General features: G+C 40.4%; 7 protein-coding genes and 9 non-coding genes across 20 annotated transcripts in view; 10 read left to right on the forward strand and 6 right to left on the reverse strand.

Moving 5' to 3' along the window:
- Nucleotides 1-5,331: 5,331 nt before the first annotated feature.
- On the reverse strand, nt 5,332-13,955 carry ABCI20 (non-intrinsic ABC protein 9). Of its 2 annotated transcripts, XM_087119648.1 has the most exons (8): nt 13,599-13,955; nt 13,376-13,509; nt 12,698-12,817; nt 11,177-11,272; nt 10,946-11,098; nt 10,402-10,479; nt 10,074-10,309; nt 5,332-5,464 (listed from the first exon to the last, which is right to left on the reverse strand). In XM_087119648.1, the coding sequence occupies exons 1-8, from the start codon at nt 13,768-13,770 to the stop codon at nt 5,461-5,463; spliced, it is 993 nt and encodes a 330-aa protein (XP_086975774.1). In that variant the 5' UTR covers nt 13,771-13,955; the 3' UTR covers nt 5,332-5,460. The 2 variants fall into 2 exon arrangements, with proteins under 2 accessions (XP_086975774.1, XP_023516750.2); XM_023660982.2 differs by lacking the exon at nt 5,332-5,464 and having other exon boundaries at nt 9,873-10,309; nt 13,599-13,954.
- Nucleotides 13,956-13,993: 38 nt separating this feature from the next.
- On the reverse strand, nt 13,994-14,067 carry TRNAI-AAU (transfer RNA isoleucine (anticodon AAU)). Its single transcript has one exon. It is a non-coding gene; the product is annotated as a tRNA-Ile (tRNA).
- Nucleotides 14,068-14,149: 82 nt separating this feature from the next.
- TRNAI-AAU (transfer RNA isoleucine (anticodon AAU)) lies at nt 14,150-14,223 on the reverse strand. The gene has a single exon. It is a non-coding gene; the product is annotated as a tRNA-Ile (tRNA).
- Nucleotides 14,224-15,556: 1,333 nt separating this feature from the next.
- On the reverse strand, nt 15,557-18,124 carry LOC111779732 (galactinol synthase 2). Its single transcript, XM_023659851.2, has 4 exons — nt 17,761-18,124; nt 16,433-16,753; nt 16,219-16,353; nt 15,557-15,975 (listed from the first exon to the last, which is right to left on the reverse strand). Exons 1-4 carry the CDS (start codon nt 18,058-18,060, stop codon nt 15,754-15,756), a joined length of 978 nt encoding a protein of 325 aa, XP_023515619.2. The 5' UTR covers nt 18,061-18,124; the 3' UTR covers nt 15,557-15,753.
- A 7,885-nt stretch (nt 18,125-26,009) lies between these two features.
- On the reverse strand, nt 26,010-33,353 carry CRB (chloroplast RNA binding protein). Its single transcript, XM_023659625.2, has 10 exons — nt 33,164-33,353; nt 31,596-31,730; nt 31,424-31,510; nt 29,719-29,809; nt 29,590-29,644; nt 28,013-28,073; nt 27,707-27,928; nt 26,584-26,700; nt 26,418-26,507; nt 26,010-26,333 (listed from the first exon to the last, which is right to left on the reverse strand). The coding sequence occupies exons 1-10, from the start codon at nt 33,275-33,277 to the stop codon at nt 26,154-26,156; spliced, it is 1,152 nt and encodes a 383-aa protein (XP_023515393.2). The 5' UTR covers nt 33,278-33,353; the 3' UTR covers nt 26,010-26,153.
- A 2,030-nt stretch (nt 33,354-35,383) lies between these two features.
- Nucleotides 35,384-40,200, forward strand: LOC111779782 (Golgi apparatus membrane protein-like protein ECHIDNA). Its single transcript, XM_023659920.2, has 6 exons — nt 35,384-35,554; nt 36,034-36,090; nt 36,184-36,387; nt 36,504-36,563; nt 37,441-37,567; nt 39,893-40,200. The coding sequence occupies exons 1-6, from the start codon at nt 35,540-35,542 to the stop codon at nt 39,976-39,978; spliced, it is 549 nt and encodes a 182-aa protein (XP_023515688.1). The 5' UTR covers nt 35,384-35,539; the 3' UTR covers nt 39,979-40,200.
- Nucleotides 40,201-40,932: 732 nt separating this feature from the next.
- Nucleotides 40,933-41,004, forward strand: TRNAC-GCA (transfer RNA cysteine (anticodon GCA)). Its single transcript has one exon. It is a non-coding gene; the product is annotated as a tRNA-Cys (tRNA).
- A 115-nt stretch (nt 41,005-41,119) lies between these two features.
- TRNAC-GCA (transfer RNA cysteine (anticodon GCA)) lies at nt 41,120-41,191 on the forward strand. Its single transcript has one exon. It is a non-coding gene; the product is annotated as a tRNA-Cys (tRNA).
- Nucleotides 41,192-41,306: 115 nt separating this feature from the next.
- Nucleotides 41,307-41,378, forward strand: TRNAC-GCA (transfer RNA cysteine (anticodon GCA)). The gene has a single exon. It is a non-coding gene; the product is annotated as a tRNA-Cys (tRNA).
- Nucleotides 41,379-41,639: 261 nt separating this feature from the next.
- On the forward strand, nt 41,640-41,711 carry TRNAC-GCA (transfer RNA cysteine (anticodon GCA)). Its single transcript has one exon. It is a non-coding gene; the product is annotated as a tRNA-Cys (tRNA).
- A 112-nt stretch (nt 41,712-41,823) lies between these two features.
- On the forward strand, nt 41,824-41,895 carry TRNAY-GUA (transfer RNA tyrosine (anticodon GUA)). The gene has a single exon. It is a non-coding gene; the product is annotated as a tRNA-Cys (tRNA).
- Nucleotides 41,896-42,007: 112 nt separating this feature from the next.
- On the forward strand, nt 42,008-42,079 carry TRNAC-GCA (transfer RNA cysteine (anticodon GCA)). Its single transcript has one exon. It is a non-coding gene; the product is annotated as a tRNA-Cys (tRNA).
- A 283-nt stretch (nt 42,080-42,362) lies between these two features.
- On the forward strand, nt 42,363-42,434 carry TRNAY-GUA (transfer RNA tyrosine (anticodon GUA)). Its single transcript has one exon. It is a non-coding gene; the product is annotated as a tRNA-Tyr (tRNA).
- Nucleotides 42,435-51,889: 9,455 nt separating this feature from the next.
- On the forward strand, nt 51,890-52,477 carry LOC147786752 (secreted RxLR effector protein 161-like). The gene has a single exon (XM_087119700.1). It carries the CDS (start codon nt 51,890-51,892, stop codon nt 52,475-52,477), a length of 588 nt encoding a protein of 195 aa, XP_086975826.1.
- Nucleotides 52,478-62,720: 10,243 nt separating this feature from the next.
- On the forward strand, nt 62,721-66,791 carry ZIP4 (Clathrin adaptor complexes medium subunit family protein). Of its 4 annotated transcripts, none has more exons than XM_023659922.2 (8): nt 62,721-62,887; nt 63,010-63,109; nt 63,317-63,421; nt 63,491-63,580; nt 63,693-63,940; nt 64,158-64,367; nt 64,471-64,678; nt 66,375-66,791. In XM_023659922.2, the coding sequence occupies exons 1-8, from the start codon at nt 62,853-62,855 to the stop codon at nt 66,618-66,620; spliced, it is 1,242 nt and encodes a 413-aa protein (XP_023515690.2). In that variant the 5' UTR covers nt 62,721-62,852; the 3' UTR covers nt 66,621-66,791. The 4 variants fall into 4 exon arrangements, with proteins under 4 accessions (XP_023515690.2, XP_023515689.2, XP_086975703.1 ...); XM_023659921.2 differs by having other exon boundaries at nt 62,722-62,887; nt 63,311-63,421; XM_087119577.1 differs by lacking the exon at nt 62,721-62,887 and having other exon boundaries at nt 63,010-63,095; nt 63,311-63,421.
- PPD1 (Photosystem II reaction center PsbP family protein) overlaps nt 66,651-68,887 on the reverse strand; it is a 2,820-nt gene continuing 583 nt past the window's right edge. The window contains exons 2-3 of the mRNA XM_023659923.2: nt 68,207-68,626; nt 66,651-66,993 (exon numbers count right to left, since the gene is read on the reverse strand). Of these exons, the coding sequence (XP_023515691.2) occupies nt 66,772-66,993; nt 68,207-68,626 (642 nt within the window). The 3' untranslated portion in view covers nt 66,651-66,771. The remainder of the gene's footprint in view (nt 66,994-68,206; nt 68,627-68,887) is intronic.

Below are 68,887 nucleotides of genomic sequence, written 5' to 3' on the forward strand. Positions count from 1 at the left end.
CTATCTAATCCAATATTTGTTGTAGTGTGTCTTAATATTCGTATTTGCCTCTCTAATTTGTCATTTTTTAATGAAAATGTTTATATTATTATCCTAACATATATGACACATTGTTAAGTGTCTTTTATGTCATATTTTTCTATTATCATTTCCTTACATAAACCCAATGTTGTCTATTAATTTTTTTCAAAGTTGGGAAAATTAAATAAATGGGATTCAACTCGATAATTGACACACCCTCTAATGATCACTATATACTAATTCAAAATAATTTTGTTGTTTTTCATATATATCGGATTGTGCAAACCTCCCTACGACATTGTGGTAGTATCTTCGAATATTGTTACAGTGGTACATCTTCAACAATTCAACGTCACGATTTTGACACAATCATGAAAAACCTTATTTACCTGACTTTGCAACTTCATTAGACTTTAGGCAAGGTTCTTCTTCACTAATTGGACATAACTTGTACAGGCTACATGAATGATTGAACAAAATTTAGTTTATGCATGTGTATATTTTCACTCGATAGCAACTCTAACGACTTGCCTCTACTTGAAGCAAAACCCTAAGGTTCGACCTTACTTTTACTCTAGGCCAAAATTCTTTGAATGCAATTTCGCATCTCATATAGTTGTTGTAATTACCAATCATGACCAAAATAAGTTAACAATTCTTGATATCATAATTTATATCGATAGCGTACATAGTTCACTTGTACTAATCATATGAAGCTTCAATAAAACCAAAGAAAAAGTACCCACACATTAATTTATTTCAATATTAAAATACAACCTTCCAATTTATGGGTATATGGACTTTTTACCTCACCACTTATAGCAAATATCATTATCATTTGTTTTATAGTTGAACATACAAACATCTTGCTCACTCACATACCACGAACAAAGAATATTATCGCAATTCTTTCTATCTCTCTTATCTATGTAGATATTGAAGTAATGAAACGAGCCAGGCCATTCGAATGAACAGTAAAACAATGTTGTGCCCCAAAAGTTTGGACGAAAACTAAAATCGTAGCTGATCCAAGGTGTCAGCTTGTGAACTCCCAAGTCATCATTGCTAGATTTGCAATGAACAATGAGCTCATTTTTTACCTTTAGAGCATTTGTTATCTTGACGATAATCTCTGGATTTTGGAAGAGTGATCCTTCCGTGACAAGGAATTGTTTAGCTAAGAATAATGAGATCAAGAGAGAGAGTGCAAGTTTTGAAAATAAACTCATTTTTGTTGAAATGAGAGAGAAAAAGAGATAGGGTTGAACATATTTGTCCTCCGCTTGTTTCACTTTTATACTTGCAAAATTAGTTTTCATGGTCAACCACACCCACAATCTAATGGATAAAAATATATTATTGTTAAATTTGGACCGAGTGACCACATATTACGAGCTTATCAATTATTATTAGTATTTTAGTTATTTTAAGAAAACAACTGGTTAGAGCAATCGTTAACCATTGGTCATTAACTGAATTTTAGAGTGTAATGGTATGGACCTTTAATACCATTAACCTTAAAGTTCAGAAGTGTAATGTTATGGACCTTTAACTTTAAAGTTGATGAACAAGGGTGACTCTGAATATTTTGTATTCTTGTCCTAAAGGAGGGCAATTATGGACCTCTTTAATAACACATTAATTTTTGATGGCCTAGTCAAATCGGACTTTTATTGGGTCATCGTATCTCATCACTCGGCTCCTCAATTCATATTTATCCGTTAGAGTTCTATACATGATTCTAAGATGAATTGATGAACTCTTTACTAGGCCCTATATTGTACATCTACGTATTATGAATATGTTAGGTCCGATAAAATTTTACTAGCCCCGATAAAAATTTTCATGATCCTAATATCTACATATTATGAATCCTGTTAGAGTTCTATACATGATCCTAATATCTTTACTAGCCCCGATAAATTTTTTCATGCAACACCAAACATAGTTTTTTGATTCATAATTATCATAAACAAAACCTGAAACCAAAGGACCTCTAAAATATTTAGATCATCTAAATAAGGTTCATCTGAGATAGTTCTTGTTAGATGATGGAAGTCCCACATCGGCTAATTTAGGGAATGATCATGGGTTTATAAGTGAGGAATACTAACTTCATTGGTACGAGGCCTTTTGGGAAAACCCAAAGCAAAGCCATGAGAGAGTTTATGCTCAAAGTGGACAATATCATACCATTGTAGAGAGTCGTGTTCGATATCAGAGTCATTAGGGAATTATTTTATAAGTTTCTGGCTACCTCATATGACTATGAATTAAAAGTAATGTCTTTTGGATTGGCTACACCCTACAACTTTGATACGCTTGATAGGCTTGATGAACAAAGCATTCAAAGATTTCCTTGACATGTTTGTAATAGTGTTCATCAATGACATATTAGTGTACTCAAATGACTCGCACCAGAGTCATCCCAGCCCAGACGACTCGGCCCCGTGCATTGCAGCAGCTCAACACACGCCTCGGTCCTAATCCAATAGGCAGCCTAGTGTCGACCCAATTCACCTGTAGCATGAGACCTAGGCCCAACAGTCGCGTCGGTGCCCCGAACCTACGCCTCGACCCGAGAGGGAACTACGACGTGACCCTCACCCTCTGCTAGCACATGTCACACCTGTAAGAAGACACTCCTTCGGCTACAGCGATTTAAATGGCTCAGCTCGGCTCTGCATCGGGATCTCGGCTTATCCAACTCGATAAAGGATAAAATCATCTTTTCTCACCATTCTAACCCCCCCCCCCTCCCCCCAATGCCAATTTTGACCCTAATTAAGATAATTAAGGCAAGTACGATTCTCTATTTCACAATTTCAAGTTGAATTTAATTTAGAATTGTGAAATACTAACGAAAGAAATGAGATCACGTAATAGAAAACAAACTCCAGCGACACTTGGAGCAGCTTTCAAGGAATGGTAGCTAACGTATTTAATTTAGGGAGGACGTCGGTTAAGGCCAACCAAGTAAGTGGCCTTACTATAAGATAGACTAGGCAATTGCTTGATGTATGACAACGCATGCCTAGTGGAACCGGCACGTGTCCTTTTGCCTTGTGATGTATGATGTCGCGTATGAGTTATATGATGATGTTTAATGATGCTTTATGATGATTATGACGTGTTACGATGGCATTATAAGATGACGATGATGATGATGATGATGCATGATATGATGACGTAGATAATGTTATTTCCTTAATATGACGTTATTTTCCATATTAAGTTGAGAAGCATGTTGTGAATGCCATAGGTATTATGACGATAATTATGCCTAGGACACAACCCTAGATGAAGATAACATGGGAAGTTAATGCACATATATTACTTATAGTAATACAAGGATGGAACTAGGGTTGTGTCTAAAAGATGTTTCAAAGACGAGAAACTATAGGGACCTCATGCATTTCTATATGTACATAAGCATCGGGATACTTCCCTTTTTATGATGATGACTACGGACGCATACACTAAGATGATGGTGGTGATCATGCCAAGCATGACACTCAGGAGTCTGCTGATCTCTGGACGTCACTACGGACAGCTAGCTCGACTATGATGGGTCCAGGGGGGTTACGAAGCACCTCGAGAGTCACGCCCGCACGTGTGGTTCATGTGGGGAAGTACTGCACATCCAATTTAGTCTGGACTCGAAGTCACCCCTAGCATGTTTTTATTTATAGGTCCCTAGAAAATTATTGCTTGTATTTGCATTTTTACGGCCCCTAGAAAATTATTGCTTGTATTTGCATTTTTACGGCCCCTATAGTGGGGTCACTTACTGAGTATTCTTTGAAATACTCACCTTGTGTGCTACATCCTTTATCAAGTAAAGGCAAGGCACCCATGTACTATTGTCGACGACATCGCAATTAGAGACCATGGCACGTGCATAGGCTAGTAGCATATTTAATTTCCTAGACATACATTAGAATAGGTTGTTATGCATTTAACGTTTTAAATTAATTTTAATTATTGTTTTTAATTTCATTCCTGAATTATGTTTTGAACACGTAAGATCATGATTGTGTTTTTAATGATAAAGTGTTTTTTTTAATGATTATATTTTAAAAGTTATATTCCACATATGAGCTTAGATTTAGATGATAGCGGGGACTTTAGGTAGCTAAAATTTAGGGTCGTTACCCAACCAGTTCAATTAATAAAACCGAATCCAATCATACAATTCAAACTAATCTCGAAAAAGATAATACTTGATTTAGCATTATAGTAAAATTCATTTAAGCTAATAATTATGATAATTATGACCGATAAATATATCATTGAATAAGTAATTATTATAAGAAATTTCATAAACAGTTTTACACGACAAAAGTAATTTACGTTTTGATGTTAATTCAATAAAAGAAAAATATATTAACTTTATTAAAATGATATCGAACAAAACACAGATATATCCGACTCAATATGATGCGAGTACTTTCTTATAACAAACTTTAAGAACGATTATATGTATAACCCTCGGGCTTAGCTATATTGTCAGGAGAACTTGCCTTTTGAGTGTCTTTCATTCCCTTATTTTGGGTGACGACTCCATTAGTACCTTTACGAGTTGGTTTGCAAACTTGAAATCTCGTGTTACAATTAGAACTAACATCGCCTATTGGATCACTATAATCAAGAAGTCTCGATGCATTTACAATCTCAATCATGTTAATGGCAACCAAAAGAATGCAAACACTAACGAGCATGCTTTTCTTTGAGATGACCATTATTGATAATACACTTACAAAAAGCTTAGGTATTGTGCACATTTATATTGAATTAACTCTTCCATATTTAGCGTTTTGTTCCAAATATGGTTTGCATTCACAACCGGATGAGAACTTTGTTTCCTTTTTTACGTATGGTTTGTGAATTCGATAAATATGGTTTGTTGTTATTTTGTATCGTTATTGTATATATTATATTATGTAAAGACCTGTCTTTTTATACCTAATCAACCGACCATTACTAAATAACAAAGAATAAGTAATGTTTTTGTTATGACCTAGTTTTTGACTTATCGAGCCTCTGATCGTGACTAAAAGATAAGACAAATGATAAATAAATGAAAGCATAAACACGATAAAATTTCACACGATTTAGAGTCATGAAACATTATACTTAAAAACCAAATTTCAAAATGAAAATAATACAAAATAAATTATATTTAATTTATTAATTTATTTTATAAACAGGAAACGAGAACGAGATACAAAATGAATACAAATAACAATACCCAAAATACAAACTAAACTGATGTCTTTGATTAACACCCCTGTGATAGTGCAGAGTGACACTAGAATGAAAAGACATGACAAGGGTTTGGCTTGTCATGGGCATGCGGCCATGGGCAACACACCCTGGACGAGCATGACCGTGACACAGAGCTCCCAAGCACTCCTTCACCTTTATTGGTACCTACGATCACCTGGAAAAAAAAAAAGGAAAAGGAACAAGTATAAAATCTTTCGTAAGAAATCTACTTGTAGGCTCTTATCGCGTCCTTATCCTAGTAGGTATCACGGGTTTGCTCTAAGCTCTAAGGAGTTCTGGTCTAACCTCTATTGCTATCTGAGCATTTAGGGAGACCTCAGAGTTTTTTTATGGTTCTCTAGCTGCCAACGGACCCACTTTAGGTTCACGGCAGTGGTTTACCCTTTTCTTGCATCACAAATTTATCAAGCGACAAGTCTCATCTCTGGGTAAATTACCTTTTTGTTCTTTGGCTTAGGGTAGCTTGTTTTGCTTACTCAATGAGAGACCAGTTTCCTAGATTGAGGAGCTACCTCATAAAGATTTTGTGTGACAGTACAGTGTGAGCTAATTATGAACATCATACATAGAAGGTTAGCTAGTCGTCCCTCCCACAAGACCATAAAATCATAGAAGTTTGGGGCAAGCGATTCTCCATAGGTTGGCCAGCTACTAGGTTAACCTACATGGTCCCACACCCCCTCTAAAAGACGAGTTTACAGCATAATGGCCTTGTTCAGGAGACCCCTAACAATTTTTATAAGGTTGGGGCACGCACTACCCTAATTTCAAAGTGGAAAAGGCAATAGAGATACTAATGACATCGTTCATACTTCTTATAGCCTAGTGAGCTACTTTGGTTGACCTTGAATGTCGTGGAGGTCTACTAAGTTCTTAGGGGCGTCTAGGCGATTTGATTTCAACTATTGTTTTCAAAACATTTAAGACTAACTCCTCGGCTAATCCATATTTTGAATGCACACAGGTCTGAACCTTAGATTGACATTTACAATCCTAGGGTGTTTGGTTTATTGGAAATGTACAAACTTGGTTGACTCGAGACCACCCTAGCTCATGTGCCCTAGTCTTAACTTGGTTCTCCTGTACCTGAGTTTATCCTATTGATCTACTAGATCATAGTATACATAATCGAAACATTTATGCAAGTTTAGTAGGGAGATATCTTATTAATAACCTAAAGCACCGTAACCATGAATTAAAACATCCATGCAAATAAAAAAATCTCAACGGCGAGATAACATTCATCCGTCTCTTGGAGTATAGACTACAATAACTCATCTCCTTTCTAACCCACCGAAAAGCATTTGAAACAGCATTTATCACAAATCTCATCATAAGGACTTTTTTGTAATTTCTTACCGTAGCTTACTCATCATACATGCAATGTGAGAATGTAATTTCTTACCGAAAATCTCATTCTAGGGGTATAACAATAATTTTCTATATCATACATACAATGCGAGAATGTTTGTTTAATCCACCCACCTGTGTCAAGGTTATCTATTTATAATTATACAAATTACAAGGAATTAGAAATAACAATAAATGGAAAGATACTTATAGTAACAACGTATATTTGTCTTATAATAAAATATCAAATATGATATATATGGTAAACTATAACTTAGTACTAAATATTCTTAACACCCCCTCCCCCCTACAAGCTGAGCGTCGGATTTGAACGAACGTGAAACTTGGATCTGAAAAATTCAAAGAGAGGTCGAGAAACACTTAGTTATCGAAAACTGCAGAGAGATCGTCGCTCAGCGGCGATGCTGCCTTGGCTTCGACGAAAATATGTCTAACCCATGAAAAGGGATCGTCGCTCAGCGACGATGCTGCCTTGACTCCAGTGAGAATATGTCTAACCCAAGAAGTAGAATGGAAAACCCGGAACAAGAGGCAAAGACAATGTTGAAGCCAGACGCCAAAGTGGGCGAAGGAGCCAATTTTGGCGAAAAGGATGGCGGCGACTTGGTTGGTGAATAAGCCAGTGCGGCGCCAAGATTCCAAGGGTAAATCTCTACAGAAGATCGATGGGCTTATCGAGATACCATATATTTCCGAAGAAAACGCTGATGAGGATCCTGAGATTATGGTTTCTGTGAAGAATGAAGGGTTGATTAAGAAGAAAATGAGAGAGGCTATGTTGGCTAAGGGGAAACCGATTATGTTAGAGAATGTGAGGTTGTGTACAAAGTATGGCAAAGGGTGATTTGGAGGTCAAAAAGGTGGAGCCGAAGAGTAATCAATCGGGTCTGCCTGGAGCAGCCATGGCAACTGCCCCTGCGGCGTCAGCAGTAGTGGTGAAAAAGAATAGTAGAGGATTCAAAAGCCGGGGTTGCTAAATCGAATGGGCTCTGATACCATGAGAATGTTTGCTTAATCCACCACACCTAAATGGTGTGAAGGTTATCTATTTATAATCAAACAAATTATAATGATATAGAAAGAGTAATAAATGGAAAGATATTTGCCTTATAATAAAATATCAAATACGATATATATGGTAAATTATAATTTAGTACTAAATATTCTTAACACAATGCATTCCTCATCCAAAATTGCCCTTTCTAGTCTAAACATATATTCTAACCACCTAAGGTAGAAAATGCTCGCATGCAAACAAGTAGCTCCGAGCGACCTGAAAATGCAAGATGAGATCTAAGCCGCCTAGAAACCCTAAGAACCTAATAAGTCTCCACGGTACCCGAGAAAAATTATGAGAACTTATGAGATTGCTAGCAACGTGAAGGGATCGATTTGATTAATCACTATTGTGTGTACAATGAAATCCACCTTCATTGTAGACGAGAGACAACATAAATAGTTAACTTGTAAAGTCAATACTGTGTGTGGACTAAACTCACTAAACCCATCGTAAGAAGGGACGAAGGACTACAAAAATAGATAATATAAACAATTACTACTGTGTGTAGAATGAAACTCACCTTAAGAGGGGACGAGGAACATGAACTATTGTGTAGAATATTTCCTCCACTTGAGAAAGATCGAAGGACTACATTAGTAGATAATACGAGGGATCAGGGAAATTCTTGTGCAAGACCTGAACTTTTTAGAGCTCAAAGAAAAGCTCGTGGTAACTTACTAGATTAAGGATGCAATGAGACGTTGTTTACTGAGTATTTTATATTCACTCCTTTCCCTTTTTTTAGGTGATAACAAATTACCGGTCAAAGTGGAAAAGTGTTTGGGAGATGTGTTGTCATAGAGAGGTGTCGACAACCGGCATCAGGTTAATCTGTTTCTTATGGGTTGTCATTCGTAACATTCAATTTATTCTCGAAAAAGAATTAAATGTTACCATTATCTCAATCATTCAAAGAACTAAATGTTACCATCCCTAGATCGAACTTATCTCCAAATTCATAGAACCATAACTTGCGCGCTAAATTAATTTTAGTTAAAATTTGCACTTCTTTAGTTAAACCGTCGCTTCAGCTATTTTAGTTATTTGATGTCAATGTAAAATCAGGTAATTCATATGCATTTTCTTTGGACTTTCCCTAACTACCATTTTCAAAACGTGTCACAAGAGGTTTTCACACCCTTATAAAGGGTGTTTTCATTCTCTTTCCTTTCACACGCTTGTAAAAGTGTTTCGTTCTCAAACCCTTAGAAATGGTGTTTCGTTCTCCTACTCGACCAATGTTGGATCTCACAATCCACCCCCCTTTTCACATGTTTCGTTCTCCTCCTCGACCAATGTTGGATCTCACAATCCACCCCCCAGAGCCCTATCACTCGTTCCTTTTTCCAATCGATGTTGGAACCCCACCAAATCCACCATCTTCGAGGCCTAATCTTTCCTTTCTCCCATCGATGTGGTACCCCACCAAATCCACTCCCCTTCAAGGCCCAATCCACCCCCTTCACCTTCAGCGCCCTGGCACTCGTTCCTCTCCAATCGATATGGGACCCACCAAATCCACCCCCCTCCGAGGCCCAACATCCTTACTGGCATACTGCCTCATGTCTATCCCCTTCGAGGAACAGCCTCCTTGCTGGTACATCACCCCAACGCTAGGAGATATGGTCCTTTTTGGGCTTTCCCTTTCGGGATTCCCCTCAAGGTTTTTAAAACGCGTTTGCTAGGGAGAAGTTTCCACACGGAGTTTCGTTATCCTCCCCAACCAACGTGGAATCTTCTCCTCCCCCCGCCAATGTGGAATCTCACCCTTAAAGGTCTAAAGTTCGCCAATGTGGAACCTCACATTCTTCCTTAAAGGTCGAAAGTTCGATTTTCAACCGGATTTGATCTCGATTTGATCTGTTAATTAAAATTTAAGAATCAATGTTGTTTTGACGAGGTGATGATTGACTAGTTCGTTTTACTTTCTTGTTCAAACTCGAATAATCCACTTTCGTACTTCAAAGCTTAAGAGGATGATTGAATCCCAAATAACACATCTAATACTAGGGGTGAACATTCAACCCGATAACCCGACAACCCGGACCAACCCAACCCAAACTTATCTCAACTCAAACCATACGGAAACCATAAAGAAGCATATGAAAAACAGTTCAGCACCCAAGAAGCATTTCAGAACAACAAATTTTCTTCATTTAATAGCAATTCAATAACACTGGATCTAACAATATCATGAATTAAAATAAAATAAGAGCACCCTATAAATACGTAAGCAAACTTAAATGCTTCCATGAATTTTGTTTCATGGCTGACTATTGTGATGATCTACTTCTTTTACTAAACATTGCAAAGAGTAAAGGAAGACTCTTACTGTCTGAGAACTCTGTTTGAGCTCAACAAGAAGTTCTCTTCTCCGGCTACGGTGGAGTGAAGCCGTCCTGCTGCCCAGCCGTTGTTTATGACTCGAACAGCGGCGCGGGCTGGATCCCCCATCACACGGCTTTCCTCTATTCTTTCTTCAAATTCAGGCAGACCACTTGCCTTTCTTTCCCTCCTCTTTTTCCTCTCCTCGTCTCGCTCCTTCCTTAGCCAACTCTCAACTGTTCTCTGAGAGTTCAAATAACGAAAAAAAAAAACATTTGAACTTTGTTCGGTCTTCGTTTCGACGGAAATAAGGATTCCATGTTGTAAAAACTTACCATAAGAGACAATTGGCTAATCTCCTTAATTTTATCCATTGGCATGGAGATCTGCAACTTCCCATGCGACACATAGACCTACCAAGCAAAACAGAGACTTAGAATGTAACCGCTCAAGCTCACCGCTAGCAGATATTGTTCTTTTTGAGCTTTTCCTTTCGAGCTTCCCCTCAAAGTTTTTAAAACGCTATCTACTAGGGAGAGGTTTCCACACCCTTATAAAGAATGTTTCGTTTTCCTCCCCAACCAATGTAAGGATCTCACAACCCACCCCCTTCAGGACCAGCATCCTTTGTGGCACACCGCCTCATGTCCACCCCCTTCGGGGCTCTCCTCACTGGCACATCGCCCGATATCTGGCTCTGATACCATTTGTAACAGCCCAAGCCCACCGTTAGCAGATATTGTCCTCTTTGGGCTTTCCCTTAAAGTTTTAAACACGTCTACTAGGGAGAAATTTCTACACCCTTACAAAGAATGCTTCGTTCTCATCCCAAGGATCTCACATAGAAAGAGACAAGACAAACAAAAGAATTGAGCGTACCATATGTGATGGCCAGTCTTCGAGACCATCAAATATATGTGTGGCGTAGATAATTGTAGCGCCACGCTCTTCACATTCCCTTCTCAAAAACTTCAAAAGGTTCGCCCTTGCCAGCACGTCAAGATCCACAGTTATCTCATCAAGAAGAAGAACCTAAGAGGAAAAGAGAACAATCAACTTCGTTTTCAAATATAAAAATATCAATATTTCACAAGAAAAAATGATAAATACCTTATATGCCTTCAGAAGACCCATGCATATTTGCACCCGTCTTCTCTGACCATCAGACACCTTGTGCATCGTCCATGATAAATCAATGTCTAATATCTAAAGTCCCAAAACAAGAAAAGGAGTTGTGAGCTGACAGACTGACATTGACATTATTTATGAGAACATTTTGTAATGGCCCAAGCCCATCAATAGCCGATATTGTCCTCTTTGTGTTTTCCCTTTCGGGCTTCCCCATTGGGATGTTACAAAGGGTATCAGAGCCAGACACCGGACAATGTGTCAACGAGAACGCTTAGCCCTGAACGGGGTGGATTGTGAGATCCCACATCAATTGGAGAGAGGAACGAAGGCCAGCAAGGACGCTTGGCCCTGAAGTAGGGTGAATTGTGAGATCCCACATCGATTGGAGAGAGAAACGAGGACCAACGAGGATGCTTGGCCCCGAAGAGGGTGGATTGTGAGATCCCACATCGATTGGAGAGGGGAACGAGTACCAACGAGGACGTTTGGCCCTGAAGGGGGGTGGATTATGAGATCTCACATCAATTGGAGAGAGAGAAACGAGGACTAGCGAGGACGCTTGGTCCCGAAGAGGGTGGATTGTAAGATCCCACATCGATTGGAGGGAGAAACAAGGGCCAGTGAGAAGGGGGTGAATTGTAAGATCCCACATCGATTGGAGGGAGGAACGAAGGCCAGCGAGGACGCTTGGCCCTGAAGGGGGTGGATTGTGAGATCCTACATCAATTGGAGAGAGAAACGAGGACTAGAGAGAACGCTTGGCCCCAAAGAGGGTGGATTGTGAGATCCCACATTGATTGGAGAGGGGAACGAGTACCAACGAGGACGTTTGGCCCTGAAGGGGGGTGGATTATGAGATCCCACATCAATTGGAGAGAGAGAAACGAGGACTAGCGAGGACGCTTGGTCCCGAAGAGGGTGGATTGTGAGATCCCACATCGATTGGAGAGAGAAACAAGGGCCAGCGAGAAGTGGGTGAATTGTGAGATCCCACATCGATTGGAGAGAGGAACGAAAGCCAGTGAGGACGCTTGGCCTTGAAGGGGGTGGATTGTGAGATCCTACATCAATTGGAGAGAGAAACGAGGACTAGAGAGGGCGCTTGGCCCCAAAGAGGGTGGATTGTGAGATCCCACATCGATTGGAGAGGGGAACGAGTACCAACGAGGACGCTGGGCCCTAAAGGAAATAGATTAACATCAATTGGAGAGGGGTATGAGTGCCAGCGCTGAGCCCGAAGGAGTGTGGATTGTAAGATCCTACATCGGTTGGAGAGGGGAACAAAACATTCTTTATAAGAGTGTGGAAACCTCTCCCTAGCCGACGCATTTTAAAAACCTTAAAGGGAAACTCAAAAGAGAAAGCTCAAAGAGAACAATATCTGCTAGCCTAGTGGTGGGCTTGGGTAGCTACACATCCATTATAGTACAGCAGAGGGCAATACGAGCTAAGAAGGTTAAGTTCACAGAACAGAAGCATGAGATTATCAGACCACCTTACATTAATAAGTTCAGCTCTCCTTTGTGGATCAACCCCGCCTACTCCAAAAATTAGCTTCTCTGCAGACACAGCCATTTGAATGGGAACCTCAAATCCTGCAAACGCCACATCTCTCCTCCACTGCAGGAAAGGGATCGTCAGCATTTTCAGTATCTTTTCTATTCACATAAGCAGATGGAAAAAAAATGAAGAACATGCAAACAAGATTTATAAGAATTTCTCAAAATCAAGCTGGTTATTGCTTCCTAAACGCAAGAAACTCGAAAAATGATTGCCTAGATTTAACACTAACACAGTGTACACAAGCAAGAACACCCTGTAATTTTCAGTTATCAGAATTTAAATGAATTCCTTCGCATTTCAGACAACAATGTTCAACAATGTTCCTATGCACAAATCATGATCAGAGAGCTACACTAGAAAAGATCCTCATGATCCACAAAACAAAAACAAAACAACAAATCTTATCCCATTCCAAGCAAAGCAGAACATAAAGAAATCATTTCTAGTTCCTCAAATCAAGAGATTTAAATCAGTCCTCTAAGAACAATGCCGTATTCAATCATGGTGGAAACGAACGAAATTGAAGGCAAGCAAGATCAATGACCAACAGATTCAGAAAACACAGAGAGAAACAAAGAAACGAAAAGAAAGGAAGAAGAAAGAAGAAGGATGAACCTCTCCTCCTAGATAACAAAGATCGCCAGAAACAGTCAAAGCAGTATCATGAAACGCCGATCTTCCAAGCACACGAACCATATGAGGTTCCACCATATGCTTCCCTCCCAAAATCTTCAAGATCGTGGTCTTCCCTGTCAACAACATTACATTTCAAAAGCGTAAACAAAAATCCCCTAGATATTTGGTTCGACATTTTAAGAGATCTACAACCGGGACTCACCAGCGCCATTGGATCCGACAAGAAGGCAACGATCGCCGGCGTTGAGAGTGAGGGAGAAATCATCGATGAGGGGCTTGGAACCAGGCGGAGGATGGCCGTCGATTCCAGGGTAGGTGAATCGGAGGGCGTCGATGACGATGGTGGGGGTGGAACCAGGCATCGTGGTAGGCATTTTGCAGAGTGGAGGATAGGAATTAGGAGCAGAGAAATGGAGTTTAAAAGAGGGATTGAAGGAGAAACAGTTGGATTTGAGTAATACGGTAGGTGGGAGATGGAGAAAGAACACGAAGTGAGGCGTGGCATTGTTTCAGGCACTCGATTCTTCCACCGCCATTGCTTTGCAGAGACAGATGGTTTGTAAGGAGAAAAGGGCAAAAAAAAAAAATCAAAATATTTGGCCCATGCAGGTTTCGAACCTGCGACCTTCGCGTTATTAGCACGACGCTCTAACCAACTGAGCTAATAGGCCAATTGACATGTTTTGTTGGCATTACTTTTAATTTTCAAGACAAAAGAAATAAAAAAAAGTTGATTAATGTTTAAAAATATTATGGCCCATGCAGGTTTCGAACCTGCAGCCTTCGCGTTATTAGCACGATACTCTAACCAACTGAGCTAAAAGGCCAATTGACATGCTTTGTTGGCATTACTGTAAATTTTCTTTCTCTAATTTTCAAAATAAAAAAAGATGATTACTTTTTAAAATTATGTGACCCATGCAGGTCTAGCTCTAACCATATAGGCCAACTGACATGCTTCGTTGGTCGATGCACGTTTCAAACCTGCGACCTTCGCGTTATTAACACAACGCTTTAACCAACTAAGCTAAGAGGCCCATTGACATGCTTCGTTGGCCGATGCACGTTTCATACCTGCGACCTTCGCCTTATTAACACAAGGCTTTAACCAACACTAAGCAAATAGGCCCATTGACATGCTTCGTTGGCCGATGCACGTTTCAAACCTGTGACCTTCGCGTTATTAACACAACGCTATAACCAACTAAGCTAACAGGGCAACGGACATGCTTCGTTGGTCGATGCACGTTTCAAACCTGCGACCTTCGCGTTATTAACACAACGCTCTAACCAACTAAGCTATTAAATACTTCGAGTTAAATCAAAATTTAAATATCTTTTAATTTGATTGGTCAATTTTTTATGTCTTTTAATTTAAGTATCAATTAATTCTAAATTAATGATGTGACAATTTTCTATTGGTCAAAATTAGGGGTGTACATTTAACCCGGCAACTCAGACCAACCCAACTCGAACTATAAGAGTTGGGTTGGGTTGGATTAACATTTCGGGTAGTGTTGGGTTTATTTTTTCTGAACCCGAACTGAATCGGTTCGATTTTGGGTTCATGGGCAGGTTGACCCTATCCAAATTAAAATATATAAGTTATATTAAAAATCTTTCTGTATTAGTGGTATTGTCAGAGTGGTATTGAGTCCAACTATTGTATTAAAAATCCAATTTAAGAACAATGTTGAACTATGTTAATATGTTACAATTTTCGTTCGTTATTATTATTATTATTATTATTTGTCAATAATTATAGATTAATTTGTGTTTGTGAACTTTCATTATATTTTATCTTCCGAATAATTATAAATGGTGTTTAAATAAAATTAAAAAAAAAAAATTGACAACTCAACCTGAACCCAACCCGAAAATAGAGGGTTGGGTTGGGTTGGGTTATGAAAAGTTTCGGGTTGGGTTGGGTTACCAATCCAACCAACCCGAACTTTTGGGTTGGGTCAAAAAAATCTCCCAACCCAACCCAACCCAGACCATGTACACCCCTAGTCAAAATTTGTCGGTGTAAAAAATATTTAATTAATAATGACAATTATTAATATTTCTATTATATTGAAACTAATAGATAAAAAATTTATATTTTATATGTAATTATACTCAATATTGAAAACAAAAAAAAAATAAAAAAACACATAATTTCTATAAAAAAAAATATATTAATAAATAAAAGATCCCCTAAGTATTACATTAAAATCCTCACAAAGCACTCTAATTTACATATTAAAATTCACAAATTAATAATTAAAAAAAAAAAGACATAAATTAACGAGACGCATATACTAAATAATACTTATATCATGTATAAATATGTTATATGGCGCCTCCGCCCTGGATTAAGCCGCCGATGGGGCAGTATGGTAGTGAACATCGGCAGCATCCGACAGCGCCGCCAGAAATGGTTGTCGTGTATCGGCACCACCCTCGTCTCCTTCCTTCTTGTAGTTGAAGTCCAAGGTCTCGTCGTTGTAAATTTCCCACCATTTCTTGATCAACATCTTTATGTCTTTTCTGTCCATGTTCTCCTCTTTTCCCGTGTACCTCCATGGCTTCGACCCCTGTACAAAAAGATATATAAATAACACTATCTCTATTGGTACCAGAGCTTCGAAAGTAGTCATAGTAAAGACCCACGACCTCGAAGGTGTGGATCATAGTGAAAACTCGTGGTACCAGAGCTTCAAAAGTATAGTCATGGTAAAGACCCATAACTATGTGGATCATAGTGAAGACTCGTGGTACTAGAGCTTCAAAAGTCCATGACCTCGAGGTGCAATCACGTTAGAATAGGATATACTTACGGCAGCACAGTAGTGAACCACCTTCGCTTTGTCGAGCTCCACGTTTTCCGGGTGGCGCCATAGCATCGCCATCACAAGATTATACACCGCCGAAATTGGCCTATATTTCTCCTTAAAGAACATGTTCAAAAAGTCCTACACAAATTATAAAAAATTAAAATTATTGGTATTTTTAATTATATTTAAAATTTAAAATATCAATGAGAATAGCCACCTGTTCGGCAAAGGGGGTGGGAGGGGTGGCATTGAGAGTGGCAAGTAGGTCATGGTAAGTCCGCAAGTCGGGCTCGAACACGAGCATGCCAGCGTTGAAGTACAAAGGAGGCTTGGGGCCGAAGTCCGACGGCCAATGGACCGCGTCGGGACACTGCTGACAGTACCCAATCGTATACTGAGCCGTATGGCTCCATGTCTTCTCGCAAAAACAGTCCATCACACCGTACAAATACGAGTCCTCCATCTCGAAAAGATGGTCTATGTTCTCGAACACTTGTATGTCCCCGTCCAAATATATCATCTTCTTAAACTCCACGAACTACACAAACCCAATGCTAAGATTGTTAGTGGTTATTAACCTGACTCGAAAATTTATGAAAACACACTGTTTTCTCTACTACAAATACGACCGACACAAACCCGTGGTTATTAACCTGACTAGAAAATTTATGAAAACTGACACGGTTTTCTCTGCTATAAATACGAACTCCACAAACTCATTAGTGCTTATTAACTTGACTAGAAAATTTATGAAAACAGACACCGCTTTCTCTGCTATAAATACGAACGGCACAAACCCATTAGTGGTTATTAACCTGACTAGAAAATTTATGAAAACTGACACTCTTTTCTCTACTACAAATATGAACGCCACAAACCCATTAGTGGTTATTAACCTGACTAGAAAATTTATGAAAACCGACACTGTTTTCTCTACTACAAATACAAACGGCACAAACCCATTAGTGGTTATTAACGGAAAACAGACACTGTTTTCTCTACTACAAATACGAACGACACAAACCCATCAGTGGTTATTAACTTGACTAGAAAATTTATGAAAATCGACACTGTTTTCTCTGCTAAAAATACGAACGGCAAAAACCCATTAGTGGTTATTAACTGAAAACAGACACGGTTTTCTCTACTACAAATACGAACCACACAAACCCATTAGTGGTTATTAATGGAAAACAGACACTCTTTTCTCTACTACAAATACGAACGACACAATCCCATTAGTGATTATTAATGGAAAATAGACACTATTTTCTCTACTACAAATATGAACGGCACAAACCCATACCCATTAGTGGTTATTAACTGAAAACAGACACTGTTTTCTCTACTACAAATACGAACGGCACAAACCCATTAGTCCTTATTAACTTGACTAAAAAAAATTTATGAATACGAACGTCATAAACCCATGAGTGATTATTAACTTGACTATAAAATTTATGAATACGAACGACACAAACCCATTATTGACTAGAAAATTTATGAAAACAGACACTTTTCCCCGATATATATTGAATTTAGTACCTCCCAGATCCTGAGCTTGGAGTAATTGATGACATAGTAAGCCATCGCGAACTGGGTTTGGTTGTCAGGTGGGTAAACCGGTTCGATCTCCTTGACGACGCACCCTTGCCACCTCAGCAATTCCCGGTGTTCCTCCGGCACATCCGGCAGCACAGCGACCACCAAAGGGTACTTGCTCTTGACTTTCCTCAGCCCTTTAGCCAGCCCGACCACGCCCTTCACGTAGTCACCATCGCCGGCCAAGAACGTGACGTACCCGCACCTAGCCGCTCCGCCAACACCGCTCAATTCAGGAGCCATTGCTAATGAGCTTTTTCTTTTGCTTTTGCTTGACCACAACACTTTGAAGACCGTTGATGACAAACTTAGCGGCAGATCCGGGTTTATATAGCGAAATCTTGGGGTTATTTTAGTAAATTCACTATTTCTCGGAATCCGACCGTACGCGTGGCGGAGGTCGGGATCTGACGGTGGGAGGATGCGGTGTTGTGGATTTGGACGGTGGGTTTGTTTGACTGTGTGAACGTGGTATAACTGTAAATAACTCTACAATGTAAGGCTAAGTGTCATCGTTGATGTAGTTCGAAATCGACGGCTGAGATTGCGCCTGTTACACTTACGAAGCATTAAATTACGGGTGTCATCTTTACCTATGAAGCTTCCTAAAGGATAAAACATTAGTAATTTAAATTAATAAAATATATTCAAATTTTTTATTGCGATCAAAATCGTTAATATTTTATTTAAAAATTAATACTTTTAATAGTGCTATTATTATATTTAATAAATATATTTAAAATAAAAAAAATTAAATTTTCTATTTTTAAGATTAATTATTATTTTTAAAATTTTCAAAAGTTTAAGGATATTTTTGAAGAAGCGTAAGAATTATTAATATTAAATAATTTTTAAAGTTAAAAAAATATTATTTTTAAAAATTGAAAATATATTTTTAAACCAAAGTATATATATATATATACAGATACAGATATATATATACAGATATATATATGCATATATATATACATACATATATTTGTACAGATACGAACGGCACAAACCCATTAGTTGTTATTAACGGCACATACATATATACAGATACATACATATATATGTACAGATACGAACGGCACAAACTCATTAGTTTTTATTAACGGCACATACATACATATATATATATATATATATATATATATATATATATATATATATATATATATATATATATATACATATATATACATACATATATATATATATATAGATACGTACATATACGAACGACACAAACCCATTAGTGGTTATTAACGGTACATACATATATACAGATACATAGATATATATACATACATATATATATATACATATACATATATATATACATACATATATATATACATATATATATATACATATATATACATATACTAAAAATATTTTTTTTAATTTAAAAGATATTTTTTTTTAAAGTATTGGCAATTTCAGATAAGGGTATTTTTTAATTTTTTTTTATTAAGTTTAATGGTATTTTTTAGAATTTTTTAAAATTTAAGAATATTATCGAAAATTTTAAAAGTTGAGAGTATTTTTTTAGACGTAAATATAAAATTTATAGATATTTTAATTAATTAATTTTTTAGTTTAAAAATATTCAAATAAAATATTAAATTTCTAATTTTTTTAATGGTTAAATTTTGACCTATAATTATTTTTGACCGTTGCAATTAATATTTTATTTAATATTTACAATTATTTTATTTAATTCATTAATTATGGGTGAGAGGTGGAGACATCACGTGGACATTAAAATAATAAATAATATCTAATTTATTAATATATTTATAATCAAAATTATTAATTCTAAAAAAAAGATTAAATAAATATTAAATAAAATTGTAAGGTCAAATAATCACCGACGAAGAGAAGGGAGAGCCCACAGTAGTTCGAGAGTAGCGGATAATTTCTCCACGCGGAATTGCTGAAAGGACAGCCACGTCCAGAGTAGTGGACACGTGGCGGTTGTATAAACGTCATTACGATTTTGGTCCCTGGATCCTTCCTGTGGGGTCCACCATTTTGGTATCAGCACGTACACGAATTCTCGTCCACGTGGCGTTCACACAGACGTCGGATTTGTATTTTATTACCCCTTTTTTAAAATTAATTTCATTCGGAGTATGGCGTCCACGTGGCGTTCGACTCACTTTCACTGTATCGGTTATCTTTAAGGTAAAAATATTTTGGAAGTATTTCGATTAATAAATCATTTTTAATATTTATATATATATATATATATATATATATATATATATATATATATATATATATATTTTTTTTTTTTTTTTTAATCCTTGACTTAAAAAAATATATTATTTTTATTCGGATTAATAGACATAAAATTAAAAAAATTTAAGAATCTATTAGAGTTCACAAAAATTAGAGCAGACGTTGAACCTAAGATGTTTATGGTTGTCTATGGCTGTCCGATCAAATGAGGAATGAGAGAGACAGAGAGTGAAATGAGATTTTTCTCCGTTAGCTAAATGGGTTCGATGATAAATATTATATCCTGCCCAAAAATGGTTAGCTCTCTGACCAATTTTGGGTTCATTTTCCGTCAATTCTTTTCTTTTTTTTAGTTTTTTAGGGCCAAAACACAACATAGAGAGAAATGTTATAAAGGGGTATTTTCGTAATTTTTTAGAAACATTTTAAACCCGAGCTTAAAAGTTGAATCATCTATTAAACATTGGTTATCTCGCGACCAATTTTGAGTCGTTTTTCGTCGAATGTTATTTTTTTTAGGGCAGTTCTGAAAAGTTATTCTCTACCAGTTTTTTAGGGTAGTGTCTTGCACTATTCTAGCCAAGAATGGCGTGAGTTTGTCCATCAATTACCCAGAACACAAATCACAATATTTTATCCTTCTTCTACATACATTGGAAACACAAGATGAGAGAAATCTTATCGAGGGGTATTTTCGTAATTTTTCAAAAATATTTTTAACCCAAGCTTAAAAGTTGAATCATCGATTAAACACGGGTTATCTCTCGACCAATTTTGAGTCGTTTTTCGTCGAACGTTCTTTTTTTTAGGGCAGTTCTGAAAAGTTATTCTCGACTAGTTTTTTAGGGCAGTGCCTTGCACTATTCTAGCCAAGGATGACGTAGGAATAGGGAGTTTGTCCATCAATTACCGAGAACACAAATTACAATATTTCATCATTCTTCTACATACATTGGAAACACATTAAAATAACATGCATGAGAGAAATCTTATCAAGGGGTATTTTCGTAATTTTTTAGAAACATTTTAAACCCGAGCTTAAAAGTTGAATCATCTATTAAACACTGGCTTTCTCTCGACCAATTTTGATTTCGTTTTTCGTCAAACGTTCTTTTTTTTTTAAGGCAGTTCTGAAATGTTATTCTCGACCAGGTTTTTAGGGTAGTGTCTTGCACTATTCTAGCCAATAATGGCGTAGGAACAAGAAGTTTGTCCATCAATTGCCCAGAACACATATATTGGAAACACATTAAAATAACATGCATAAGAAAAATCTTATCAAGGGGTATTTTTGTAATTTTTCAGAAACATTTTAAACCCGAGCTTAAAAGTTGAATCATCTATTAAATACGGGTTATCTCGCGACCAATTTTGAGTCGTTTTTCGTCGAACGTTCTTTTTCTTAGGGCAGTTCTGAAAAGTTATTCTCGACTAGTTTTTTAGGGTAGTGCCATGCACTATTCTAGCCAAGAATGACATAGGAACAAGGAGTTTGTCCATCAATTACCTAGAACACAAATCACAATATTTCATCCTTCTACATATATTGGAAACACATTAAAATAAACATACATGAGAGAAATCGTATCAAGGGGTATTTTCGTAATTTTTTAGAAACATTTTAAACTCAAGCTTAAAAGTTGAATCATCTATTAAACATGGGTTATCTCTCGACCAATTTTGAGTTCGTTTTTCGTCAAACGTTCTTTTTTTTTTAAGGCAGTTCTGAAAAGTTATTCTCGACCAGGTTTTTAGGGTAGTGTCTTGCACTATTCTAGCTAAGAATGGCATGGGAACAAGCAGTTTGTCCATCAATTACCGAGAACACAAATCACAATATCTTATCCTCCGTCTACCCAACAGAACCCAATATGCATTAGAGAAATCTCATCCAAGGGGTATTTTCGTAATTTTTTAGAAACATTATAAACCCGAGCTTAAAAATTGAACGATCTATTGAACCCTTTTTACAAGTTCAAAAGCTAAATAAATACAAATTTAAAAGTTTCGTAGTTATTACCTAATAACACTAAAATATTTTTTATTTCTTACGTGGGTTGAACGTACATTCAGTAATTTGTTAATCTCAGTATAAATTTGAGATTCTTTTTCTACATTGAACAGTAAAAAACTGGTAGTCGATCATGTCAATGTCGTCAAATATCGGGACGAGAAATAATTGTCGTGTAGTAAGAGTTAAAGATGAGGATGAGAAGGAAGAAAGAATGCATTACCTGGTAATCCTCATCTAAGGGTATTTTCGTAATTTTAAGAAACATGGTAAACCGAAATATAAAAGTTCCTTGCCTAATAGTACTAAAATATTATTTATTTCATACGTGATGATAACAACGGTCGAACATACGTTCATTAATTTTTTACATTCAACTGTAAAAGAATTGATAGATCGATCGGCCGATATCGAGACAAAAAGTAATTGTCGTGTAGTAAGAATAAGATGAGGATGAGAAGGAAGGCAAAAGCATCCATATCGCCTCATCTCGTTCGTTTGTTGACACCTCTCAAGAACACTCTTACTTAACCCATTTATAAATCTCCCACGTGCCAAAACCCTAGACACCTCTTTACTTACCTACATCACTCCAAATTATTTTTTTTATTAAATACTCCAAAATAATGTTTTTTTTTTAATATAATATCGAGAAGTTTAACGTTAGACCTTAACAGATATAAAACATGTCAGTTACGACTAATATTAATTAATATTTTTTTATTAAATATTTGTTTATTAGTTAAAATCTTTTATTAAATATTAATTAATAAAATATCATTTTATTTTATTTTATTTTTATCTTATATCTCTTTTTGAAAAGAAAAAAAAAAATAAAAACACAATTATTAAATCTTTATGGTTTTTTTTTTTTTTTACTGAAATAAAAATAATTATTTTTAAAAAAAATTAAAAATTAAAAAAAATCAAATCAAATATTTTATGTCCCTTTAATTTGGAACAAGAATAATAAAATTGCCGCCTCAAATTAAGGACAACAAAAGTGGTCCTTCAAAAATATATATATATATATATAAATTTTTTTTTTCCGGTAGACGTTATCAACTTCTCCATACAAAAAGTTATATACGGTGAGTCGTTGTTGTTACTCTCTTGCTTGCTTATATAACGTCTCTTTCACAATTTCTCTTTCGAAAATCTCTCTCTGCCCTCGTTTTCTAAAACCTTCTTCTTAAACTGGGGCCAGAGGCTCGAGCATACATTGCTTGGTCGTAGGAGACGTAAGAACAAATTGACTTAGCTCACTTGTCGTTAGAAAGTGAATGCCGCACAATCGCAAGTCCGTTGTCATCAAGAGTGCGATTGTGACAAGTGGTATCGAGAAGCGCGAAAGGAAAAATCCAAAGAGGACAATATCTCCTAGCAGTGGACTTGGCTCATTACACTCGACCATTAAAGTCACCTGTAGATTCATTACGTGTTATTAAGATGGTCTTTGTGTTTAGTTACTGGGATAAAAAATGAGTTTAATATCAAACGGATTCGAGCGGGATCTCGACTTAATCAATTTAGATAGTAATTAAGGGTTAGGGTTTGAAAACCGACAATCAAATGACGGAAAATGATAAAAGTTCTAAACCCATCGACCCCGACCCACTAGAGTTTTTTTTTTTTCCAAACCAAAAAGATCAAACTTGTAACCTAACTCGACCCGAGGTTTCTCTTATTATTATTATTATTATTATTATTTGGAATTTCCTTAAAAGAAAAAGAGATGTGACATAGAATAATGTCTTTATTTATTTATTTTAATAAAGTAAAAGAAAACAATATATGATTCTAAATGTTACCATAAAGGGTTAAATTCCCATTAAAAGTAACCCATTTGATTAAAATAGGGGTAAATGATGACGTCATTTGATTCTTTTCCATATTTAAATTTTTTATTTTATTTTCAATTAAATTTTTAATTACGTATAGATGAGAGACCAAAATTTTCATTTACAGATCATCCGAAATCTCCATCTATCTCGTGATCAGTGGAGACATGAACGGTTTATTTGCTCCAACAAAACATCATAGACTTTTACTAACTCCAACCATCTTCTCTGTCACGTGTCCATCTCTTATTTAAAATTGAATTAACAAAATAATGATGGGACATTTTAAATTATTTTTAATTAAATGACGTATGAAACATCCTTGAACGTCTTATCGAAATGAATTTTTAATTTATTATTTAAATTTTTTATTTTTTCCGACAAAAATTGATTTTAAATTTGCGATGGTAAAATAAATATTTAAAATAAACATATATAATCTAATATTTAAATAATATAATTATGTCGGTTAAAAAAGAAAAAAGAATTTATATTTAAAATTCGTTTTTGGTTGGGAATTTGGATTCAAACCGACCAAAGTTTCGTTATGGATAAGGTTGTTGGATTTTAATATGTTTTCTTTTCGGAGGAAAATAGAATAATTTCCTTCTTCCCACTTCTTCGAAGGTACCTAACTTACCTAACCCCAACTGTATTTTGCCATTTGTCTCCTCTCCATTACTCCACTTTTTCTTCTTTTTAAAAATATCATTTTTTAAAAAAAAAATTGTCTACTTAGTCGACAGTGATTATCAGGTGTTTATATGACCCGAAACTCAACCAATCCAAATTACCCAACTCAAATCATAAAGGTTGGATTCGGTTAGATTTTTTTCGGTTCGGGTTGGTTTGCTGGTTGACTTTTTTTTGTCTGGTCAACTCGACTAACTCGAAATAGAGTTACAACATTATCTATCTTACTTTTCAGATTATTATGAATATTAACGATATTTGACTTTGCAATCAATATTAGCGATGTGTTGTGACTTGTGAATGTCTGATATTTGAATTTTATGAAATTTTAGTTATTAATGAAACATGTAGGGTAAAAAAATAATTAAAAATATCCCGACAAACCAACCTAAGTCAACTCAAGAATAGAGGGTTGGGTTGGCTTGGGTGGGCTGTGAAACTCTATTTGGGTTGTTCGAGTTACCAATTCGACCAACCTGAGGTTTCGGATTAGTCCAAAAGATTTTATCTAACCAACTCAACCCAACCTGTATACTAGGGGTGTACATGGTCCGGGTTGGGTTGAAGAATTTTTTTGATCCAACCCAAAAGTTCGGGTTGGTTAGATTGGTAACTCAACCCAACCCTCTCTTTTCGAGTTGGGTTTGGGTTGGGTTGTCAAATTTTTTTTAAAGTTTTATTTATTCACAATTTATAATTATTGGATACAACCTTACCTAAAATATATTAAAAGTTCACAAACAAACACAAATCAATCTATAATTATTCAAAAAAAAAAAAAAAAAAATCAATAAAAAACAACGAGCGAAAATTGTAACATACAAACATAGTGCAACAATGTCATAAAACTAAATACAACTAAATCCCGATATTTTTTGAGAATTGTAGAATAACAAAAATATAAGGATAGATTATGAAATTAAATAAACAATAAAAATAATTAGTTTAAAGGTATGGTATATAACAAAAATAAAAAATATATAAAAATATTTTAATTGAACATAACAAAAATAAACCGAACCGATTCAATTCGGGTTCAGAAAAATGAACCCAACCCTACCCGAAATGCTAATCCAACCCAACCCAACTCTTATAGTTCGGGTTGGGTTGGTTCAGGTTGTCGAGTTGAATGTACACACCTACCGTATACACATCTTATCAGAATTTCGTTTGAGGTCAATATCTAAAAAGAAATCAATACATTAATTTCAATATAAAATTTTAAGCAAACCAACCAATCATAATATTTCTTCTTTACGAGCATTTTCTCGTGTTTGATAATAATTTTAATTTTAAAAAACTTAAAATTTACCAACTTTTTTAGGTTTGTTTGTCACTTTTAAAAAACTTTACGACATCGACATGCTCGAGAATACTATCCAACATTGAGCTCGATATGCCTAAAAGCTAGAAAAATATGAACAAATTGCATGCCACTTGATGAAACTAGAGCAAAAACTCAAACAAATCTCCACATACATACAAATTTAAATCGATATCTCGACCCGAGATCCGTCGATAAACCCGTTTAGATCGGGTAAAAAACGAAAGAGAACGATGCCTCAAGCTTGAAGAACCAAGCTCTTGCCAAGGATTATGTCATCTGTTGAGAAATCAGCCTCTTTCCTGAAAGTGCCTCGGCCGAAGTCCAAGTTGTAGGAGTCGGTAAGTCCTTCGACCAAATCGAACTCGGGCTTCCACCCGAGCACGCTCTTCGCTTTCTCAACCGAGGCAAAGAAATGCTGCATTACATTATATATCAATACCAATAGTGCTATTTCGAGCCATCAGAATCATCGAACTTATCATTACGTGGACGAGATTACCTGATCACGGAAAGGGAATGGCTTCTTTTTTCCGAAGTCGAACTCCTTCGGGTTATAGTGGACGATCTCGGGCTCGGGAAAGCCTCCAGCCTGCGAAGTGAGCCAGTTTAGATATTAGCTCTACAATGAATACCATGGTGTCATGATCATGTCTCCAAGAAAGTACCTTTGCACAAGCTTTGGCTAACCCATCAAATGTCACATATTTTTCACCAGAGATATTGAATACTTGCTGGCTTGCCTTTTCATTACCAAGAACTTGAACAAAAGCTGTTGCCAAATCCTGTGGTCGTAAAAAACGTTCAATCATTTACTCGATTTTGATTCCTAAACAATTCACACTACGGCCATGAATGCTTTTTAGGACCGTTATTGTAACAGCCCAAGTCTACCGTTAGCAGATATTGTCCTCTTTGGGCAAGGTTTTTAAAACGTGTGTGATATACCACGTTGGTTGGGGAGGAGAACAAACCACCATTTATAACGGTGTAGAAACCGTCCCCTAGCAGACGCGTTTTAAAGCCTTGAGGGGAAGCCCGAAAGAAAAAATCCAAAGAGGATAATATCTGCTAGCGGTGGATCTGAGTTGTTACAAATGGTACCAGAGCTAGACACTGGACTATGAGCCAGCGAGGAGGCTGTTCCCCGAAGGGGGTAGACACGAGACGGTGTGCCAGTAAGGACACTAGGCCTCAAAGGGGGGTGGATTTGGCGGGGTCCCACGTCGATTGGAGAAAGGAAAGAGTGCCAGCGAGGGCGCTGGCCCCGAAGGGAGGTGGATTGTGAGAGTCCCACATTGGTTGGGGAAGAGAACGAAATACCCTTTATAAGGGTGTGAAAACCTTCCCCTAGCAGACGCGTTTTAAAGCCTTGAGGGGAAGCTCGAAAGGGAAAGCCCAAAGAGGACAATATATGCTAGCGGTGGATCTGGGCCGTTACAACGTGTCTACTATGGAGAAGTTTTGTAACAGCCCAAGCCCACCGCTAGCAGATATTGTCCTCTTTGGGCTTTCCCTCTCGGGCTTCCCCTCAAGGCTTTAAAACGCGTCTTCTAGGGAATGGGTGTTTCGTTTTCCATAGGTTTTCACACCTTAATAAAGAATGTTTCGTTCCTCTCTCCAAGGCTTTAAAACGCGTCTTCTAGGGAATGGGTGTTTCGTTTTCCATAGGTTTTCACACCCTAATAAAGAATGTTTCGTTCCTCTCTCCAACTAATGTAGGATCTCTCACACTTACAACAGACTTAACGGTTTGTTCCTGTTGCATAAATAGTACATAGTAGCACAGACCTTGACGTGACCGAGTTGGGTAATTTGAATGCCCGAGTTGGGTATCGGAATGGGGCGACCGGCTTTCAACCGGTGGAAGAACCATTCCTCCACAGGGTTGTAGTTCAATGGTCCATAGATGTAGACGGGTCTTATAGATGTCCAGTTAACATCCTTCGATGCCAGTAAGCTTTCCGTCTCGAGCTTTCCCTTGTGTCGACTCTTTGGATCGACTGCGTCTACCTATGATATGAAAGCAAAGTCGAGGTCAAGCTTTGAGTGAACCATTTATTTGGTATTTGACAAAGGAAGTAAACTGATAGGTACCTCAAAGTGAGGTAGGAGATCAGATTTGAGGTAAACACCCGCTGAAGAACAGTATATAAACCTGAGAATAATTAGATACATCACATTCCATGCTATGTTTTGTTATGAACCCTAATGTTCGGACTAGCTTCTGTCGAGATATTGTCCACTTCGGCCCATTACGTATACTCGTCAGCCTCACGGTTTTAAAACACGTTTGCTAGGGAGAGGTTTCCACACCCTGATAAGGAATGCTTCGTTCCCCTTTCTAACCGATGTGGGATCTCACAATCCACCTCCTTTGGGGGCCCAGCGTCCTCGCTAGCACACTGCCCGGTGTTTGGCATTGATACCATTTGTAATAGCTCAAGCCCACCGCTAACAGATATTGTCCGCTTTGGCCCATTATGTATCACCGTCAGCCTCACGGTTTTAAAACACGTCTTCTAGGGAGAGGTTTCCACACCCTTATAAAGAATGCTTCGTTTCTCTCTCTAACCGGTGGTGGATCTCACAATCCACCTCACTTGGGGGCCCAACATCCTCGCTGGCACACTGCTTGGTGTCTGGCTCTAATACTATTTGTAATAGCCCAAGCCCACCGCCAGCAGATATTGTCCGCTTCGACTTGTTACGTATCATCGTCAGACTCACGGTTTTAAAACGCGTCTGCTAGGGAGAGGTTTCCACACCCTTATAAGGGATGTTTTGTTCCACTCCAACCGATGTGGGATCTCACAATCCACCCCCATGGGGGCCAGTGTCCTCGCTAGCATACTACCTGGTGTCTAGCTCTGATACATTTGTAACAATCTAAGCCCACCGCACCGCTAGCAGATATTGTCCGCTTCAGCCCGTTACGTATCACCGTCAGCCTCATGGTTTTAAAATGCGTCTTTTAGGGAGAGGTTTCCACTCCCTTATAAGGAAGTTTCGTTCCCCTCTCCAACCAATGTGGGATCTCACAATCCACCCCCTTGGGGCCTAACATCCTCACTAGCACACTGCCCGGTGTCTGGCTCTGATACATTTGTAACAGCCCAAGCCCACCGCTGGCAAATATTGTCCGTTTCAGCCCGTTACGTATCACCGTCAGCCTCATGGTTTTAAAATGCGTCTTCTAGGGAGAGGTTTCCACACCCCTATAAGGAATGTTTCGTTCCCCTCTCCAACCGATGTGGGATCTCACAATCCACCCCCTTGGGGGCCCAACGTCCTTACTGGCACACTTCCCAGTGTCTGGCTTTGATATCATTTGTAATAGCTCAAGCCCACCGCTATCAGATATTGTCCGTTTCGACCCGTTACATATCACTCACGGTTTTAAAACAAGTCTCCTAGGGAGAGATTTCTACACCCTTATAAGGAATGCTTCGTTCTCCTCTCCAACCGATACGAGACCTCACACTTACGTACTATACTAATGTCATGGGACAGCTACCGTACAATATAACAATGAGTTCGGAAAACTTATAGAACATTTAATATTTCAACCAGACGATCACCATGATTCGAACATACGAACTCGAAGCATATAAAAGTAACAATATCAGCAACTAACATATAAAAGAAAGTGGATATCATTTAGGAGATCTTACTGCTCTAGCTTAGGCAATGCATCTAAAATTGGTTCAACTTCAACTGCTTCTCGCCCTGAAATCAAGCAGCAGTGAGTATCAGGGTGAAGAACTTCAAACCAAAACAGATCAATCCAGAATCATACACACCATTTATGTCGTAAACGACATCGAACCCTGCAGCCGAGAGGCTCGATTTCACGAAATCGAAGTCTTTTCTGTCTCCCTTCAAATGTAGAACCTGGAACATATGAATCAAATAAAATCGTTAAACCACATTTCTTGAGCTACCGAATTATAAGGCTTAAATTGTAACGACTCAGGGTCACTGCTAGTAGATATTGTTTTCTTTAAGCTTTCTCTTTCGGGCTTCCCCTCAAGGTTTTTAAAATGCATCTAGGGAGAGGTTTTCATACCATTATAAAGGGTGTTTCGTTCTTCTCCCCAACCAAGGCGGGATATCACAATCCACCCCTTCTTTGGGCTTTCCCTTTCGGGGTTCACCTCAAGGCTTTTAAAACGCGTCTAGGGAGAAGTTTCCACACCCTTACAAAGGGTGTTTCGTTCTCCTCCTCATTGGCACTTGTTCCTTTTTCCAATCGATGTGGGACCCTCACCAAATCCACCCCCTTTGGTCGGAGCCCAGTGTCGTTACTGGCACACCGCCTCGTGTCTACCCCCTTCGAGGAAGAGCATCCTCGTTGGCACATTGTCTAGTGTCTGGCTCTAATACTACTTGTAACGGTCAAGGCCCACTGCTAGCAGATATTGTCCTCTTTGGGCTTTCCCTTTCGGGCTTCCACACCCTTATAAAGGTGTTTCGTTCTCCTCCCCAACCAATATGGGATATCACAATCCACCCCCCTTCAAGGCCCAGCGTCCTCACTGACACTCGTTTCTTTTTTCAATCGATGTAGGACCACAGCCTTATAAATGGTGTTTCGTTCTCCTCTCCAACCGATATGAGATATCACAATTCACCCCCCTTCAGGGCCCAACATCCTCACTGACACTCGTTCCTTTTTCCAATCGATGTAGGACCCCACTAAATCCACCTCCCTTCAGGGCCAGCGTCATTACTGGCACACCGTCTCATGTCTACCCCCCTTCGGGGAACAGCCTCCTCGCTGGCACATTACCTCTGGCTCTGATCTATTTGTAACGGCCCAGGCCCACCTAGCAGATATTGTCCTCTTTGAGTTTTCCCTTTCGGGCTTCCCCTCAAGATTTTTAAAACGTGTCTAGGGAGAGGTTTCCACACCCTTATAAAGGGTATTTCGTTCTCCTCCCCAACCAATGTGGGATATCACAATCCACCTCTTTCAGGGCCCAGCGTCCTCATTGACACCCATTCCTTTTTCCGATCGATGTAGGATCCCCACCAAATCTACCTCCCTTTGGGGCCAACATCCTTACTGGCACACCGCCTCATGTCTACCCCCTTTGGGGAACAGCCTCCTCGTTGACACATTACTCCCCTCAAGGTTTTTAAATCGCATATGCTAGGGAGAGGTTTCCACACCCTTATAAAGGGTGTTTCGTTCTCCTCCCCAACCAATATGGGATATCACAATCCACCCCCCCTTCAGAACCCAGCGTCCTCGTCGGCACTCGTTCCTTTTTCCAAACGACGTGGGACCCCCACCAAATCCACCTCCCTTCAGGGCTAGCGTCCTTACTGGCACACCGTCTCATGTCTACCTCTTTCGGGGAACAGCCTCCTCGCTAGCACATTACTCCCCTCAAGGTTTTTAAAACGCATCTGCTAGGGAGAGGTTTCCACACCCTTACAAAGGGTGTTCCGTTCTCCTCCCCAACCAACGTGGGATATCACATAAATGGAAGCTTAAAAGACCTTGGATTTAAAATCAGCATAATCTGCATCCGACTCGCCAGGCAATTGTTGCGTAACGGGCGCTTTTCCTCTCGTAAACAAAGTCACCTGCCATAATTAACAAGCTCTATGAATCTTTCTAATGAGAATCTGTAGCTAGCAAGCAAAGCAAGAAGAAGGAGAATGGCTTAACCTGATGGCCCTCTTTGACAAGAAGTCTAGACAAGAAGATACCAATAAATCTGGTGCCACCCATTACAAGGATGTTCTTCTTGGCGCTAGCTGTAACATGTAATGCCCCTTTTGGCTGCATAACCTTCCTCTTATACTGCAATCCAGACCAAACCCAATTGAGAATACATATAAATCAACGACTTAAGCTTCCTAACATAGTGTAGTTTAACTCGGTTTCAGAGCAAAAAGATGTTAAGATCGCACAACAATGCAAACTCGAATTACCGTCTTTCACTGTAGGCTTCATATCCCAACAAAAGACACAGGTACATAATAAAAAACTCGAACTAGATTCGATTCTCCTATTCCTGACTCTAACGGCCCAAGCTCACCACTAGTAGATATTGTCCTCTCTGAGCTTTCCCTTTTAGGTTTCCAAACGCGTCTGCTAGGGAGAGGTTTCCACACCCTTATAAAGGGTGTTTCGTTCTCCTTTCCAACCGACGTGGGATCTTACAATCCACCCCCCTTCAGGGCTCAACGTCCTCGCTGGCACTCGTTCCTTTCTCCAATCGATGTGGGACCCCTACCAAATCCACCCCCTTTGAGCCAACGTCCATATTGGCACACCGCCTCCTCACTGGCACATCGCGCTTTCGTTCTCCACCCCAACCGATGTGGGATCTTACAATTCACCCCCCTTTAGGGCCCACTCGTTCCTTTCTCCAATCGATGTGGAACCCCCACCAAATCCACCCCTTTGGGGCCAGCGTCCTTACTGGCACACCACCTCATGCAACCCCTTCGGAGAACAGTCTCCTCACTGGCACATCGTCCAGTGTCTGGCTCTGATACGGATCAGAAGCATCTAGTAGTGTCACGCCAATCGAAAGAGTTGAGCTACTAATCTAAGGGTTGGAGAACTCGGTAGAAGCTATTTGCCGTTTTCGCCTAGTAGATGTTGTCCTCTATGGGCTTTTCCCTTCAAGATTCCCCTCAAGGTTTTTAAAACGCATTTGCTACGGAGAGGTTTCCACACCCTTACAAAGTGTGTTTCGTTTTCCTCCCCAACCGATGTGGGATCTTATAATCCACCTCCTTTAGGGCCCAGCGTCCTTGCTGGCACTCGTTCCTTTCTCCAATCGATGTGAGACCCCCACCAAATCCACCCCATTCCAGGCCTGTCACACTGGTCATGCTACCCCATTCGGAGAACCGTCTCCTCACTAGTACATCGTTTAGTGTCTGGCTCTGATATTGATCAAAAGCATCTAGCAGTGTCACGCCAATCGAAAGAGTTGAGCTACTAATCTAAGGGTTGGGGAACTCGGTAGAAGCTATTTGCCGTTTCCGCCTTTGACAGCTTCACAATAACTCCCCCTACCTCTATCTCGAATGAGAAACGAGTCTTTTCCCTCCGAAATCCGAATCAATATCCATTTATAGGGACACCCAAATCAATATCCAGTGATTTTGATGCCATAACAACAAAACCCATCAAGGATTTCCAGTTTGAATCAAGATTCAAGAGTAAAAAATGATACCCAGATTAGAAACATGAACAAGGAAAGAGTAAGAGAAAGGGACCTGAACTTGGGCGTGGAGTCTGGCGCCATGGAAGTCGGAAAGTGAAGAAGGAAGAACAGAGAATGAAGGCGATTTTTGGTGGTGAGCAGCCATTGGGTTTGCCATGATACCCATTTGGAAACCCTGTGTTCTTGCTGCTTGGTGGTGGGATTAAAAGGGTAATGGATTTGAAAGGATGTTCTTGTGAAGGCATGGCTTCTGTTTCTCTGGCTGGATTTCGTTCCAATGTTTTGAGGATAAGACTATGATTTGCCTCCACCTCTCATTCAACTTCAACCCATTACCCTGCCCGGTACCACTCATCAAGTCATATCAGCACCACATAGAGACCAAGCTTGGTTACCCTTACCCACCGAGCTATGAGCCCATGACTCTCTTTCTAATATTAGGTTATATGTTGAAATTGTGAGTGTCTCAAAGAGGTGAACGAAACATCGTTTATAACCCTAGCAAACGTGTTTTAAAGTCTTGAGAGGAAACTCAAAGAGGACAATATTTACTAGAGGTGGGCTTGAGTGGTTACAAATGGTATCAGAGCCAGACACCGGGCTATGTGCCAGCGAGGAGGCTGTTCCCTGAAGGGGTAGACATGAGGCGGTGTGCCAGTAAGGACGCTCGCCCTGAAGGGGGGGATTGTGAGAGTCCCACATTGGTGGGGGAGAACAAAACACCCTTCATATAAAGGGTGTGGAAACTGAGTAAGGACACTGGGCCCCGAAGGGAGTGAATTGTGAGAGTTCCACATTGGTTGAGGAGGAGAACAAAACACAATTTATGTAAAGGGTGTGGAAACCGAGTAAGGACATGGCCCCGAAGGGAGGTGGATTGTGAGAGTTTCACATTAGTTGAGGAGGAGAACAAAACACCCTTTATATAAAGGGTGTGGAAACCCAATAAGGCCGCTGGGCCTCGGAGGGGTGGATTGTGAGAGTCCCACATTGATGGGGTAGGAGAACAAAACACCCTTCATATAAAGGGTGTGGAAACCGAGTAAGGACGTTGGCCCCGAAGGGTGGTGGATTGTGAGAGTCTCACATTGGTTGGGGAGGAGAACAAAACACCCTTTATATAAAGGGTGTGGAAACCCCGGTATATGAAGGGCGTGGAAACCTTTCTTTAGTAGACGTGTTTTAAAGGCTCGAGTCCCCTCACAAGAAAGCTCAAAGACAATATTTGCTAAATGTAGACTTGGGCTTGAGCTTGAGCTGTTATAGAAATAAGAGACTTTTTGAGACCATTCGAAGTGTTGTTAGCTCAGGATGCCTTAGGCGAGACATCAAGTACACGTATCGTTACAGATTAACCAATTTCTAGATGCTGGAGTAGATCCTAAAGGGATTTCACTTCCTCATGAATTTATCTTGAATTGGGATTTTTGGTGTAGGATAATGAACTTGAAACGTGGAGCCCAAGTGGTTATAGTGGCCAATAACATCCTAGTTGATGGCTGCATTCCTCTTCGTGCATGGCACTCGAGGAACCACGGGGCACTCCATACGGAGCAGATTTTTCCTTACGGTGGGCTGATTTTTCCTATAATAGAAGAAATACGGGATCTGGGCCTTTTTTGGGGATAAAATTTTCTTAACGAACCACAGCCAATCTGAATTGATCTTGTAAGAGACCCACGAGAGAACAAATTCCTGTCTCGAATCTGTTCTTTCCTTCACCTTCAAGCACGAGGTAAATAAATTCATTTAGTAGCTCTTTGATTGAATTTGATTTTGCTCGTCTCCAGCTTCTCCCAATTATGTTGGGTAATAGAATAGGGCGGCTTGCTCTAACCAAGACTCCACTTTTGCTCTTGATCGACGTTGGGTCGGAGTTTGGTGAACCAACTGGTCGCTCCTCTCCTCTATCGTTAGGATTTAAATTAAGTACGGTAATTTTTATTTTCTATTTTTTATTTTAAATTTTAAGTTTAAAAATATTAAAATAGAAAATAAAAATTACCATACTTATTTAAATCCTCAAATCAAAATTAAAAATCAATAATTTCAATAAATTTGACAAAATTAAAAATCAATAAAATAAAATAAATATTATTATTATTATTATTATTATTATTAAAATTTCAATAATTTTAATAATAATAATAATAATAATAATTTTTTTTAGGCAAATTTTGTTCGAATTAATTTTAAATTGATTAAGAAATTTAAAAAAGAAAAGGAGAAAAAAAAAAAAAAAAAAAAAAAAAACTTAAATTAAATGAAGACGTGAGTTTTTTTCTTTGTTTCCGTGCTGCTTCAATTTTCCTCGGCGAGCGCGTAGCGACGGAGGGAGCGGCGTTTACTCCTCATTTCTGCATCCCCAAACGCAATTCAACCCATACCAGCAAGAAAAAATTGTGCAAAATCTCCCAGTTTCCCGATCATGGATCCGAATCAGGTAAAATTCGCTAGTTTCAACTTTTTTAGATCTTCCTCATCTTTAATTTCTTTAATTATCATCTTTACATGCTTATAAATGTTGTTAATCTTCTGGTTAAGGCATTTTCGCCTCCTTGCCCTTGTTGAATGCCAGATCTAATCGAAAATTTCCGTCTGGAGCTACAATGGTGGTTGTTTTTTTTTTTTTTTTTTTGTTTTTTTGTCGGTTGATTGGGAGGATCAACGGTAGAACATCTGTTGAACGAACAAAATCCGCGATTAATGTAAGATCTGAGCTGACGACGGACAGATTATGATGGAATTTCAAATTAGCTATGGTTGAATTTCAACTGGTTTAGATTTTCGTTCTTGAATCATAGGATTGAGCGCGTTATTGGGTGTCAGTTTGTGAAATTGGGGTTACATTGTGCCTCTTGAGTTGGAAGGCTTTTACAGTGTAATTGCTACTGTTTGACTCATACCATGCCTCTTTTGCAGCCACCCGTAGAAAATTATGCTAACCCGAAGACTTGTTTCTTTCATGTCTTTTTTAAGGTAAGGCTATGTAACTATGATGTCAATGGAGTTCATTCTTGAATGATCTCTGGGCTTTCTGGGATTTATGTGATCGTGGTTCTTCTTTTTCAGGCTGGAGCATTGGCTTTTTACATTCTTTCCTCTCTATTTTTCAGCAGTTTTGTTATCATTTTTGTGGTGACTGTTTTTCTCGCTGCTCTTGACTTTTGGGTTGTGAAGAATTTGAGTGGACGTATATTGGTCGGTTTAAGGTGGTGGAATGAAATAGATGATATGGGTGAGAGTGTGTGGAAATTTGAAAGCCTTGATCAAGAGGTGAGTGTTCTAGTTCTTACATTTTCAGAATTTGCTTCTCATTTGTGTTACCAGGACAACATTTTAAATGCCTGTTTCTCACTTCTAATGCTCATGGATCCTTGGTTATTCTCTAGTCATTGGCTCGGATGAACAAAAAAGATTCCTGGCTGTTCTGGTGGACCTTGTACCTCACGGTAAGAAAATATAATGATCCCAAATATCGTGATAATTTGATTATGTGTTTCCAATATTTTATCAAACAAGGTTGGTGATTTCGTGAAATAAATTTTATCATACCGATACGAGTGAATGTCTGAAGGTATGATACCTGAAAGAGAATAGTGATTTATTCGTTGCAGTTAACGTACATGTCTAAAGCTTAGTAAATCTGGAGACAGGCCAGTCACTTTGATTTTATGTTTTCTTTTGTTGATGGCAGGGCGGGGGAAATTAAAGAAATTACGTATTCAAGAAAAAACCAATTTTATGTTATTTTTTAAATTTTGTTTTCCCTCAAAGTATGCTGTGGAATTTAGTTATTATGCACTGAAAAAATGCCATTCCTTTACTATTCATGAAACATGGCCTCAAAAAGGGGGGAGAAAAAGAAGATGAAAATAGTTGGATACAAAAGATTTAATATTTTGAGCTGTTTCCTTCTTGATAATAACTTGTAAAAGAATTTTGTTAATTAGAAAATCATTTTGTGTTTTGGGAAACTGATTTCCAAACTAGTTGAACTAAGTACACATAAGACATACAAACTTACATTACTATTGACTGATTTTCTGGTTCAGCTGATCTTAAAATTTACATTTATTCAAAGATGCAAATATAGTGGTTAAATTATAAATGGTAATTAATGTTCTTGAACTAAAAAATTAGTCACTTACCTTAGAACTGATAGAACCAGGAAAAGTGTTTTGTAACATCCTCTTGATAGTTTCTCTAAAGAGTGGATTTTCTTCATTTTTTAATTTGATTTAATCAATGAAATTTTCTGTTTCTTGTATAAAAAACAATTATCTTCAATATTCATTATGCTTATGCTTCTGAACCTATGAGTAACAGGCAGTTGCATGGACTGTGCTGGGCATATTCTCGTTGATAAAGTTTCAAGCTGATTATCTCCTCGTCGTAGGAGTTTGTTTGACTTTGAGCATTGCAAACATTATCGGCTTTACAAAATGTCGTAAAGGTAAGCAATGTGTTCCATGAACTACAAAAATCCTATAGTGTTCGTACAAGCACTACAAAGCCTGATTTATTATGGTAGTCTCTCTGTCGGTAATAGCTTCTGATTCCATGAAAAGCTTCTGAATTTTTTTTTTGAAGCTTTTAGAAAATTGTTTCTAAACGTCCAAGGGATATATCATTGTGAAACCCTGCCTGCTGTTTGTTATTTTGTTAGCTGGCTTTATATTTCAGTCATTGTTAGAAGATATTGAGTTCAGTAGGGACTTGATGCTTAAATCTTTGCCATGGAAAGGATACGTACTCTAGCGAGCCATGGAAGCTCGTGCTCCGAAGATCATAGAAGCAATACTGTAGAAAAAAGAAGATTTATTGCAATGTAGCTCCATAGGAACCATAAATAAAAAGACGTGAAATATTAGCAAAAATAGAGATCTTAGGAGCAATAGAAAGGAATGTCGTAACTGGGGTGGGTGAAGGTTCAGGAGCTAGCCTGCTTCGGTAGTGATAGTTGCTTCAAAGGAGATATGGAGTCGGAGGGGGTTTTTCTTTGGGGCTTGGGGGATGGAATAGATAGGACCCCACAAGTTTTGAGAGAATTTGTCACTGGAATTCACACGAAAGGAAACGAGGAGCATGTGAGGATATGAGAAGATAGATATCTCTATTTTGTTTGTGACCTTTATGCTTGTTGTGGACCTTAGTAACTTGTAATGTAGTTCTTAGACACATAGACATGCATAGCGATACAAATGGCTCATATATATATGGTTAGTGCTTAAAGTATCCAATGCATCAACTTCTTCAATGAACCCCTTAACCATTATTTTTTTCTATAAGGAACCAAGTTGCATGGACGGAACGAAATATTTAACATGAGGCAAAATCTCATTGAATTAAAAGTATGTGACCAAAAGACAAGAAATCGGATGATTATGAAGAAATTTAGACAAGGAACTTAATGAGGAAGCCACGAAAATAGTAAAATCCTATTAGTCCCAAGAGATCTCCAAATTCAGACACTTTCCTTAGAATAGTTTAGATCCCAAAAAGCCATAGAAATTGTTCATCCTTGAACATAAGAGGAAGACCGACCAAAAGATGAACAACAGCTCCTTAACGCTTCTCGGCATGGCCGCTTCAAGTTAAAAAATATCAAACGACCTCCACTCAGGATCAACTTTTTCTTCATACCTTTTGCACATATTATACTGGGGCAAAGAATGAAATTGATGTTTGTGTGCATTTAATGAGTTTTTTTTTTTTCAGTTGTCGTTACCCTTTTCCTAACATTTTCAGGACATCCATTATAGGGCCGTTCTTTAGTTCAGCATCCCGCAGTCTCCTACTACTAAAATAGGTGGAGGGGGTTTAGATATAAAAATCAAATACCCGTCTTGTCGTGCATTATATATATGTTCTCTCACACACACACACGTATGTATGTATTCTTTTGATAAATATGTTTCTGAATTGACATGAAACAGCTTTCAAATGGGACGATATTTGGCATTGGAAAGTTCGTAGGATACTTTCTTAGATAGGCCATCACCATGATTTTGAGCCATGTACTCAAAGTTGTCCGAACAAACAACTTTTCCCTTACCAATTACAGCCATTTTAGTACTACTACTGCACATGTTGATGTATTTGCCAACTAATTAGGCACTCAAACTTATAGTTCATAACTGCCGGGGAAATTGCACCCACCTTTCTTCTAAGACTCATCAAGCTTGTAATGGCCCAAGTCTACTGAAAGCATATATTATCCTTTTTGGGCTTTCCTTTTCGGACTTCTCCTCAAGGTTTTTAAAACACGCTGCTAGGGAGAGGCTCCACACCCTTATAAAGAATGCTTCGTTCTCCTCCCCCAACCAATGTGGGATCTTACAATCCACCCCTGCAAACACATGCAACTCATGAGCTAGGACCTATCATTAAACCATCTTAGAATAGTGGTATTTTATTTCCTAGACTTTAGGTTAGCATAAGGTGTTTTTACTTTTATTGTTCATGTATTTCATTTAGTATTTCGTTATGTTGTTTTAAAAATGTTTTCGAACACGAGTCCATGACAATGTTTTATGATGAAGTTTTAAATGTTTAATTCCGCATAAGAGCATAGGTTATAATGATGGTAACGACTTTAGGTTAGTAGCAACCTAGGGTCGTTACAGTTAGATATTGCCACTCAGTCGTGGGTTGACTCAAATTTTTGTAATTCTTACCCGGCCCTCTTTTTTCTTCTTTACACTCTTCTCCTAAGACTGATTTAGGCATTGATGAAATTATTGGCATTTGGGCTGATGGTGTTGCTAATAACTTTCAGATGCGAAGAAGCAGTTTCAGCAATTTGCCACGCAGACCATTGCTTCTCAGTTCTCTTCTACATTACAATCAGCCTTTAGTGTATGAGGCGTCCATACCATATGTGAATCGGAAGCACATGAGATGTGTTGAGCAGTAGCTCTCAGGGCATGTAAATATGCATTGTTTTAGGCATTACTGGATTGAACTTTCTTTTTTGGTTATACAAAGAAAAATATTGAATAACTTTGTATGTCTCCCTTTTACCAATGTTTTGTATTGTGATGATCCAATGATATGAATCGTAGAAAAAACATTAATTTTGCTATATACCTATAATACTTGTGGGTGCCTGCCATGACATTCAGACAGTTGGGTAGCACTCTATTCAAACTTGCTTCATGCCTTTAACGTCATTTAATGTGATTTAATGTGATGTCCCACGTTGGTTGGGGAGGAGAACAAACCACCATTTATTAGGGTGTGGAAACCGAACAAACCACCATTTATTAGAAAACTTAGGACACTAATTTCTTCAATAGAGGCTCGCTAAGTTTAAGATCACATAAAACGGGTTCATCAAGAGGGGACCGGTTTGAACCCAGTTGGACTCTTTCATTCATTTCTTCTCCTTTCATTTTTGTCGTGTATATCTACTTTCTTCATCAATGTTTCAGAAATCTATGTAGGGCCTCATGACGGCTTTTGGACTCCTGAAAACGATAGGGTCGCAGTTTATTTTGGTCACTTACCGAGTGCCCACTAAGTTTGAGATCAAACAAAATTGGTCCATAGCTTAGTTGTAGAACATTGGACCGCAGATCAATAGGTCACCAGTTTATACCAGGTTGGGCCCTTTCATTATTTACCTTTCATTTTTTTTTTCACGAACACTTTTCTTTATACCGTTTGCATGGAAGGTAATGTGATCACATATTCTTCATCAATGTTTCCGAAATCCAATAAGGCCTCATGACCGCTTTTGGACTCGTTTAAAAGATTGAGTCGCAGTTTATTTCGATCACTCTTCGAGGGCTCACTAAGTTTGAGATCACACAAAATGGGTCCATAGCTCAGTGGTAGAGCATTTGACTGCAGATCAAGAGGTCACCGGTTCGAACCCGGTTGGGCCCTTTTACTCATTTCTATTTTCTTTAATTTTTGTCATGAACACTATTCTTTATTTCGTTTGCATGGAATGAAATGTGACCACTTTCCGAGTGCTCACTATGTTTGAGATCACCCAAATGGGTCCATAGCTCAGTGGTAGAGCATTTGACTGCAGATCAAGAGGTCACCGGTTCGAACCTGGTTGGGCCCTTTTACTCATTTCTATTTTCTTTAATTTTTGTCATGAACACTATTCTTTATTTCGTTTGCATGGAATGAAATGTGATCACTTTCCGAGTGCTCACTATGTTTGAGATCACTCAAATGGGTCCATAGCTCAGTGGTAGAGCATTTGACTGCAAATTAAGAGGTCACCGGTTTGAACCCGGTTGGGCCCTTCCACTTGAACACTATTCTTTATTTTGTTTGCATGGAATGAAATGTGATCACTTTTCGAGTGCTCACTAAGTTTGAGATCACCCAAAATGGGTCCATAGCTCAGTGGTAAAGCATTTGACTGCAGATCATCCAGTTGTTGGCCCTTTTACTCATTTTTATTTTATTTAATTTTTTTCATGAACACTATTCTTTATTTCGTTCGCATGGAATGAAATGTGATCACTTTCCGAGTGCTTACTAAGTTTGAAATTGACCACAATGGGTCCATAGCTCAGTGGTAGAGCATTTGACTGCAGATCAAGAGGTCACTGGTTCGAACCCGGTTGGGCCCTTTCACTCATTTTTGTCATGAACGCTATTCTTTATTTTGTTTGCATGAAATGAAATGTGATCACTTTATTTCGGTCACTTTCTGAGTGCTCACAGTTTGAGATTACCTAAAATGGGTCCATAGCTCAGTGGTAGAGCATTTGACTGCAGATCAAGAGGTCACCGGTTCAAACCCGGTTGGGCCGTTTTACTCATTTTTGTCATGAACGCTATTCTTTATTTCGTTTGCATGGAATGAAATGTGATCACTTTATTTCGGTCACTTTCCGAGTGCTCACAGTTTGAGATTACCTAAATTGGGTCCATAGCTCAGTGGTAGAGCATTTGACTGCAGATCAAGAGGTCACCGGTTCGAACCCGGTTGGGCCGTTTTACTCATTTTTGTCATGAACGCTATTCTTTATTTCGTTTGCATGGAATGAAATGTGATCACTTTATTTCGGTCACTCTCCGAGTGCTCACTAAGTTTGAGATTATCTAAAATGGGTCCAATGGTAGAGCATTTGACTGCAGATCAAGAGGTCCCGATTGGGTCCTTTCACTCATTTTTGTTTCCTTTCATTTCTGTCGTGAACACTATTCTTTATTTCGTTTGCATGGAATGAAATGTGATCACTTTCCAAGTGCTCACTAAGTTTGAGATCACCCAAAATAGGTCCATAGCTTAGTGGTAGAGCATTTGATTGTAGATCAAGAGGTCACCGGTTTGAACCCGGTTGGGTCCTTTCACTCATTTCTATTTCCTTTCATTTTTGTCATGAACACTGATATGAACCAAGAGAATATTGTTAGAAGAATGAAATTACAATTTAGAGTTACTGTATTTCATTAACGTAGTTTAAGAGTTTTTATTTACTTTAGGTTACAATTCATTAACGTAGTTTAAGAGTTTTTATTTACTTTAGGTTACAATTACATAATGGTTTAATTATGGCCATTAAGTACGAATGTTACAACTCTTGGAATGCCTTTACTTTAGGTTACAATTCATTAACGTAGTTTAAGAGTTTTTATTTACTTTAGGTTACAATTACATAATGGTTTAATTATGGCCATTAAGTACGAATGTTACAACTCTTGGAATGCCTTTAATAGTTTCATTTTGAGGCTATATAAAGCCATGTATGTTGTATTTGTAAGTAGACTTGAAAAATATAGTAAAAGGAGCATTTGTGCTTTCTTTAGCCAATGACTAAGTTTTTTTTGCAATTCTATGTAGTTTAGGTTGCATGATTCCTTCAGATATTTGATCAACAAGAATCATTCAAGCTAGACATGATCGATCTTGCTTGTGGAGTGATTCGAATCTCAAACAATGTTCTTGCCTTGAGATATTCGATCAACAAGGTAATCCAAATCTTATTCCCCTTGTAGTTGATTCCTTATCTTATCAAACACTATTCTTTATATCGTTTGCATGGAAAGAAATATGATCACTTATTCTTAATCAATGTTTCCGAGATCCAGGGCTCACTAAGTTTGATATCACACAAAATGGGTCCATAGCTTAGTGGTAGAACATTTGACTACATTAGATGTCACTAGTTTGAACTTGGTCATTAATGTTTTAGAAATCCATGTAGGGTCTCATGGTGAATTTTGGTCTCCTTTTTCATAGTTTATTTGGTCACTTACCAAGGGTTCATTAAGTTTGAGATCACACAAAATGGGTCCATAGCTCAGCCTATAGAAGATTTTTGCGTAGATCAAGGTAAACATCTAAAATAGACCGGGACATAGGGTCCTAGTTTATTTCCAATCCTTGACGTATCCTCGCATTTATTAGAATAAAAATCTAACATGAGAGATCACACTTACACAGGGGTCACTAAGGTTGGTTACTTACCGAGGAATCATGGATCCATAGGTCAGCCTATAGAAGACTTTTGCGTAGATCAACGGTGAACATCTAAAAAAAGACTTGACCTATACTCACATTTATTAGAATAAAACTCTAACACGAGAGCTTACAAAGGGGTCACTAAGGTTGGTTACTTACCGAGGAATCACTAAGGTTAAATCACACAAAATGGGCCCATAACTTAGTGATAGAACATTTGATTGCAGATTAGAGGTCATTGGTTTGAATTTGTTTGGCCCCTTTTATTTATTTCATTTTCCTTTTCGTAAAGGAAATGTGACCACATATCCTAATATTTGGTAGAGAATGTCTCAGTTTTGTGAACGTACACTTGACCTACCCGTAGCATTATGCCAAGCTAAATAGTAATAGCGGTACAACTTTAAAAAATGACATCAAAGATATATTGGTGGTAGATGCTATGAAATTCATTCTAACTTATGAATGTCCTCAAGTAACCATTGTTAATGTTACTCGAAATGTTTGTGATGCATATGATCGTTGGATGCCTGCCAATGAACAAGAAAGAATCTATATTTTGGCAAGCATATAACTAATGTTTTAGCCGAAAAGCTAGAGAGCATGACTACAACATATGAGCTGATGGATGTTTGGAATGAACGTTTCATTCAAGTACTCTATAATTCTTGTATTAATTTAAAACCAAAACAACATTTAAAAGATGAAAACAAAACATTAACTAATCGAAAGAAGCGTTTGAATTTTATTTTAAAAAACTATGGATTGGGGTACGGGATACAAAGAGAGCATATTTCAAATACTAAAAGACTGACACGTTAATATAATACCCTTTGTGATTGCACAGTGTCAGGGTCATGCTTGTCCAAGGCGTGTGTCCATTGCCGCATGCCCGTTACACGCCGAAACCCTTGCCTTGTACTACTTTATTGCTTTCTTTTACTGCTTTCATGTTGTAATATTTCCTTTGTTTTTTTCTTAGAGTATGACGTTTCGGCGAAATCATGGCTACACCTGGTACACATGAAATGCCTCAAAATGTACTATAGAGGGATGCGACTAGTTTTCAAATTATCCCTACCCGACAAGTTATATACTGTTTAAGCCGTTGTTGTTGACTTTTTGTTTGCATGCTATATAACACCACTCTCAATCTCTCTCTTATTCTTGCTTTCAAACTCTTTTTCCAAAACCTCTCTGCCTCGTTTTCTAAGATATCTTTTCAAATCGAGGTCCAAGGCTTGAGTATACGTTGCCCGACCGTAGGCAACACAATCCAAAGTTGGTTTGGCTCACTCAGTGTTGAGAGTGAGTGCCGCATAATTGCCAAATCCGTTGCCAAGAAAAGACGATTGTGATAGTTGGTATCATAGCCTAGTTGACTCCAAAGTGATTTGATAGACATGTCTACAACCACACAGTTGAATAAGTCCCACGTCGACTGACTAGTCGAAATAGAAGAACCGATGCAATACTTACGAGAAGTCTCCGACAGTATTCGATATCTAGACGAGCGAGTGAAGGAACTCGCTGATAAGAGCCTTGCCGTTGACACAATAATGGGTCGGTTAGATGGGTTGTCCATTCAAGAAATTATGTATCGAATGGAAAACCTAGAAACAAAAATCACAATGAATGGTGGTTCCAGGAGAGGAGACAGCTCGACAGGCTTTGCTAGCTTGATTGAGGAGCGAGTCGATGGCTTAGACAGCTCTCAAAAAGCGATGTTTTAGATGGTCACTGAGCAATTTGAAGATGTGAAGGTAGCCCTTGACGTAGTCAAGGTAGAAATGGCAGACATAAGCGCCAGAGTAAATGTTGTTGTAAGGGCGGTGGATAATCAAGCCCCTACCCAGAGGACAATGCGACCCAACAAGGTCAAACTTCTAGAGCCCAAGCCATTCTCTAGGGCTCGAGATGCCAAGGCGCAAGAGAACTACATCTTCGACCTTGAGTCGTAATACTTTAGGCGACTAACCATGAGACACAGGAAGAAAAGATCACCATGGCGACCATGCATCTAGTTGAAGATGCGAAATTGTGGTGGGTTTCGAAGTGTGTGGACATCCAAGAGGGTCGATGCATAATAGACACTTGGAAAAGACTAAAACATGAGTTTCGGTCTAAATTCTTCCCACAGAATGTTCATATCAAAGCCAAAAGAAAATTTCAAGATCTTTAACACACTGGTAGCATTCGAGGGTGTGTTAAATGATTCTTATTACTCATGTTAGACATCCGACAGATGTTTGAGCTAGATAAGATCTTGCAGTTCATAGAATGACTGAAGCCATGGGTGAAGTCCAAACTTTATGAACACGACAAGAAGACTTCTCCATGGCCTATGCTATGGTTGAACGATTGTTCGATTTGAGCAATGAATAGTCTCAAGACACAAGGCGAAACCAAGCCTCTTCGAGTGGAGGTAATCGCAACCATACATCCAATCCACCCAGACTAGGAGGAGGGGACAAACCGAGGACCGGAGGGGGAGAGACAAACCAACCCCAACAGGGGACTAGTGTCTTAGGCAAGGGGCTTCACAATCATAACCACTTCAATCGGCCACCTCCCTCATGCTTCTTATGTAGAGGGAACCACAAGGTATTGAGTGTCCAAAGAAGGCGTCACTACAAGCGTTCCAAGCCGCATTAGACGCAGACTAAGACACAAAGTCTGAGGGTGAAGAAGTTGAAAAAGCATTGAACATAGAAACTCCTCGGATGGGAGCCCTAAAGTTCCTATTTGCACATCAAAAGAAGACCAGGGAGCAAAAAGAACCGATTGAAAAATGTCTCATGTACATAGAAGCATGGATGAATCACAAATTGGCTAAGAGTACGATGGTCAATTCGGGATCCATCCATAACTTCGTGATCGAGACTGAAGCAAATCGGTTGAACATCAAGTGGCATCGAGACTCGGGAAAGATGAAGGCCATCAACTCTGTGGCCCTACCAATCTTTGGGATAGCGAGAAAGGTTGCCCTCAAGTTAGGAACATGGAGTAGTCTAGTGGACTTTGTGATTGTCAAAATGACGACTTTGATGGGTACTCGGGATGAAATTCTTATTGAAACATAAAGTGATCCCCATGCCTTTGGATAAATACTTAGCCATAACAGGATCAACCCCTACCGTTGTCCAGACAAGCTTCAGTTTAAATGAGGTCTTGTGTGTAACGAACCAACGTTCATGGTCATCCCTGTGGTTGAAACTGAGGGAACGATTGAATTTGTTCCCATAGAAATACAACGCGACAAAGAATAGAATGACTCCACCCCCCAACTAGATGAACTACGTACTATCAGATTCATTAGACCTGCAAATACTTCCTATGGAGCCCCGATGTTATTTAAAAAGAAGAACGGGAGTCTTAGTCTATGCATAGACTACCGCACCCTAAACAAAATCAAGATCAGAAACAAGTATCCTCTGCCCATCATTACAGGCTCTTTCGATCGACTACATGGCGTGAAGTACTTCTTGAAACTGACTTAAGGTTGGGATACTATCAAGTTCAAATTGTCGAGGGAGATGAGCCAAAACGAGTTGCATCACTAGATATGAGGCATTTGAACTCCTAGTCATGCCTTTTGGTCTGGAATAATTCCCCTGCCGCATTCTGTACATTAATGAACCAAGTCTTCCACGAATATCTCGATAAATTTGTGGTTCTCTACTTGGACGACATAGGGGTTTACAGCTCCACCATGGAAGAGCATCAACACCACCTGCAATTAGTTTTCAAAAAGTTGAGAGAACACCAACTATATGTGAAGAGGAAAAAATGCACGTTCGCGCAACAACGAATCAACTTACTTTCTCGGACATGTAATCGAAGCAGGCAAGGTGGGTATGGAAGAAGAGAAAGTCAAAGTCATCAAGGATTTGAAGACCCCCTCTCTAGTGACAGAAGTGTACTCCTTCCTTAGGTTTGCAAATTATTATTGACAGTTAGTTGAAGGATTCTCGAAGCATGTAGGTCCCTTGACTGAACTACTAAAGCAGGGAAACAAGTCGAGTTGGACTCCACATTGTCAAGAAGCCTTTGACAACTTAAAGAATGCCATGATGGAAGGGCTAGTTTTGGGGATTGTCGACGTAAAGAAACCCTTCGAAGTCGAAACAGATGCGTTAGACTTCGCCCAATGGGGCATACTACTATGAGAGAGACAACCCATTGCATACGAGAATTAGAAGCTTAATGAGGCAAAAAAAAGGTATGCAACATCCGAGATAGAAATGTTGGCAGTAGTCCATTGTTTACGAGTTTGGAGGCAATACTGTTGGATAAAAGTCTGAGGTTTCTTTATTTAGCTTTTACACCTTTTACTCAGTTATGGAATATTTTCTTTTGACCATTTGACAAACACGCTCGAATGGATTACTAATTTTTTAGGTGGCCATCTCGACGGGAGTGACACAGATTAGTTGGCCACTTTCTACCATTTTTTAGGATAAGCTAATTATTTAAATAGGTGAATGTGATGAGAAACAAAATCACCCTTTTTCTGTAAATCAAATCTCAAGATTTCTCTCTCTTTCATCTTCTGTTTTCATTTTCTTCCAACAAATTTCTTGGGCCATTTTTTAATCCCGAGATTTCTCCCTCTTTCATTTTCTGTTTTCATTTTCTTCTAACAAATTTGCTTGGGCCATTTTTTACTCCATCGACAATTTCCTCTCGATTGCCAGAAGTCAACAAGTGGTATCAGAGTCTGGTTTAATCCACAAGTGGTATATCATTGCAGAGGAACCGACTTTATCAAAAGTCAAGTTGATTAGCTCAACTGGTTAGAACATCGACCTAACAACACACAGGTCTCAGGTTAAGTAGAAGAAAATGCAGAGCGTGAAAATTCACACATCGTGGGGTCCATCCCCGGCAGGCTCACTCACTCCTCCATGCCTCCGTCGAGCAGCTGCAAAAGGAGCTCTCGGGGATCCGCTTTAAGAATGGCAAATCTGTCGATGACTTTTCAATGCAGATTACAGGTCTCGCCAACAGCATCACCACTCTCGGTGGGAGCATCAGCGAGACAGAAATCGTGAAGAAGATGTTGCAGATCGTCCCCAATCACCTCGAGCAAGTCAAGCTAAATTGAGATATTACTTGACGTGAACGACTTAACGGTGGAAGAGGTGACCGGAAGACTACGCAACGTCGAGCAGCAGAAGAAGAATGCCGCTTCAGCTATCGACAAGGAGGGTCATCTACTCCTCACTAAGGACTAATGGCTTGCACGCCCTAAAGCACCGCCACAATACCAGCGAGAGCAACGGGTCCTCTAGCCACAAAGGCAGTAAGAAGACATGGAAATCTCACGAGCGCATGCACAAGAAAGAGGGAGATCAAAATCCGCCACAATACCAGTGAGAGCAACGGGTTCTCCAGCCACAAAGGCGGTAAGAAGCCATGGAAATCTCGCGAGCGCACGCACGAGAAAGAGGAAAGATCAAAAGAAGGAGTCGACCGATGGCAGGCCAATCCAGTGCTCGAACTGCGAGTAGAAGGGCCACCTAAGCAAGAATTGCTCGAGCAAGCTCAGGAACAAAGAGAAGGCTCATGTGGCTCGATCCAAGGAGGAATGTAACGATCCAGATCCACCGCTAGCAGATATTGTCCTCTTTGGACTTTCCCTTTCGGGGTAAGGTTTCCAAACCCTTATAAATGGTGGTTTGTTCTCCTTCCCAACCAATGTGGGACATCACAATTCACCCCCCTTTGGGGCCTAGCGTCCTCGCTGGCACTCTTTTCTTCCTCCAATCGATGTGGGACCGTCCCCATGTTCACCCCCCTTTGGGGCCTAGCGTCCTTACTGGCACACCACCTCGTGTCTCCCCCCTTTGGGGAATAGCGAGAAGGCTGGCACATTGTCGGGTGTCTGGCTCTGATACCATATGTAACGATCCAGATCCACCGCTAGCAGATATTGTCCTCTTTGGGCTTTCCCTCAAGGCTTTAAAATGCATCTGGGAAGGTTTCCACACCCTTATAAATGGTGGTTTGTTCTTCTTCCCAACTAATGTGGGACATCACAAGGAAGAGCCAGCTCTTTTCATGATGAGCGCATCGATCTTATTCGACGTCCCCAATTTCGATTCCAAATCCATGGAGGTAATCGACAACGGCGTAACTGCTCCTCTAGTGAGCGTCAAACTTAAGGAAGAGCTCCAACTGGGCGTAACAAAGACACCGACTGGGGAGCCAATTCAACTAAAGGAGGAGCGAGTGTTCGCTCAGATAGGCGAGAGGGGTGAGCAGCATGAGCATCGGCGATGGGTCCTCGACACAGGGGCAACAAACCATATGACCGAGGCTAGATCCGCGTTCTTTGAGCTCGACTCAGGGATTCACGGGACAGTGAAATTCAGCAATGGCTCCATCGTCGAGATCGAAGGGCGCCGCACCATCCTGTTCGTCGGTGATATCTGCGAGCCCATCAAGCCAGCGACCCCAAACGGCAAGAACCTCTTCCTCCTGCTGGTTGATGACAAAAACTGCTTCATATGGCTGATCCTGCTGCAAGCGAAAAGTGTGGCGGCAGAGGCAATTAATCGCATTCAAGTGCGAGCAGAGGAAAAATGCAGTAAGAAGATGCTAATGTTGCGCACAGACCGAGGCAAAGAATTCACCTCAATGGGCTTCGGGAAGTACTACGACGACATCGGCATGCAACGGAAACTAACAGTGCCCTACTCCCCCCAGCAGAACGGGGTGGTGGAACGCCAAAATCAGACCATCATCGGGACAGCAAGGTCATTGCTGATGACGGTCAGAATCCCAGGGAGATTTTGGGGAGAGGCGGTAATGAAGCTCGTCTATCTCCTCAATCGATCGCCAATGCAAAGCCTAGACGGGAAGATGCCACATGAGGCCTGGTACAACAAGAAGCCAGCGGTACATCATCTCCGAGTGTTTGACTGCATCGCATACATGAAGGTAGTGCGTCCCCACCTTGGCAAGCTCGATCCCAAGGGGCTGAAGGTCGTCCTCATCGGCTACGAACCTGGGAGCAAGGCGTATAGGATCTATGATCCTGCGAGGGGTGAGCTCACGTGTCTTGCAACGTCATCTTCAATGAAAGCACCTTCTGGCAGTGGAACGACGTGATCGAGGCAGACCAAAACCCAAATCAATTCACAATGGAGTACCTTGTCACCGAGCCGGCAGAAGGAGGAGCGCAGCATCGGGCACTGCCGTCGCCAGCAGCTGCATCCCTTAAACTAGTGGAGTTTGCAACACCACGAACTACAGATTCAATGCTGGATGCCGATCACGATGATGATCTGGTGGCCAAGTACCGGAGGATGGAAAACCTAGTGGGAGGAGGTGAACCACCTGGACTGGGGGCACGCGAACTTGAACAAGAGGTGGCCAAACTGCATGTCATCAGCGCAGATGAATCGAACACCTTCGCCGAAGTAGAAAGGAATTTGTGCTGGCTGAAGGCAATGCAGGAGGAGATGACATCCATCATTGAGAACTAGACGTGAAGTCTTGAGGACATGCCGTCGGGACACCGAGCCATAGGGCTCACATGGGTCTTCAAACTGAATCGTAATAAAGAAAGAGAAGTTGTGAAACACAAGGCCCGTTTGGTGGCGAAGGGCTACGTCCAAAAGCAAGGAGTGGATTTCGAGGAGGTATTCACGTCGGTGGCAAGGCTGGAATCTGTCCGCCTATTGCTGGCAATCGCGGCACATCATTCTTGGGAGGTCCACCACATGGACGTGAAATCCACGTTCCTCAACGGAGAGCTGAAGGAGACTGTCTATGTCTGACAACCATTGGGATTCTTGGATAACGACAACCTTGACAAGGTATTGCGCCTGCACAAGGCACTCTATGGGCTTCGGCAAGCACCACGAGCCTGGAACGCGAAGCTCGACAGTACCCTACTGTCGCTGAAGTTCAAGCGCTGTGCCTCTGAGCATGGCATGTACACGCACGGCCACGATGCGCAGCGACTGATCGTGGGAGTGTACGTCGACGACCACATAATCACTGTAGGAAACATGGAAGTCCTCGAAAGATTCAAGAGGGAAATGTCAAAGAACTTCAAGATGAGTGATCTCGGCGTGCTCAACTACTACCTCAGCATCGAAGTGCAACAGAGTACTGTCGGCATCACCTGCCAAAGTGCGTACGCGAAGAAGCTGCTGGACACAACTGGGCTTGCATACAGTAACCCTACAAGGACGCCAATGGAGGCCCAACTCTAGCTAAGGAAGTTCGGTACTATGACAGCAGTCGACGCCACTAATTACTGCAGCATTGTCGGAAGACTGCTATCTGGTAAACACACTCCTTGACCGTGCTTATTTCGTTGGATACATGAGTAGATTCATGGAAGCACCTAGGGAGGAGCATCTTATGGCTATCAAGCGCATCCTGCGCTATGTGGTTGGAACAAGAGGCTGGGGTGTGAGATACTGCACAGGGAGAGGAAAGGAGAAGCTTGAGCTGGTCAGCTATAGTGATAGTGACATGGCCGATGACGTTGATGATCGTAAGAGCACAAGCGGGATGATTTACTTCTTCTCAGGCGGCGCGATCTGCTTGCAATCACCTATGCAAAAAGTAGTTGCTTTATCTTCTTGCGAAGCAGAGTACATTGTCGCTTCGACGGCAGCAACACAGGGGGTTCTGGCTTGCGCGACTAATGGAAGAAGAAGGCGATCCACTAAGGCATTACGTGGACAACAAAGCTACAATCTCCCTAATAAAAAATCTGGTTTTGCACGACCGGAGCAAGCACATAGAGATCAGGTTCCATTACATTCGGGAGTGTGCGATCGGGGGCTTATCAAGATTGACTTCATCCGAATAGAGGAACTGCTTGGAGACATCTTCACCAAGTCTCTGGCGCGGGTAAAATTTGAGGAACTCTGTTCAAAGATCGAAGTTCAAATAATGACGTAGATATACAAAGGTTTAGGACGAGATTGTTAGATAAAAGCCTAAAGTTTTTTTATTTAGCTTTCACACGTTTTACTCCGTTATTAAATATTTTCTTTTGACCATTTGACAAACACGTCGAATAGATTACCAACTTTTGAGGTGGTCATCTGGAACCAATTTTTTAGGTGGCCATTTGGAGGGAAGTGGCACTAGTTGGCCACTTTCGGCCATTTTTAGGATAAGCTAATCATTTAAATAGGTGAATGTGATGAGAAACAAAATCACCCTTTTTCATTAAATCAAATCCCAAGATTTCTCTCTTTTTCATTTTCTATTTTCATTTTTTTCCAACAAATTTTCTTGAGCCATTTTTTACTCCGTCGACGATTTCCTCTCGATTGCCAGAAGTCAACAATACTTCCTCGTCACTAAGTTTGTAGTCAACAACAATTCCATATGTCACTTCTTTGACCAACCCAAGTTATTTTCGAAACAAGCGCGTTGGCAAGATTGTGTGGCCGAATATGACTTTCAGTTCGAACACAGGCAAGGTAAAGCAAATCAAGTTGCAGATGCCCTAAGTTTGAAGAGCGAACATGCAGCCCTGTGCATGCTAGCTCATCTACAAGCAAGTAAGTTGAGTGGGATGATACGAGGAAGTATTGAAGAACACCTAGCCAAAGAGCCAGCCGTCTAGGCCATCATGCAGCTAGCTAGGGAGGGGAAGACTCGTCAGTTTTGGGTCGAGGACAATTTACTCTTCACCAAGGCAAATCGTCTTTATGTCTCCCGTTCGGGGAACCTAAGGAGACTCCTACTTAAAGAATGTCATGACACACCGTGGGCAAGCCACAACGGGTGGCAGAGAACCTATGCCCTCCTAAAAAGGGGTATTATTGGTCGAACCTCCACGGCGATGCGACACAGTTCACAAAGACTTGCCTTATCTGCCAACAAGACAAGGTTGAACGAAACAAAATTGCTAGACTGCTGGAACCTCTATCAGTCCCTTCCTGACCGTAGGAAAGTGTTTCTCTAGATTTTATCACACACCTTCCCAAGGTAGGACAAATGGAGTCCATCTTGGTCATTGTTGACAGGTTCTCTAAATATGTCACATTCGTCCCAACTCCCAAGTCATGCTCTACCGAAGTGACTACACAACTATTCTTTCGACAAGTTGTCGAGTTGTGGAGTATTCCCACTAGCATTATCAGTGATCGTGATGGGAGAATCACAGGGAACTTTTGGACCGAGTAGTTCAAGCAATTTGGTTGAGCCTAAACATCTCTTCGAGCTATCATCTCCAAATTGACGGACAAACTGAAAGGTTCAATAGTATGCTCGAAGAGTTCTTACATCATTTCATCGATGCGCGAGAGAAAAAACTAGGCACAGATGCTCGACGTTACTCAGTTTAGCTTCAATTGTCAGCAAAGCTCGTCGACAGGAAAAATCCCTTTTGAAATAGTATGTGGTAGACAACCACTCATGCCCCATATCATTAACCACCCCTACGCCGGGAGAAGCCCTCAAGTGTACTGTAACGACCCTAAATTTCCACATATCTAGAGTCGCCACTAACGTCTCATGCTCATCTCTAATGCAGAATAAAAATCTAAGCATGCTCATCTTTATTAGCGGAAAAATTTAAAATTTCAGAATACATTAAAACATTGGAAACTATTGTTATACGAGAATTTCATTAGGTGGAGTTTGGAATCCCAACTTTCCTTAAAATCTAGTACGCAAGCGCGTAGCATGTCCTCTAGAATTTGGTTTAAACGCTCCGTTTGTCCATCTGTTTGGGGGTGAAAGGCGGTACTAAAGTCGAGGCGGGTACCCAGTGCTTTTTGAAGTCCGCGCCAAAACGCTGACGTAAAGCGTGGATCCCGATCTGACACTATAGACACTGGGACTCCATGTAGTCTTACTATTTCTTTCACGTACAGTTGTGCCCAATTGCCAACTGTATATGTAACCTTCCCAGGTAGAAAGTGTGCCGACTTGGTCAACCTATCGACAACTACCCAGATCACTGTATAGCCTTTGGGTGTTTTGGGTAAACCTACTATGAAGTCCATCGCTATGTTTTCCCACTTCCACTCTGGTATGCTTAGGGGCTGCAACAACCCCGCCGCCTTTTGTCTTGGAGCTTTCACTTGTTGACAAACTAAGCACTTGCTCACAAACCCGGCCACATCCCTCTTCATGCTCTTCCACCAAAAGTGTTGTTTTAAATCTTGGTACATCTTAGTACCTCCTGGATGCATGGCAAATGGTGAGTTGTGAGCTTCCATCAGTATTTCCTTTCTTAAATCTTCTATTGTCGGAACACATAAGCGTCCCTGATACAATAGTCCTTCATCTGATGACTTCGAGAATTCATCTACTGGACTTTCGTCTAGCTGTCCTAGGACTTTCTGTAGGTTAGGATCCTCTCGTTGGGAGGTAATAATTCTCTGCCTAAGCGTAGGTTGTACCGTGAGTCGGGCCAGCTGTGCTATGACTCCCTCGGTCGCTACAGCTATGTTGGCTTGCTCGAACTCTCTTTGTACCCTTACATCCCTCGTAATGAGGGCCGACGAGTGGACCGTCTTCCTACTCAAGGCATCTGCAACCACATTTGCTTTCCCAGGGTGGTACTGGATATCTACGTCATAATCCTTCACCAATTCTAACCACCTTCTCTGCCTCATGTTTAACTCTTTCTGGGTGAAGAAGTATTTCAAACTTTTGTGGTCGGTAAAAATTTGGGTTTTCTCGCCATACAGGTAATGTCGCCAGATTTTCAGCGCGAACACTACAGCGGCCAACTCTAGGTCATGGGTAGGGTAGTTCTTTTCATATTCTTTAAGTTGACGAGATGCGTATGCGACAACCTTGCCGTGTTGCATTAACACACATCCCAGTCCTTTCATGGATGCATCACTATAGATCACATATCCTTCTGAGCTCTCGAGTACTATAAGTACCGGGGCGGTTACCAATCTCTCTTTTAGGTTCTGGAAGCTTGCCTCACAAGCATCATCCCATCTAAATGGCACCCCTTTTTTTGTTAACTTTGTTAAAGGCGAGGATATTTTAGCGAAGTCCTGCACGAACCTTCGATAATATCTCGCCAATCCTAGGAAACTCCTTACTTCCGTTACCGTAGTTGGGCGTTCCCACTTTGTGATCGCTTCGACCTTGGTGGGATCTACAGATATTCCGTCCTTTGACACCACGTGTCCTAGGAAAGAGACTTTCGTAACCAAAATTCTCATTTGGAGAACTTGGCGTACAACTTGTGCTCTCTTAGGGTGGTTAGGACTTTTCGGAGGTGATCCTCATGCTCTAGGTCGGTTCTCGAGTATATGAGGATGTCGTCAATGAACACAATCACGAACATGTCTAGGCATTCTTTGAATACCCGGTTCATTAACTCCATAAATACAGTTGGGCATTGGTGAGGCCAAATGACATCACTACAAACTCGTAGTGACCGTACCTTGTCCTAAACGCTGTTTTTGGTACGTCTTTTTCATTAATCCTAATTTGGTGGTAACCGGACCGAAGATCTATCTTAGAGAATACTGTTGCTTCTCTGAGTTGATCAAATAAGTCTTCTATTCTAGGCAGAGGATATTTGTTTTTTATGGTTCTCTTGTTTAGCTCTCTGTAATCGATGCACAGACGCATCAATCCATCTTTCTTCTTAACAAACAACACTGGCGCACCCCAGGGGGACACGCTAGGTCGAATGAATCCTTTATCTAGTAAGTCTTGCAGTTGCGCCTTGAGTTCCTTCAACTCTGCTGGCGCCATGCAATAGGGTGCTTTGGAAATAGGCCCAGTTCCCGGCTCGAGTTCGATGACGAAGTCGACCGCTCAGGAAGGGGATATTCCAGGTAAGTCATCCGGAAATACATCCGGGAACTCGTTTACTATTGGCACGTTTACTAGGGTCTCTTCCTTTCCTCTCACGTCTACAGCACATGCTAATATAGCCCATCCACCTTGTTGGACTAACCTCTTTGCTTTCATCATCGAGACTACCTTGGGGGTAATCCCGGTATTTGTGCCTTTAAATTTAAAGGTAGGTCCTGTCGGTGGTGAAAATTTTACTTCCTTTTTGCAACAGTCTATACTAGCTCGATTTTCAGCTAACCAATCCATACCTAGTATGACGTCGAAATCTGTCATGTTTACCACCACCAGGTCAACGCTTAAAGTTTGGTTCCCTATGGGGTGCTTACAGACATTTCATGCAATAAGGGTTCTAATTCGAACCCTGCTTGTACAACAAAAGGCATGGAAATAAAGGAATGCGTGGAACCAGAATCAAATAAGGTAAAAGCGAAATGACCTAAAATGGATAGTGTACCTGTCACCACGGCGTCGGACCTCCCAGTGTCCTTGCTGGTTGACGCGTATGCCTTAGCTTGAGCTCGCGGTGGTGCTGGTTGATCCGTTTGCTCTACTACTCTGGGCGGGTTTGCTTGTGCTGCAGCATTTCCGGCCGTGCAGTTCACGACGATGTGCCCCTCTTGACCACATCTATAACACGCTCGGCTGCCAGCCATGCACCTCCCACCGTGTAGTCTTCCACAGATAGTGCACCCTTCCTCTCTCCTCCCTCTGGCCCCATCTTGATTCCTGGGGTTCCTGTCAGTATGTCGGGGAGGGCGTCGCTCATCCCATCTAGGAGCGGGTCTGTTATTGGAACGGTGCCTACGTGCTGGTGGTGGACGGTCAGAGCCTCCTGATTCATGAGGACGCTTCTGCCCAATTATAACTGGCTCTTCACGTCGTTTCTCATCCTTTGGTTTCTCTAAAGCCTTGGCAGTTCTCAAGGCTTCCTCATAGGTCTTTGGGTTGAACGTCTCCAACATGCGGCGGATTCTTTGTTCCAAACCCAATACAAATTTCTCTGTCATCTTTTCCTCAGTGTCCACCATGGACGGTGCAAATCTCTTGAGTTTAATAAACTCTCGGTTGTACTTCTCCACTGTGAGTCTTCCCTGTACCAGGTGGGCGAACTCCTGCTGCCTTTTAAGTCGCTCTGACTTAGGATAATATTCTTTAAGGAAGGCCTCCTTAAATCGTTCCCAGTTCATTGGTCCCCCTTCTGGGTTAAGGAGTGTTTTGTTATCTCTCCACCATATCTCTGCGTCCTTTTGTAGGACGAAGGTTGCACAGGCGACCTTTTGGTTCTCTGGGCACTCCATAGTCTCAAAGGTGGTTTCCACCGCTGCAATCTACATTTGGGCTTCTATGGGGTCTACTAGGGAACCAGTGAATGGTCGAGGGTCGTATCTCTTGAAATCCCTTATCCAGTTTGAACATCTAACAGGTTGTGGAGGGTTTACTGGGGCATTGGCCTGAGCAGTGGCCTATGCCTGTGCCTATACCTGTGCCTGTACCTGTGCCTGTACCTGTGCCAGTGCCAACGCCTGTGCCTGGGCCTGTGCTTGGGTTTGTTCCTGGGCCTGTTGTAGACTGGCTTGCTGATTGGTTACCAAGGTTTGAATTAGGGCTTGGATGGAGTCACACATTAACCTAGTATTAGCATCTACTGCACCCACAGGGGGTGCAGCTTCACGTGCGACTTGGAGTGGTAGGGTAGGCTGGGGTGGAGGTTCTACTTGTGGTGGAGGCTCTACTGGTGGTGGAGGCTCAGCTTGCAGTGGAGCTAGAGGAGGTAGCTCAACTGGTGGTAAGACTGGGGGCGGCGTAACTGTTACCGGCCCAGTCTCTGATCTTTCTTGAGGTGGGCCCTCTACTGCCACACCTCGTCCTACTTCTCTACGACGGGGTCGCCCCCTTCCTCGTCTTCCTCTTCCTCTTCCTCTTCCTCTTCCTCGTCCTCCGGGCATGGTTCTATAAACCAATATAAGGTTGCTTAAGTCTAAGGCCTTAATACTATGCATATATATATATATATATATATATATATATATATATATATATATATATATATATATATATATATATATAACAATACACACACTATACAATACATCGTAACGCCAAAGAAGTAAACATTCATCATGCTAAGCATCATATCATGCTACTAACAAAATTACTCAGCATGCAACACACGACATCATACTCTTAAATAAATACGTGAAATATCACAACCATTTCAGTAATGTCAACATAAAAAAAAATGCATGCGAGTTTTAAAACGTTTCTCTTTTCTTATCTTATGCAAGGCGTACCTGACGGTGACGGAGCATCAACGTTGGGACCGTGGAGCGTGCCAAGCCTACATCATAGGCTAGTCTACAGAATCTAAAACCTAGAGCTCTAATACCAACTGTAACGACCCTAAATTTCCACATATCTAGATTCGCCACTAACATCTCAAGTTCATCTCTAATGCAGAATAAAAATCTAAACATGCTCATCTATATTAGCGGAAAAATTTAAAATTTCAGAATACATTAAAACATTGGAAAACACTGCCGGAGTTATGTGTTTCAAACATCGTGCTGGAGTTCAAAAAGATAAAATAAAACGATTACAAATTAATTAATATAAATGAATGAAATGCAAACGCCCTATCCTAATCAAGACTAGGAATTAAATATGCAACTATCCTATGCACGCGCCACAGTCTCTGATCACGATGCCACCGTCAACCGTACATGGGAGCCTTGCCTTTACCTGAAAAACAATATGGCACACAGCCTGAGTATTTCAAAGAAATACTCAGTAAGTGACCCCACTATAGGGGCCATGCTAATGCAAACACATGCAATCATGAATAGGGACCTATCTCTAATCATCTTAGGGGTGGCCTCCAGTCTCGGACAAATTGGATGTGTAGTACTTCCCTACACACGACTCACACGTGCGAGTGTGAGTCCCCAGGGCGCTCGCACACCCCCTAGACCCTCTGGTCAAGCTAATCTGTAGCGACGTCCGGAGGTCAGCGGAACCCCATAGTGTCATGCGCCTCATGAACACCCTCATCTGTGTGCTTTCGCACCTGTGCGCATTCGCGCTCATCATAAGGTGCGCGTCCGCACTCATCATCTCTAGGGGAAGTAGCTCTATGCTTATGAACATACAAAATGCATGAGGTCCCTCTAAATCCATCGTAATGTCTCTTCTGACACAACCCTCTAGTCTCATCTCTTTGTTACTCTAGGTAACGCATACTCGTGGATATTTATATTAATATCATTCTCATGCTCTTAGGGTTCTGTCCTACGTCGATCTAACGACATGATGCAATATGGAACTCATCATCATCTAGCATGCTCAATATGGAAAACATCATCATATTAAGGTAAAAATCATGCAATCATCATGCTCATCATAGTGCCACAACGTGCGTCAAACATATCAAGCGTCACTCAACAAAATATGTATATACTGGCACATATCATCAAGCATCATACAATTTATTTAGCCTATCCTATAGTAAGGCCACTTACTTGGTTGGCCTTGGCCGAAGTACTCCCTAAATAGCTAAACGTAAGCTCCCGTTCCGTGAGAGCTGCTTCCTACGTCGCCGGGGTTTGTTTCCTATCACACCGTTCACCACTTTCCGTTAGTATTTCACAATTAATTTACCTATAATTTAATAAATGTGAAATACGGCTCTAAAATGGCCTCGGATACCTTTATCGGGGCCGAAAACAGATCCGGGAGGGTCGAAACAGTGGAAACCGGGCTGAAAACAGTTGAGCCGAGCCGAACAGCCGCTGGAGCCGCCGGAGCGTCACCGGAGGGAGCCCGAGCCGTTTGCGCCGAGCCGAGCCGAGGGACTGCCTGCGCCGCTGTGTGACATGTGGCAGCAGCAGCGAAAGCCACGTCGGGCGGTAGTGTCGGGTAGAAGCGCGGGTCGCAGTCCGATTCGGGTCGTGGTTCGGGTCGCGGGCTGTGGAAGGCTACTGGGCCAAGACTAATTGTTGGGCCTCGGCTTACTGGGCTGGGCCGCAAGTGTTTGGTTTGCAGGCCGGCTCAATTGGACCGTGGGTCTAGTCTGGGTTGGTTCAACTGAACCGTAGCTTCTGGGCCGGTTTAAGGTTTGGGCCGGGCCGAAGGCAGAGGCCAAGGGAGGAACGAGCTGGCTCTCCCGGGTTCTGGGTTCGGGTTGACCTGGATCCGTGGATCTCGTCTTCCTTACCCGACTTCGGCCGATTTTTCGGCGAGCTTTCTCTCTCCTTCCCGCGGCGTTTCCGTTGTCGATTTCGGTCCTCTTCCTTTCCTTTTCCTCTTTGTTCGTCGTCCTTCTTTCCTTTCTGGGAGTTTTGCGGCCTAAAAGCTCCTAAAAGCCACAGATCTAAGAATCGATTAAGAAACCTAATTTTCCGACCTCGGTTACCGACGACGACGCTTACGAAATAACACAAAACGCACCCTGAGTTATTGTGCTTTCGTTAGGGATCCCTCTTATGGTGGTAACAGGTTGTTTGGTGTCGGTTTGAGGGTGGTTTGAGGGCTCGTCGTTGAAACTCGACACTCACCGACGTTTGTCCGAAATCTCTCTCTCTCTCTCGAAATTTTCTCTCTTTTCTCCCTTTGCAGGTGTTCTGAAGATGCTGGGCTGAGGGTGGGCATGCTGTGGCCATCGTTTCGCGTGGGTTCCGCGAAACTCGGCGGTCGCCGGGAAAACTCGCAGGTTTTCCAGCGACTGAGTTTTTTTTTTTTTTTCGTTTTCTCGTTTTCTCGTTTTCCTTTATTTATTTATTTATTATTATATATATATATATTTTTTTTTTCTTTCTTTCTTTCCCGGGTTGTTACATGTACAACTTCACCAAAGAGTGGAAGCAAACCTCCGAAGTAGCACGAGCGTATTTGGAGAAAGCTTCACGAAGAATGAAGAAGTGGGTAGACGAAGATCATTAGAGTTTCAGGCTGGTGACCAAGTTATGATCAAGCTAAGGCCAGAACAATTTAGATTCCATGGGAATAGGGACCAGCGACTAGTGCGAAAATATGAAGAACCAACCGAAGTCATTGAGAAAGTTGGAAGGACTTCATATCGTCTCCAATTACCTACATGGATAAGGATTCATCCCGTTATCAATGCAACCAAGTGACACGACCCCCAGTTACAATGAAGGACTCGAGTAAAAAGGAAGTAAAGGAGATTTTGGTTGAGCGAACCCGTCGTATTGGCAACCCAAAACGCAACTTACAAGAATTTTTAGTCAAGTGGAAAGGACTCCCAAAAGCAAAAATCAGCTGGAAACGTGCCGACTACCTGAAGACAGCCGCACTTCATATTGCAGAGTTCGAAGAAATGAGACGATTGACAGGGATGCCAACCAACTGGGGAAGGATGTCATGGTCATGCTTGTCCAAGGCGTGTTGTCCATGGTCGCATGCTCGTTACACGTCAAAACCCTTGCCTTGTACTACTTTATCGCTTTCTTTTACTGCTTTTATGTTATATTATTTCCTTCTTGTTTTTTTCTAAGAGTATGACGTTTCAGCGAAAATCATGGCTACACCTGGTAGACATGAAATGCCTCAAAATGTACTATAGAGGGATGCGACTAGTTGTTAAACTCTCCGTACCCGAAAAATTATATATTGTTTAAGCCGTTGTTGTTGCCTTTTTGGTTGCATGCTATATAACACCACTCTCAATCTCTCTCTCATTCTTGCTTTCAAACTCTTTTTCCAAAACCTCTCTGCTCCATTTTCTAAGATCTTCTTTTCAAATCGGGGTCTGAGGCTTGATTATACATTGTCCGACCGTAGGCAACGTAATCTGAAGTTGACTTGACTCACTCAGTGCTAAAAGTGAGTGTCGCACAATCGCCAAATCCGCTACCAAGAAAAGATGAGTGTGACACATAGCTCCTCAACATTCCCCGCCTCAACCAACTGATCAACTATCACTTAAAAAAGAAGTTAGTGAGCATAAAAATACTCAATAAATGGCCTAGTTGTAAACTCTAATTGCATCCATGACCAATGTTGGATTTATGCTCTAAGCCTAAGCCCACCGCTATTAAAGATTGTCCACTTTGACCCGTTAAGTATCGTCGTCAGCTATACGCGTTTTAAAACACCTCTACTATAAAGAGGGTCTAGCCCTAATCTGACCGGTGTCTTGCACCGTCTGGTGATTGATTCTAACACCCTTTGTAACAACCCAAGTCCACTGCTGGTAGATATTGAACCCGAAAATCCGAACTAACCCAACCCAAATTATAGAGGTTTGGTTAATTTTATGGAATCAAATAGGTTTAGTTCGAGTTTCGAGTTCATTAATTCGCTCTAACTTTTTTTAGTTTCAAAAAAAAAATTCAACCGAGTGGGATCAATGTACGGCCGGTGTGAAGAACCCCTTTCCTATGCTCATATCAATCGATCTTCGTCATTCGTCTCTCTGCGAACTCCGCGCTTAAGCCTCATTTCTCGCTTTCAGACGCCGATTTAAGAGATGTTGCAATGCATATTTCTGCTATCCGATTCAGGGTAAGAGTTAATCTCATTACCTATAAACAGTAATTCATCATCCGATATTCGGTCACAGTTTTGTCCCTGAATTGTTCGTTACAATTCAAATGTTGCTCCTCTTTTACTGTTGGATTTTGCAGAGAGATTATGCTGGAGAAACAGCTCACTGGCCATCGTGTCGACCGATCTATTTGTGCTTGGTTCTGGGAGCAATCTGTATCTCAAGGTGATTCCTTCAAGGTACCTTTAGAATCGCTAAATTTCCATTCAAAACTACTCTATTTGTGAATTGTAGGTTTTTCTTTTAGATTTTGGTATCTGGATCTTTGATTTGTAAGTATTTGTTCGGAGATAGGTTTTTCGTTTTATGATAATTCGATGTTGGATTGAATTTGATTCTTTGTTTTTTTTTTTTTTTTTTTTTCTCCCATTTATTTTTAGCTGCAGCCGGTGATTGCTTCTCCGACACATTATCTTTTCCAAGTTGTTCGTGAGGGAATCACTTTCTTGGCCTGCACCCAAGTTGAAATGCCACCTTTAATGGGGATTGAGGTAAATTTCTTCTCTAGAATGAGCAAGAAATTAGGTTGGATATTTGAGTTCTTAACTTTTGATCCTTAGTTCCTCTGCAGAGTGGCGGATGTTCTCACAGATTATCTTGGGGAGTTGAATGAAGATTTGGTAAAGGATAACTTTGTCATTGTATATGAGGTACGCCCGAACCAATTCACGTATAAACATGGCGGATTTTAATTCATTCTTAGATTGTTAATGTCATTTGGTTCAACAAAAAAAGTCATTGTTAGACATTTGGAATTTGTAGCTTCTGGATGAGATGATAGACAATGGCTTCCCCCTCACTACAGAACCTAATATCCTGAGAGAAATCATAGCTCCACCGAACCTTGTCAGCAAAGTTTTGAGTGTCGTGACTGGTAACAGTTCGAATGTGAGCGACACCATTCCAGGTGCAATCGCATCTCATGTTCCATGGAGAACAACAGATCCAAAATATGCTAAAAATGAAGTTAATGTTGATCTTGTGGAGGAGATGGACGCAATTCTAAACAGGTTCTAAAAGCTTTTCTCTAGTTTTCATTTTTATAATAAATATCGTTACGTATTCCATTCACCAATTATACGTCTACCATTAAATTAGTATTCGGTTTGGCTGCTGAAATCCTACACATTCCACTAATGCATCTCAATTGAAGTTGTAATGAATAACAAGCACATGAGAATAGTAGACATGTTATATTGAATCTTGCTGTTGAACTGTCTTGTTCAGGGATGGCCACCTGGTCAAGTGTGAAATTTATGGTGAAATTCAAGTAAATTCTCATCTATCTGGTCTTCCTGATTTGACACTCTCATTTACAAACCCTTCAGTTCTTGATGATGTGAGATTCCATCCCTGTGTTCGGTTTCGCCCATGGGAATCACATCAGATCCTATCATTTGTGCCTCCTGATGGGCAGTTTAAGCTCATGAGTTACAGGTATGTATAAATTGAACATGGATTCTGGAAAGTATCTACTTTTTCACCTTATTATATGTTAATTATTAGTATTCCTTCCTTACCAAATCTTAGTTTCATTCAGGATTAGAAAGTTGAAGAATACTCCTGTATATGTAAAGCCTCAGTTTACATCAGATGCTGGGACGTGCCGGGTCAGTGTGTTAGTAGGAATTCGACATGATCCTGGAAAGCCGATTGACTCAATCGATGTGCAGTTTCAGTTGCCCTCGTGCGTTTTATCAGCTGACCTTACTTCAAATTATGGAACAGTGAACATCCTATCTAATAAGGTAATAGTTTCATCATTTTGTTAAACTGAAAAAAGGAGTTATATTCCATCCATGCTTGCTAATCGACCAAAAGAGTTATGCTAAATGCCTTGTTAGGTTGTTTTCAGTTTCATTGCAGTGACTTTTTAAATTGGTATTTGGCAATTTTTGACTGGTAAAATATCTGGTGTTTATATGATGAATATGTAAGTTTCTTTCTTGGGATCTCCTTGTGAATTGTGAAATATGGTGTACTAGGATTGTTGAGCATTGTTGAGAGAGATCCCACGTTGGCTAATTAAGGAGATGATCATGAGTTTATAAGTAAGGAATACTATTTCTATTGGTACGAGGCATTTTGGGGAAACCAAAAGCAAAGCCATGAGAGCTTATGCTCAAAGTGGACAGTATCATACCATTGTGGAGGTTCGTGATTCCTAACATGGTATCAGAGCTATGCCATTAACTTAGCTATGTCAATAGAATCCTCAAATGTCGAACAAAGAAGTTGTGAACCTCGAAGGTATAGCCAAAAGTGACTCAAGTATCTAATAAAGGGTGTACTTTGTTTGAGGGTTCTAGAGAAGAAGTCGAGCCTCAATTATCGGGAGGCTGTTCGAGGGCTCCATAGACCTCAGGGGAGGCTCTATGGTGTACTTTGTTCAAGGGGGGGATTGTTGAGCATTGTAGAGAGGGAGTCCCTGGTTGGCTAATTAAGGAGATGATCATGAGTTTATAAGTAAGGAATACTATCTCTGTTGGTATGAGGTCTTCTGGGGAAACCAATAGCAAAGTCATGAAAGCTAATGCTCAAAGTGGACAATATCATACCATTGTGGAGGTTTGTGATTCCTAACATGGTATCAGAGCTATGCCCTTAACTTAGCTATGTCAATAGAATCATCAAATGTCGAACAAAGAAGTTGTGAGCCTCGAAGGTATAGTCAAAAGTGACTCAAGTGTCGAGCAAAGGGTGTATTTTGTTCGATGGCTCCAAAAAAAGGAGTCGAGCCTCACTTATGAGGAGGCTGTTCGAGGGTTTCATAGGCTTGAGGGGAGGCTCTACGGTATACTTTGTTCGAGGGGAGGATTGTTGATGATTGTAGGGAGGGAGTCCCACATTGGCTAATTAAGGAGATGATCATGAGTTTATAAGTAAGGAATTCTATTTCGGTTGGTATGAGGCCTTTTGGGGAAACCAAAGGTAAAGTTATGAGAGAGCTTATGCTCAAAGTGAACAATATCATACCATACCATTGTGGAGGTTCGTGATTCCTAATATGGTATTAGAGTTATGCCTTAACTTAGTCATGTCAATAGAATCCTCAAATGTCAAACAAAGAAGTTGTGAGACTTGAAGGTATAGTCAAAAATGACTCAAGTGTCGAACAAAGGGTGTACTTTGTTCGATAGCTCCAGAAAAGGAGTCGAGCCTCGATTAAGGGGAAGCTCTATGGTATACTTTGTTCGAGGGGAGGATTCTTGAGAAGGAATCTCACATTGACTAATTACGGAGATGATCATGGATTTATAAGCAAGCCATGAGAGCTTATACTCAAAGTGGACAATATTACTGTGGAGGTTCGTGATTCGTAACAATTTTCTGTAAGAGTAATTAGTATTGTACGTTCATTTGTTTAAGGAAACTATATTCTATTCTTCTTATTCTTATTCTCTCATGATATACTAAAAATTGAATACCGTTTTATTTCTACAGATGTGTTCTTGGACAATTGGAAAGATGCCAAAAGATAAAACCCCTTCAATGTCTGGAACATTAACACTCGAGACAGGATTACAACAGCTTCATATATTTCCAACATTTCAAGTACGTTTTAAGATCATGGGTTTAGTTCTCTCTGGCCTGCAAGTAGATAAACTCGACGTGAAGAACTTGCCGAATCATCCTTACAAAGGCTTTCGAGCTCTAACACGAGCTGGGAAGTTCGAAGTTCGGTCGTAAGCCATAACGGTACTCTACCCAATTGTGAAGTTGTGAGCACAATCTTTGGTTCAATGTTAAATTACTGTAAAATCCAGTAGTGATTTGATGATAGAAAGTACAATATTTCAGCTATTGTATCTGAAAACAAGCCCTCCTCTTGTGTTTCATTTCATGCATTCACTTTGTTGACTCTGAAAGAATCCATAACTTGACGCAGCTCATTTTCTTCTTCTACAAACACATTTTCTGGGGTTTGTAATCTCAGTTCATATAGCCGATTGTTTTCGACTCCGAGAACGGAGAGATATCTTCGGTCCCATTCCAGACGAACCACCCGATCCTGTGGCATTACTGCCAGTTCATTGTTGTTTGCATATGACTTTATGTTTACCTGATATGCAATTGAGGGTATTGTTTAATATTGATAATCATGAAAAAAAAAAAAAAAAAAAAAAAAATAGTAAACTAAGTACTTTAGAGATGTTTCATTATTTAATGTCAAAGAATGAACTATGAAATCTCAAAAGGTAGAAAACCTCCGAGTGTAACGGTTCAAGTCCACTACTAGCAAATATTGTTATTTTAGGGCTTTTTCTTTCACGCGTTTTTAAAACACGTCTACTAGGGAGTGGTTTTCATAACCTTATAAAGAAGGCTTTGTTTCTAACTGATGTGGGATCTCACAATCCACCGCCCTTCTTACGGCTTTCTCTTTCACGCGTTTTTAAAATGCTTCTACTAGGGAGAGGTTTTCATAACCTTAGAAAGAATGCTTTGTTTCTAACCGATGTGGGATCTCACAATTCACCTCCCTTTGGGGCCTAGCCTTCTCGCTAACACTTGTTCTTCTCTCTAATTGGTGTGGGATCTCACAATCCACCCCCCTTAGGGACCCAACATCCTTGTTGGCACACCTCCCAGTGTCCACCCCCTTCGAGGCTAAGCGTCCTCGCTCTGTCCTGATACTATTTGTAACAGCCCAAGTCCACCACTAGCAAATATTGTCCTCTTTCACGCGTTTTTAAAACGCGTCTGCAAGAGAGAGGTTTTCATAAAACAATGCTTCGTTTCTAACAGATATAGGATCTCACAATCCACCCCCCTCGAGGCCTAGCCTCCTCGCTGACATTCGTTCCTCTCTCCAATCGATGTTGGATCTCACAATCCACCCCCCTAAGGGCCCAGCATCCTTGCTGGCACACCTCCCGGTGTCCAACCCCTTTGGGGCTAAGCGTCCTCACTGTGTCCTAATCCTAGTTATAACAACCCAAGTCCACCGCTAGCAAATATTGTCCTCTTTGGGCTGTCCTCGAGCTTCCCCACAAGATTTTTAAAACGCGTCAAATAGGGAAAGGTTTCCACACTCTTATAAAAAAATATTTCGTTCCCCTCTCCAACTTATGTGGGATCTACAAGTCTTATCAAACAAATTTGAATTTGTATTGAATGAATCTCGATAGATCCTTGTTTCCACCTAGTTTCTAAATCTTAAATTATCTTCATGAACTTTCAAAATTTTGTGTAAACCACTTTCCAAAATGGATAGAATTGAAGCAGGAAAAGATGGACAATAATCATATGAAACTTCTCAATATTCACATTACCTCAACTTGGTAGTAAGTCCTGCCATCATCCGCCACTCTTGAAGAAGTAGAAAGAATGTTGGATTCCCTTCTAACCCCAAGCCTGGTAGACATGAACTCTGTCAAATACTGTTTCAGCACTTTCTTCCCCGCTTCTTCAGGAGGTCCCAAATCCTCAACGCTCTTATACCTAGAAGAAGACGGCGACGAGAACTCCACGGAAATATTCTCATCAAGAACAAACGGATCCCTAAAGAATATGTCAGCCCCCGCCCCTCGAACTTGAATCCAATTCTTAGGGTAATTGAACGAATAGCCATCAAATGTGTCGATGTATTCCAATAATCCAACAGATTGCTCAGCCAATGCCGAATTCGAGAAAATACAAGAGGACAAGATCAACGCCATCGCACTCCTCCTCGGAACTGCAAGGCCTTTAATCTGATTACACATTAGAAAGCGATAGCGATAAATGCAAGAAACAAGTTCCAGATTACAAGATCAACGCCATTGCACTCCTCTTTGGAACTGCAACGGCTTTAATCTGATTACATATCAGAAAGCGATAGTGATAAATGCAAGTAACAAGTTCCAGATTACAAGATTAACGCCATTGCACTCCTCTTCGGAACTGCAACGGCTTTAATCTGATTACATATCAGAAAGCGATAGTGATAAATGCAAGTAACAAGTTCCAGATTA

Source organism: Cucurbita pepo, chromosome 18 (assembly GCF_057944985.1).
Source record: "Cucurbita pepo subsp. pepo isolate OVF chromosome 18, ASM5794498v1, whole genome shotgun sequence".
In the NCBI taxonomy this organism is placed as follows: domain Eukaryota; kingdom Viridiplantae; phylum Streptophyta; class Magnoliopsida; order Cucurbitales; family Cucurbitaceae; genus Cucurbita; species Cucurbita pepo.

Bases quoted from the DNA above. Each gene is read 5' to 3' on its own strand.
- ABCI20 (XM_087119648.1), bottom strand. From the start codon at position 13,770: ATGCCTACCACGATGCCTGGTTCCACCCCCACCATCGTCATCGACGCC. The intron at 11,099-11,176 runs GTATTTATCATT...TTTTCCTCTTAG, and splicing joins GTCTTCTGAAGGCATATAAG to GTTCTTCTTCTTGATGAGAT. The intron at 10,310-10,401 runs GTAAGTTTTTAC...TTGAACTCTCAG, and splicing joins TTAGCCAATTGTCTCTTATG to AGAACAGTTGAGAGTTGGCT.
- LOC111779732 (XM_023659851.2), bottom strand. From the start codon at position 18,060: ATGGCTCCTGAATTGAGCGGTGTTGGCGGAGCGGCTAGGTGCGGGTAC. The intron at 16,754-17,760 runs GTACTAAATTCA...GGGTTTGTGTAG, and splicing joins CCAAGCTCAGGATCTGGGAG to TTCGTGGAGTTTAAGAAGAT. The intron at 15,976-16,218 runs GTAAGTATATCC...CTTTTTGTACAG, and splicing joins TGGTTCACTACTGTGCTGCC to GGGTCGAAGCCATGGAGGTA.
- CRB (XM_023659625.2), bottom strand. From the start codon at position 33,277: ATGGGTATCATGGCAAACCCAATGGCTGCTCACCACCAAAAATCGCCT. The intron at 31,511-31,595 runs GTTAAGCCATTC...TAATTATGGCAG, and splicing joins TTGTCAAAGAGGGCCATCAG to GTGACTTTGTTTACGAGAGG. The intron at 26,334-26,417 runs GTAATCTCGTCC...AATGTAATGCAG, and splicing joins CATTCCCTTTCCGTGATCAG to CATTTCTTTGCCTCGGTTGA.
- LOC111779782 (XM_023659920.2), top strand. The intron at 36,091-36,183 runs GTAAGGCTATGT...CTTCTTTTTCAG, and splicing joins TCTTTCATGTCTTTTTTAAG to GCTGGAGCATTGGCTTTTTA. The intron at 37,568-39,892 runs GTAAGCAATGTG...AATAACTTTCAG, and splicing joins CTTTACAAAATGTCGTAAAG to ATGCGAAGAAGCAGTTTCAG.
- LOC147786752 (XM_087119700.1), top strand. From the start codon at position 51,890: ATGAGTAGATTCATGGAAGCACCTAGGGAGGAGCATCTTATGGCTATC.
- ZIP4 (XM_023659921.2), top strand. From the start codon at position 62,853: ATGTTGCAATGCATATTTCTGCTATCCGATTCAGG. The intron at 63,422-63,490 runs GTAAATTTCTTC...TTTGATCCTTAG, and splicing joins CACCTTTAATGGGGATTGAG to TTCCTCTGCAGAGTGGCGGA. The intron at 64,368-64,470 runs GTATGTATAAAT...AGTTTCATTCAG, and splicing joins TTTAAGCTCATGAGTTACAG to GATTAGAAAGTTGAAGAATA.